Here is a 72089-nt window from a genome sequence, read left to right as displayed (position 1 = left end):
TGAGTGACCCTGTTTTGCTTAGGAAATGTCACCAATGAAATTTTCAACCATTGCATATGGGAAAGATTACCCAAGAATATTTTTGTAGGAGTAAATACTTTAAAAGTTGGTGTACTATATGCAATGATATGTTTCAATGATGGAGTGAAAGGAAGGTTGGATGTACTGAGAAATTTAGGCATAAAATGTGGCTCTAATATGAAAGATCTGTTGCTTGTGTGTGACAGACAACGGGTGCATGAAGCTGAGAGATTCGCTCTTCAAGTTATCAAAGAATCAAGAAGTGCTTAAAGGAATGCCAAGAGGAAGCTTGAAGATGAAGAAATGCTGCAGGATGAAGACTATGCTTCAGAAATGTTCTGAGGCTCAGTTTAATTGGACCCATTTCTTCGTTTACAATTTCCCACAAGTTGTATTTTTCCGAATTCAGGTACAAATATTTCCTGAAGTTGGTAAAGCATTAGTCTAATTTGTTTTCTGTGAATTGAAATAGTCAATATTTTAGTAGCAGACCTAAGCTTTACTGCAGAATCAACTAAATTATAGAAAAAATAACATTTTTATTAGGGAAAAAGCATTAAAAATTAAAATATAAGATGTGATATTTTTATCCTTCTAATATCCATAATAGGTGGAATTAAATATATCTAGTACCTCAGCCATCATGTCATGCATATCGGGTATAACGTTTGTCTCCTTCAAGTGTATAACATGGATTAAATCGTACCTCAATTTGAGGAAGCATTTTGGAAAAAAATTGCATGAATTTCTTTGTAATTTTTTAATAACCTTAAGCAGGTTCAAAAATATTCAAAATATTTATAATTTGTTTAGAATGTGTGTTGAATTAAATGATATCAACAAAAAATTTGTAAAACATATACATTATAAACAGTGCCTGAAAGATATAGGTGATTTTTACGTAATATTGAGCCGGAAAAATACCCTGTATCTTTAATGTTACCGCCCTGCTTTTAATTTTATCGAATGATGTTGTCGCTTTTCTACATACTGAGTCAGTCCTTCTGACCATTATTTATTTTTCGATTTATTCACATTTTTCGTGCATCCATTTCGCCTTAGCTTCCTATTTATTTCATTCCTAAGTGAATTGTATTTCTGTATTCTTATATTTCGGTATTCCTCAATTTCCCTGAACTGTTACACTTCCTTCTTTCGTCTATCAAATGGTTCAAATGGCTCTGAGCACTATGGGACTTAACTTCTGAGGTCATCAGTCCCCTAGAACTTAGAACTACTTAAACCTAACTAACCTAAGGACATCACACACATCCATGCCCGAGGAAGGATTCGAACCTGTGACCATAGCAGTCGCGCGGTTCCAGACTGTAGCGCATAGAACTCCTCGGCCACCCCGGCCGGCTTTCGTCTATCAGCTGAAGTATTTCTTCTATTACTAATGGTTTCCTCGCAGTTGTCTTGCTCTTACCTATGGTTTTCTTTCCACCTTCTGTGATTTCTCTTTTTAAAGATATCATCACTCTTCAGCTGAACTACCTACTACGTTTTTTACTATCGCAGTATCTATAGGCTCAGAGAACTTGCAGCGTGTTTTTCATTCCTTAGTACTTCCATACCTCACTTCTTGCACACTAACTCTACCTCTCTTGAACTTCAGCCTAATCATCATCGGCGCCTTGGTATGCCTTACATTCCAATAACTGATTTCGGAATCTCTGTCTGATCGTGGTTAATCTAACTGAAATTTTCCCATAACTCCCGGCCCTTTCAAGTGTACCTCCTCCTCTTGTAATTCTTGAACAGAGTATTCGCTATTACTAGCTGAAATTTATTGCAAAACTCACTTAGTCTCTCTCCCCTCTCATTCCTGTTACAGAGACCATATTTTACAGTAACCCTTTCTTCTACTTCTTCGTATAGAACAGCATTCCAGTCGCCAATGACTATTAAATTATGATCCTCCTTTACGTATTGCATTACCCTTTCAATATACTGACACACTTCCTCTATATCTTCATCTTCTGCCTGCGACATGGGCATGTATTCCTAAACTGTTGTTGTCGGTATGGTTCGCTGTCGACTCTGATGAAAACAACCCTATTACTGAACTACTCACAGTGAAGCACTCTCTGTCTGCCTTACCTTCCTACTCACAATATTTCCTAGTCACTTTACATCATTTTCTGCTGCTGCCGATATTACCCTACTCTTTTTTGACCATAACTCCTTGTCTATTCCAGTTCACTTCACTGACCCCCACTATATCTACATTAAACTTTAGCATTTCCCTTTCAGATTTTCTAAATTTGCTATCACGTTCAAACTTCTGATATTCCACACTCCGACTGGCACAACGGCACCGTTTTGCTAGTAATTCAATGTTTTCCTTATGATCACTTCTCCCTTGGCAGTCTCCACCCAGAGATCTGAGTGAAAGACTAGTACGGAATCTTTTGCCAACGGAGAAATCGTCGTGACACTTTTACAATTACAGACCACATATCATGTGGGTACACTGCAGGTTTTAAACTATCAACGATTACAGTCAAGACGTCATAGACGATTTGGCTTGGGCAGCAATTCCAACTATCGACATCTTGTGAGATGGTGTTGTAGACCATGACTATCTGTTGCAGGAGATGATAAATGAATGTCGCTGTTAGTTTGACTGCAGAACAAATTTTAGATGTGAGAATTGTGTTAAGTGATACGGAATGTCTAACACTAATTGACTACCAAACCTCGAATTTGGTGTCTGATGCTAACTCCTGGAGCGAGCAGGAACATATAAAGAACTGGGAACCAAGTACATTCAGTAGGTATGCAAGTAATTCAGGGACAAATGAGACTCTGGCGATAACGTAGCCTATCGCAAAGCCTCAAGGCATAAATGAGGTAGACAGAACATAGAAACAGCAAAAACACGAAATATTACTGCGCTTAATACAGTGTAGGAAAGCCGTTGGCGTTCAAAACAGCATCCATTCATATCGGAATGGATAAATACAGGACCTTCACGATATTCAAAGCTATCGTATACCATTCTTCCTGCAAAACTGTCGCAAGATCAGGTAACGGTAATGGAGACGGATAGCGATTGCCGCGTTTCCTTCCCATGTGTTAGCGGCGGCCTGGATATAAAGCCACGAGTAGGGAACACTGCGTGTCAGAGATGTCAGTGTGATGTGGTATAAGTTATCTTTGTTTGTTCTTCTTCCATTACTGGAGCCATTTAGTTTTGTTCTCGTGGTCTGCCTACTTCGTACCACGGCCGTGAGCGAACTTATTCCTCTTCACTTTGTATGCAGGCACGGTGATGTTGTAAGAGTGTGTCTCACTACTTCCAACTACTGAACGGCGTACACGCCTCCGACGGTAATCTTGTGTATTGTTATAAATATTTACATCAACTGTGAAGACAGATCCAATTATCAGAAACTCGCTAACTCAAATACACTACTGCCCATCAAAATCGCTACACCAAGAAGAAATGCAGATGATAAACGGGTATTCATTGGACAGATATATTATATTAGAACTGACATGCAATTACATTTTCACGCAATTTGGGTGCATAGATCCTGAGAAATCAGTACCCAGAACAACCACTTCTGGCCGTAATAACAGCCTTGATAGCCTGGTTATTGAGTCAAACAGAGCTTGGATGGCGTGTACAGGTACAGCTGCCCATGCAGCTTCAACACGATAACACAGTTCCTCAACAGTAGTGACTGGCGTATTGTGACGAGCCACTTGCTCGGCCACCATTGACCAGACGTTTTCAGTTGGTAAGAGATGTAGAGAATGTGCTGGCCAGGGCAGCAGTCGAACGTTTCCTATATCCAGAAAGGCCCGTACAGGACCTGTAACATGTAGGGTTTCGCGGGGATCGAATGAAGGGTAGAGCCACGGGTCGCAATACATCTGAAATGTAACGTCCACCGTTCAAAGTGCCGTCAATCCGAACAAGAGGTAACCGAGACGTGTAACCAATGACAGCCCATACCATCACGCCAGGTGATACGCCAGTATGACGATGACGAATACACGCTTTCAATGTGCGTTCACCGCGATGTCGCCAAACGCTGTTGCGACCATCATGATGCTGTAAACAGAACCTGGATTCATGCGAAACAATGACGTTTTGACATTCGTGCACCCAGGTTCGTCACTGAGTACATCATTGCAGGCGCTCTTGTCTGTGATGCAGCGTCATGTGTAACAGCAGCCATGGTCTCCGAGCTGATAGCCCATGCTGCTGCAAACATCGCCGAACTGTTCATGCAGAAGGTTGTTGTCTTGCAAACGACCCCATTTGTTGACTCAGGGATCGAGACGTGGCTGCACGAGCCGTTACAGCCATGCGGATAAGATGCCTTTCATCTCGACTGCTAGTGATACGAGGCCGTTGGGATCCAGCACGGCGTTCCGTATTACCCTCCTGAACCCACCGATTCCATATTCTGCTAACAGTCATTTGACTTCGACCAATATGAGCAGCAATGTCTCGATGCGATAAACCGCAATCGCGATATGCTACAATCCGCCCTTTATAAAAGTCGGAAACGTGATGATACGGTTTTCTCCTCCTTACACGAGGTATCACAACTACGTTTCACCAGGCAACGCTGATCAACTGCTGTTTTTGTATGTGAAATCGGTTGGACAATTTCCTGTCGGTTAAATTTCGAGTGTGTAGCACGCCATCTTCGTGGTGTAGCAATTTTAGTGGCCATCGATCAGTACGCCCGATCACATCGAACTCGTCTTCTGACCTAAGATTTGCAGTCTTCATTTGTGTTGAGCATTTACATTATAGTATATCCGTGCTCCGTGAGGTGTTTGTGACACCTTCAAGGGGCGTCACCATGACAAAAATGCCCACGTGCAGCTAGTGCTACTGCGCTCACCACGCCATTCATTGCTCCAGTTACGATACGTCACTCCATACGCACCGTATGCACAGATCACAGATCCGGGTGCGAACAGTGGTTTGTTCCCACTACATAAAATGTTTTATAAGAGACACATCCATCTTTCACCAGCGTGAGCGTCCTCTGTGCAACATAGGTCATTTTCTCACGAATAACTAACGTCACACTACACTTGGCTGCAGGTTACTATACCTGCATTGTCGGTAGGTGGAGGGGGGAGAGGCAGGAGGGTATTGTTGTAGGACTTCTGTTGATACGTTAAGGATGCACTACGCAAAGAAAGCAGCTAGTCGGATAGCAAAGTACCTGTAGAGTGCACTTGGCAGATTGTTAGGTTAGGTGGTACTCTGATGAACACTCACTAGTCATATTAAAAATGTGTGCCGGACCGAGATTCGAATTCGGTACCTTTGTCTTTCGCGGGCAGGTGCTCTACCAACTGAGCTAACTAAGCACGTCTCACGACCCGTCTTCACAGTTTTACTTCCGCCAGTACCTCGTCTCCTACCTTCCAAACTTCACAGAAGCTCTCCTGCAAAACTTCCAGGACTAGCACTACTGGAAGAAAGGATATTGCGGAGACATGGCTTAGCCACAGCCTGGGGGATGTTTCCAGAATGAAATTTCCACTCTGCAGCTGAGTGTGAGCTGATATTGAAACTTCCTGGCGGACCGAGACCAGAACTCGGGACCTTTGCCTTTCGCAGGCAAGTGCTCTACCAACTGAGCTACCCAAGCACTACTCACGATCCGTCCTCACAATTTTACTTCCGCTAGTACCTTGTCTCCTATCTTCCACACGTCACAGAAGTTTTCACTTGTTAGAGCACTTGCCCGCGAAACGCAAAGGTCCCGAGTTCGAGCCTCGGTCCGGCAGACAGTTTTAATCTGCCAGGAAGTTTCATTATCAAAGCACACTCCGCTGCAGAGTGAGAATTTCATTCCGGAAAGTCACCAGTCAGTATGCAGGCAGGGGAAATTAAATTCTATTCAGAGTAAAGACACGTGGACTGTCAAAATGTTGTCCGTGAACTGGCGTAGTATTCGTAACAAAGTTCCCGAATTTACTGCCCTCGAGGCAAATTTTCGTACCCAAATTATTCTTGGGGCTTGGAGCTGGGTGGAACCCGAGTATGAAGCTCTTTAGCGAGTCATGGAACATATACCGGAAAGACAGATTAGAAGCCATAGAAAGGGGAGCGTTCTTTGCGTTTCTTTTCTCTGTTGAGGTCGAAATCAGTGACAGTGATGTATATGGTCGCGTATAACAGAATTACTAAAACCAATTTCATTGTTGTATGTTTTTGCCGACTATTTCGCTGGGGTAACTGTCGCAGTAGAGTCACTCAAAGAAAATATATGGTCAGTAGTGTGTAAACACCCAGATCATGCAATACTAGTTGGAGGCGGCTATAACCTGTCTTGTATAGACTGCGACGTCTATGACTTATTGAAGGGAATGCAGACAGCCAGTCTTGCGAAGAACTATTCAACTGTCGTGAGGATGGTTCAAATGGCTCTGAGCACTATGGGGCTTAACTGCTGAGGTCATCAGTCCCCTAGAACTTAGAACTACTTAAACCTAACTAAGCTAAGGACATCACACGCATCCATGCCCGAGGTAGGATTCGAACCTGCGACCGTAGCGGTCACGCGGTTCCGGACTGAAGCACCTAGAACCGCACGGCCACACTGGTCGGCTGTCGTGAGGAGCTAGCTCGACAGCGCACATGTAGCTACGAACAGGCCGCACCTTATCAATGGCGTCAGCATTGAGACAAGGGTGTCATCATAGTGAGGAGAGATTTTCTTCTAGAAAGAGCAGATAACCAGTTGACATCATTTAGTTCCAGTACGATGAACACGAGGAATTATGGGCTAAGCTTAAACAGACAGGAAAATCATCCTCTGGGCGAGTCTGTACCTAGTAGGTGGCTTAAGGACGGAAAAGACCAACTATCGTTTAACAATGAAATTCTTAAAATGCTGAGGAAGAAAACGCCGTTGCACTCTCGGTTCGAAAGAGAATACTCAAATGACGATAGGTAGAGGTTAGTAGAGACTCGTGCGCCTGTGGAAATGACTATGCGCGAAGCATACAGCAACTATCACTATCATACCACAGCATAAGATCTGATCAAGAACCGGAGAAAATTCTGGTCCTACGTAAAATAACTAAGCTGGTTTAAGGATTCCTTCCAGCCACTCGTTGACCAGTCTTCCGAGTCAGTAGAAGATGTAAACCGAGAGGACGAAGTTCCAAATTCCGCATTTAAGAAATTGTTCACGCTGAAGAATAGTACGTAAAAACATACCTTCGTCTGACATTCGCACAGAGTCCCGTATGGGCGACATAGTGATAAGCATCGCTGGCTTAAAGCAAGAGTTGAAAACAAGTCGCCAGGTCCATATGGAATCCCAATTCGGTTGTTAAAAATGTTCTCTACAGCGTCGGTCCCTTGCATTTCTCGCAGTTTTGTCGCCCAACGCAAAGTCCCAAGTCACTGGAAAAAACCACAGCTGACTGCGGTGTATAAGAAGGGTAAAAGAAAGGAACCACAAAATTACATATGGGTTTGCTCCAGAATTCTTGAACATACTCTCAGTTCGAATATCATGAATTTCCTAGAGATCGATATGCTTATGCCTGTGAATGAGCACAGTTTTAGAAAGCATCGGTCGTGCCAAACTCAGCTTGCCCTTTTGTCTTATGATGTACGGTGAACTATAGACGAAAGGCAACAGGAAGATTGCATATTTCTATATTCCCGAAAAGGAAGTGTGATGAGACCGCCGTTATGTTCTGTATTCATAAATAATCTGGAGCACATGGCTTGCGGCAGTCTACAGTTGTTTGCTGATGATGCTTAGGTATACGGTAAGGTGTCGATGATAAGTGATTGGAGGAGGATACGAGCTGACGTAGACAACATTTATAGATGGTGTGATAAATGGCAGCTAGCTGTAAACGTAGAAAAATGTAAGTACGTGTTTACTTGGTCAGGATGGAAATGAGGAGTCCGGTTGTGTTAGCAGAAAACCTTAGAAAGAAAAGACTGTTTCCAGGCATCAGTGGAGGTTTTATTTCTCCAAGAGCGCACTCTTATGGGTACAGTGAATTGAAACACTCTACAACAGGAGGCTGCCGTAGGTAAACTGAGAGGCATTGCCCCCTCAAGGGAGAGGAACCAATGGACAAGTGAAGTCGCGGACCAAGCTGGCAGGCAAGAGAGCGTTCTCGGTACCGACGCACTTCTCACCAACCCACACCGCGCGCACCACGTGACCACCTGCTTCCCGCCCCCCCCCCCCTCCCCATGACGATGTTCAGAATTCCCGATACTATGCTAGCTCAGACTCAGCCGCTGTCTTACCAAACAGGCAGTACCATATTTCATATGAAAGACAACTGGAATGGGAAATTCGAAAAACAATATTGAAAAATCGTTTTCCCTCTCAATGAAACTACTCACCACGCACATACGTTCAGACAAATAAGTGGGAAAAACAAACCTGTAATGTTTGGATACAGAATTGTTAGTGTCCTGCATGACACAGGCACGTGGATTAAATAACTGGGCATGACGTTGCAAAGCGATATGAAATGGAAGGAGCATGAGTGGATTACGGTAGGGAAGGCAGATGGTCAACTTTAGTTTATTGCGAGAATTTTGGGTAAGTTTGATTCGTCTGTAATGGACACCACATGTAGGACCCCAGTGTGACCTGTTCTTGAGTACTGCTCTACTCTTTCTGATCTGCACCAGGCCAGTTCAAAGGAAGATACCGAAGTAATCCGGAGAGTAGCTGCTAGATTTGTTACCGGTAGTTTAGAAAAGTTTGCAAGTATTATGGAGATGCTTTTGGACTCAAATGAGAATCCCTGGAGGGAAGGCAACGTTCTTTTCCAGGAACAATATTGAGAAAATTTAGAGAACGAGCATTTAAAGCTGACTGAAGATGATTCCACTACTACCAAAATAATTTTCGCCTAAGAACCAAGAAGATACGAGAAATACGAGAAACCAGGGCTCATTCAGAGTCAAAGAGACGGGAGTTTTATCCTCCTCTATATCCGAGTAGAACGGGAAAGGAAATGACTAGCAGTGATTCAGGGTACCCACCACCACGAACCATATACTGGACTGCGGAGCATGTATGTAGGCGTAGATACAGAAGACGTTAAATCCTAAGAAAACAATGACAGCAAGAAGTGGAGGTATCGGAGGAGAAAAAGGAGAGGATGATTACAAAGAGGAAGATGATGATTGTGATGATGATGATGATGGTGGTGGTGGTGGTGGTGAAGAAATAAGAAGAAGATGAGGACGATTATGATGAAGAGGTTGATGTTCACGAATCGAAGACGATCTACCACGAATCACCAGCAGACAGCAGCTTGAATTATCCAAATCAACTAATAGAGCAGTTGTTTCTCTTGTTATCTTTGAAAGTCTTAGGTAATAAAAAGTCAAATAATAATCTATTAAAGAGGAAAGACGCTTTTACTATTGCGTTATGTTTATTGCACCCGTCGAAAATAATACAGTGAATGACTCAGTTGGAAAATAGGAAGTTTCACGCCAGAAAATTCTAACAAAGACATCCACAAAAGATGAAAATTTGAAAGATTGGGAAACAGTTCATGTTATTATTGCACGAAATTTAACATACTGAACAGCACTGTTTGGATCATAGCAACAGACAGCGAAATGTAGTGCATTACAAGCTGGTTGTGACAGAAGGTAACATAGCAGGTGCATGCGTGTTCATGCACAATCCTACTGTGTGCAACAGATGGTACACTAATAAAAATATGCATTATGTTCTTATGATTACACTGTGTGACAGCATAAGATAGCAAACAATTTGCGCTGGAGGACAAAGTTTACGATGGTTTTAGCGTACACGTGAAAAATTAGAGAAATATTATATTTACTGTGTGAAAATATATACAAAACAATTACAGTAAAATTAGCATCTAGAGATATTTTTGCTTGCTTATTTTCTTTTTCCTTCCCTTCTCTCTGTAATGTATTATAATTTTGATACTTCAAACAATATATATATATATATATATATATATATATATATATATATATATATATTGCGAGAGACAGAGATGGAGAGGGAGGGACAGAGGGGAGAGAGTGAGAACAGAGTGCCAGAGAGAGAGAGATGATTTTTGCCTAACCATTAGCATGAACGTAAAATAGAGAGGTAGATATTAAATTTACGGATGAAGCAGTAAAATAATTGACATGAACCTTCTTTACTGAGGTATAAAACAGAGAAAGTTGTATTTTGATGTTACAAATACTCTAAGTTATTGTTACTGTTACTAATGATCCAGTACACAGATGACACAGAATTTAAGACTTCCATAGTTGTGGTAAATAATACAAATGTGTGTGCGAGCAAATGAGAGAATTACGTTGCTAAAAAGCAGTGATCAGAGTTCAGATCAGCTAAGCTATCCTGAGCAGAATTTAGGGCAGCTATTCTCAAGATAGCGTAGCTGCTCTAAATTCTAACCATTGCTTTTTAGCAATGCAATTTTACGATTTAGCAAAATCCCATTCTGATGAAGACACCCCTAGCAGGTAGCGAAACCCAGGTCAATGTTCCTAGCAGTTACGTGCAACCAGTTGGTTGTATAGTCCAGTATACGGTTGCTGAGTAACAGCCATGTTCAGAACTGTGGAAATACTGTTCCTTAATACTTTTAAAATGACGCAAAAAATTCAGATACTGTGGAACACCATGGGCTGTACATACTGGCTGCTTCGTTTTAGACAAAGAATTCTGCAGTATTACTGGCTGTTTTATTTGAATGGGTTGATAATTATTTTTAATTTTCCTGCCAATGTTGTCCTGCGCTTTGAAGCATTGTGACTGGTGTTTTTATCTTTTAATATAAGCAAAAATATTTTCAAAGAATTTCCTGATAGCCCTATCTTGCATTTTGAAGCACTATGATTTACTGTTCTATTTTTAATGGATGCTAAAAATTTAAAAAACTAACTTTCCCAGCTAGTACTATCTTGCAATTTTTGATTTTAGCACCAACGTGAAGTCCTTGAATGGTGACTTGGCTTGTGACATCGTGGCTAGGGCACTGACATGCTAATGTAGTCACAAATGGAAAGAAATTGAGCTGGGAACAACATAGCTGTACTTCTTACCTTATTCCTTGTTATAAGTACTGACACTGTCGTTCTGAGAAGAAAGTATGCTGCTGAAGTTAATGTGCTTCAGAAACGACGTAATTACGATAGACTTTAAAGTGACAAAAGTAGATTTTTCGGGACCCATTTAAACATGTTGCTCAAAAGAGCAATAATTTGAATTCACATTTATAAAAGTTACTGATTTGAAATTTAGCACTACAGTCTGTTCAGAATTACTTGACGATTGACAGCGAGGATGGAAGCTGAAGCGGGGGTGGTGGGGAGGGTCGGGGGAAGGGGGGGGGGGGAGGGAACTTACAGGCAAGCATGGGCCAGTTCCCGCCAATGCTTCGTGCAGGCTCAGCAACCCCCAAAGTTGCCAAACTTCCTTTTATTTGTCGTTACTGTTATTCGCTGTTATTGTTATTTATTGTGTGGTAGTCTAACAATGGCAGCGGCAACTTCGCCGAAAGTTGTAAGTGGAAAAGTACAACGTCATTCTCTTGGCTAGGGATTGTCGGGATTGTAGTACGAGGGCTGTCGAGAGAAATGGTTTTGCGTGGTACGTGCCTACTTTGAAAATGAAAAACGTCATGGCGCTATGCTGCTCTCCGTTAACAAGGTAATCGACATAACTGCTTCAGCTTTAAGCGCAAACAAAAACAATGTTTTGGAGATTTGGAAGGAAATGTTCGACAAAGCAAAGGAAGCTGAAGAACCATTGAAACATAACACCGCTGGAAAAGGTTGTATGGATAAGCGGATTATCAATATTGATTCGTTTGCTGAGAATGCGGTTCGCCCTCACGTTTATGATCTTATCACAGGACGGAACAACTGACATTCAGGGCGTTACTGGTGATATTTAAAAAATCAGGACTTTTTCAAGACAGTCACACATCCTTGTCCACAGTTTTAAACAACCTAGGCTTTCCCTGTGCACATTTCTGTTGCCGTAAGCTGTTGATGGACACAGAGGACATAGCTGCATGGCGATGCCGATGTTTAAGGCACATCCGTAGCATAAATATGGACGAATTGGTGTGACCTGACGAAACGCGGTTTAGTTCTGATCACGTTGTCAAGCGCTGCTGGAAAGACGACACAGTTAAAGGAACACTGGCCATGCCTTCAGGCAAGGGGGCAGACTTCTTCTTCACGCAGGCACCTGCTATGGTTTTCTCCGAAACAATGTCCTGCTTTTTAAATCGCAGAAAGCAGGAGATTATCACGAAAGAAAGAGGCACGTTACGTTTACAAAGTGGTTGGACGATGCACTTGTTCAGATAATGCTCTTTACCATTCAGTTGTTGACCAAGGCAGTCGAAAGGAGGAAATGACTAATTGGCTTCAGCGTCATGGATGTAACTGATGACCTTAAAAGATGGAGCTTATGGAAAAACATATCTCTCCATAAGCCACAGATCTGCCTATACTAAACTGAAGAAATTGGAAATAAATAAAGAAATAAGCACATGGTCCTTAGGCTATCGCCTCACCACTGTCATTTCAAACTAAAAGAGTTAAAATGGGTACAAAATAAAAACTATGCAGTCAGGAGTAATAATAAATTTACACTGTCTGCAGGGAAGCTCTCACAAGACAATCTGTCAGGGAAATCACTTCTGAATATCGGAAGAAAGCCGTCAAACATGCGCAGAATTTCGTGGAAAGAGCACGGAAGAATGAAGCTCTTTTGGAAAATTCGTGGAGGAGATGACGGTTCCATTAAATTATAGCAGTGACAGTGACAATGATATTGACACGTCAAGAATCCGCCATAGCGGCGAAAGTGATATGAGTTCTTCTATTATCCACGAAGAAATGGAGCACAAGCGGATTGAGCTGCATGTCTCGGGAACACAGGTTACATTCTAAGTACCTACACAAAAAATTATAGCGTCGTTAAGTATTGAAATTTTAATAAGAGGACCTGAAAAACAACTAATTACAAAATTAAGTTCATCTCAGGAATTTAGTCTGTATCACACAAAATGTAAGTTCATGTTTTTCTGCCGTAATATAGAGGCTCTGTTATTTGTATCCCTTTTTTTCTTTCTGAGCAACACACGTTGTCTTAAGTATTCTTACCGTGACAAACCAGTTTAATCTCGTTTTTGTTGCATCAGAATTAAATAGGTGGATCAGAAAAATTAATAACAGTTTCATTTCAACCCTATAGCGATCTGTTTCTTGTGTAGAAACCTTACGGACGCCCAATTAGTAGTTGAGGCGCGAGCGGGCCATTGCGTATCATATTTAACTAAACTTATCTCACATTAGAAACATGCAACAGAGTTTTGGTTTAGAACGTATGAAAAAAATGGATTCTTAAGATTTCATTCCCATAATTTATCCACGTAACTTCAATAACAAAAAAGTTCCGCGCTTGTCGAAAATTTGGTAACATCGCGAGGAAATAGATTTTCGTAAATTATCCGTACGTCATCTTAATAACTTGTTTCCGTAGAGAAAACTAAAATAAAAACGTAGTGTCATTCTTCCAGAACACAGTGATGAAATTTCCATATTTTCAAAGTGAAATTGTTGGCCTCTTTGAGCGAGTTGAATGAAATGTAAGATTACACGTGTGTTCCGTGAGGGACGTGGCAACTCTTTTCCGCGCATCCATGTGCTGCTGCCGAAGTGTGAATCCTGAAGCAATTTTGGACAGACTATACATAAGAACCTGTCTGTACACAGTTACCGTCCAATCGCATTATAACGTTAACGTTGTGTCGGCGTATCGCACATTAAAAATTCCCCTACGGTTCCTTGACCAGCAGCACCAGCTCTGAGACAGGGAAATACCAGGTTCTGGTGACAGAGAAGAGGTCAGCTTGAGGACAGCCACCAGTTGGTGCTGAGTAGGGATGCTGTGTGCAGGTGGTCGGATTTGGAGGTCACAGCCTGCAGGAGAAATGCTAACATGTGAAGCCAGGAACACACTGAGTTATCGTCAGCTTGTGTGTTGGTTGCCAGCTGAGTAGCGTTGGAGTAACGCGCTGCGTGATTCTGCATGTGAGTGGTTATCGCGGATGGCAGTCCCAAGAAGCATGCATGGTAGTCCATAGAGTAGATGCAACCATCTACTTCATCGTGGGCTGCTACTGAAGCGATTTTTATCCCACATGGTTGAAAAATTGGCAATGCCTTCAGTCTGCTGGGGATGTTCAGTAATAAAAAATTCCAAGTTTTCCATTTTAAGTGTTATGTATAATCGTATTATTTAATGTTATATATTGAAGTTTTGTTGCATATATAGCTTTTTACTTTACAGTGTTGGGTTGGCGCATTAATTAAAAGTATGTTAGTCTTGTGTAATAAGGACTGGTACTAGACTGTTTCACCACTGTACACTTAGTTGAATGACTATCATGTAACACAATTTACTCATGTGAGGTATGAATTTTTGTGTTCAGAGTATGCAGCGTCTAGTTGCTTACAAGTTTGGTGATTAGCCCACATATTAATAATTTGTTTCTAAGTATTTTAAAGAGATTTCGTATGATGTTTATATTTTGTATAGGCCCTGTTTGGAGCAAGAGATTTTTACATGTTAATTGGCTTAAACGAAATATCCTTTGAAAACTCAGCGTGACCACACATTGTAATAAATCAGTACCAAAGTGCAGTAGCTCTGTGGTACCACTATTAAAAGAATCGTTGTTAATTCCAGATCAACTAATCACATCTTTTTAGTAAGCTGAACTTCTTGCTTGATGCTAAATATGCCTGCATAGTGGCCCAAGGATATGAATTTGCCCACAAAACCACTCCCACAGGCCACAGTTCTAATTGTAACGATCAACCTAGCACCGTATAGGTGCTTGTTCCGTTGAATGGTATTTTGAACTATGTAGATATTTCGTGACTATTTTAAGTAACATAGATTACATTAGGAACACACACTTAAGCATAGCTTCTAGGTTGTTACACGCTAAACCGTGGAAGAATTATGTGAATTTTATGAGGTTATTCTTGATGTTATTCAAGACAGGAGTGGAAGTAGTTTCTAACATTGACGATAATTCCCTGCATCTGCAGATAAATAAATTAACAGATAATACTATTGAAGATCTGTCATTATATTTCAGCATTAAACTGAACGCCACAATACATACATGAAAACAAGACCACATATAGCAATAACAGAGAAATACCCAGTTGCAAACTAACTATCGTTTTAGCTCATGTTGTCATTTTATGGTTCTTCTTTTGGCATAGAACCTTGGGTATGTTCTTCCTTCCCGAATGACAATACAGTTCAGTGTTACTATTTCTTTGTGGAACCGCATGAGGTCACTTTCGCTGCGTAACCGATGGGTCAACAACAACAGGCTTTACTGTCATTTTCGACTGGATAGACACCAACTCATCTTGCAGTCGCGCTGTTTTGTCGAAAGCTGCTTCAAGTTTCTGCTTAAGATTCTGCAAAATAAATAAATAAATAAATAAAAGTTAAACAGAGGATATTTTCCCCAGTTGAAATGAGGTAATTTAAAGCAATTACATTTATACAGTTCAAGTTATGAAACAATTATGAAGCAATGGCAACATAAGGCTTGTCTTCCAACAAAACGTGCTGCTTTCGGCGCAAACCAGACTAAAGATCAGATCACTCCAGGTCACATTCAAGTTCGATTTCTTTGTATGCCTTCTCATTGCACTATGAAAGTAACATAGGACACAAGTTTGTTCTGAGGTAACAGTAATTACGAGGGCCACCCCGAAACCAGTGCATCCCATTCATTTTCATGCTAACTACAACTGGTACAGAAAGCATAAAGACACAGAGTAAATCTTCAGCTATTGATCGTCGTTTTTCTACACAGTCCTCGCCATTCGATTCGCTCTTATTCAATGATGAATAAGAGCCTGTCAGCCACACTCTTAGAAACCTTAACAACTGAGATTAGTCACTCGAACGACAGTATCTGAGTGTAGAAAATATTGGGCATGTAGTCCATCTTTCATGGGACCGAAGAGTGAGAATCTGAAGGTACTAAATCAGGACTGTAATATGGATGTGATAGAACAGTCTACTCATGTTTGATAATGAATTCCACGTTTGCACAACTGTTTTGGTGTTATCACGTTACCGGCGGAAGTTAATCATCTTCTCCGGTCTGGGAACGGAAGGTAAGATCCACGGTACACTAATGACAAGTGAATTTCACTTGCTGAAAACATAGTCTGTCATTTCAAGCAGCGTGTTGGTATGGTAAGCACTGTAAAGAAGCACTACTCTTGCAGCAACCTTAATGGGCTATTATTGTGGGCTTGTTGCAAGATGTATAGCCATTCCGAATAACTGTCCAACGCAGTGGACTTAGGTTGCAGCTGTCTTTTAGTATTGACATTTTACACGATTGTAATCTTTCAGATTTTAGTGTGAATATCAAGCCATCTCTCTTTATGTCGCAAATATATTATCAAGTCATTGTATTCAGCAACACCTGCAGTAGTAGCATCATGAATGTCAGACGGTGTAAACAGCCCCAACAACTCGAAATACGTGCCGATGTATCTAAGACCCAAAATGGAGCCGGCTAAGAGCTCTACTGCCATTTCACTGAAATGTAAGAAATGTACACTCTTTCTCGGGAGACCTGCAGATGGGCTAAATGTGGACTAAGGAACTCTTTAGGGTCTGTCATGCTGAAATGGTGGATACCTTAGCGATGGAGAATATTGCAAAAGATCGTTTTCAAGGTATTTTTCAACGTTAAAATTATTTCAGTACCTTTGAAATATCAAAAAAAAAAAAAATAGATACGCATGCTCAAAAGGAATGGTCCACGTACTGTGTCACAACACAAAGGAATACAGGAACCTATCATGCGCTAGTTAAATCTCTCGTCTCACGGAAACCAAGTTTTATGAAATCAATTCAGCGAACGTCAATCATCCTTGTATACGTCTATTACCCCGTCATTTTTACTGGCCAAAATTTGACGAGCTGTATTACCCTGGGAAGGATTTTTAATTTACCGATGTCAACCACATCATTCCATCTTGTAAAAATTATATGAAAGACCACGAGGAATCATACAAGGAAGTTGGGAGACAAGGAGTCACAGTCTCCTTTGTAGTATGGAAATATTAGAACAGTAACGCAATTTCCCTACTTTAACTATGTGATTAAAAGTATTCTGACACTCGGCTGAAAATAACTTACAAGTTCGTGGCGCCCTCCATCGGTAATGCTGGAATTCAATATCGTGTTGGCCCACCCTTAGCCTTGATGACAGCTTCCGCTCTCGCAGGCATACGTTCCATCAGGTGCTGAAAGGTTTCTTGGGGAATGGCAGAGCATTCTTCACGGAGTGCTGCACTGAGGACAGGTGTCTATGTCTCGAGTTTACACCCAAGATGCGACTGGGGGGATAGTTTAAGTACTTCAGGATCTTTCACTCCCTAAGACAGCGAGAATACTCTGTGACGCCCATACGCTGAGAGACAGATCTTAAATTAATCACTATTCTCGATGTGTTATAAATATTTAAAGCGTTGTCATATACTCTGATTGTATATGTGTTCGGGTATTAACAATGAATGGACATACTGCACAGTCATCTATCCACGTTCGCAATGATACCCGCAGAATGGAGAAGGGGTCCTTTAGCTATGATACTGAAATTGGGATCATGCTCTCTCATCATTGGTCGGTGTTGAAATTACTGTAAAATTGCTAAAATTGTTCGCACTATTAGCTGTGATGCTTATTATTAGAACACATCTATGGTGTCTTTTCCATCCCATCTGTCCACTGGTACGCTGTTGGTTACGACATAGTGATTGACAGACAGCGCTTGTTTGAGTTGGCGAAGGAGTTTTGTGGGGTAGGGGATGGGGGTAGTGGTGACACCTTCTGAGGACGGGTAGCATCGAAACAGTGATCGCGTACATGACTGCAATATCAGGAATCAGTCGGAACAGAACGCAGAAACATCAGCTATTCGGACTATGTGACAGATGAGTTTAAATGTAGTTTGGAAAACCACGCCAACGTTATAAACTCTTCCGATTTCCTTCTGTTGTAAATGACTGATACTTAAAATCTTCCAGTGTGTGAGGTGTGTTATGGTAACAGCAGTAACAATATGGTTTGCACAGTGTGACATTTAGAGATAGCCCAATTGTCCTACCTTCCCTCCAAAATTTTAACTTCCCGCCGCCAGTGGGGGGGGGGGGGGGGTGGCAGGGGGTGTGTGGCACTTTCCCGCCATCTTGTGTTGTGGTACTCGCATGATCAGCTGGCGTCGTGGCAGTCATCTTGAATGACGTCAATTGCGTCACAGTGCGAAGTCTTGGATAACTGTACTTTGGAGTGATGTCCTTCTTGCCTGTGAGAGGTCACGGATCATAATGTCTTAATGAATGACGTCAATCGCGCCATCAGCTGACGTCACAGCAGCTATCTTGAATGACGTCAATCACGTCACAGTAGGACGTCTTGGATAACAGTACTTTGGGGTGATGTCCTTGTTGTCTGCGAGAGGCAGTATTTCAGAGCGTCTTAATGTCAGTTTAGAACCTGACAATGACCTCAAAGTCGAGGCAGAAAAACAACATGTTTGGCAGTGTACAAAGCATATTAGAACAGAAAAAATACAATGTTTCAACAACAAGCCAGGATCACAGGGAGCGTCTTTTGCCGCTTACAGTATGATCTATGGGATACGGTCATGTTCCTACAGTACAGGTGATGGAGCTTTAAACTGGTCTGTGCAGTTGATCAATATCTGTGTATTTAATAGTTTCGTCACATGTTCTCGATGCCTGCACGCATGCAGGATTTGTTTTTGGTATATGGGAGTAGGGAGAGCTGGTAAAAGTCTTATCTAGTTATCTATGGGATGAAGTTAGTTGAGCTTTTACAAATGGTAATTTTTTCTGATGGATGGTACAGAATTAAGAAGATAGCATGTTGGGGAGACAGATGTGAATGGACATGTATCTGTAGTATTTGTATGTAGTTTGGAGAAGCACCACAATGCAGTAGCAAAAACCACGTCCTTCCCCCATCTCCCGTACTGTCTTTTATACTACTTCATGTTGCAGGAGCAGGCTTTGTTTCCGTCGAATGGTTAAAACACAGTTCTGTCGCAGTTACTCAGCTCCGCCTGTTTGTGCACGGATTGCAGGTGTTGGTAGATATAGTTTCCTCTGACCCCTACTCAGTTCCGACTTACACTGGAACGATCACGTGCGCAAAGGTGCAGGGATGCTAGCATAGAGTCTGAGGAGGCATTTGAGGGTGCATAGGGACTACCTAAAACGAGGTGGTAATTTTACTGTAGCAGGTAGATTCGAGAATGGTGACTCGTTTCGAGATATGAGAGTGCCAGAAATATGATTCACTAATGGCTGTAATCATTAATGCACTTCTCCATAGGATCCAGTGTAGGTATGTGCTTGAATGGAAAGACTTGATTCCAAATCCCAGACAGCAAGTCTAGTGGATAGCGTGGCATTAGGGATGTGAAAAGTTTGTGTACATTTCTTGCAACCTCAATCATCATACTTCTAGTACTGTTTGTGATACTTCTCAATCAACCATTGCCTATAGCCCAGTGGATATATCACCGACCCTCTGACATTGCATCGAGACTGAATTATTTACAAATACTATAGAAATATCTAGCTGGGACGGTGTGAGAGAGTCGCAAATACCGTTGACATACAACGGTCCTTAGCCGAATCACTTTCAAAATGCGGTAATTTTATCATGAGGTTGCATTATGACCTATGTGTAACCGAGATGCTGGTCTGATATTATACACTCGTATGATCACCACCTCGGTATTTGTCTGGAAAAAACCACCTAATTCACAGGTGATGTCGTGCCTCGATTTATAAAGCCAGTATAGCTTTTAACATGGATACTTGAGTGCATCTGTAGAACCACTACCGCTTGTGACAGTAACAGAAGTTGTCGTGATTGGCTTTTTTAACATTTGGCCGATTACGTCTCTCTTTCTAGGACGCAGTGGTAGCACTCACAAGAAAAACTTATGAGACATGTGCATCCATCGCTGATTTTCTCTCAGTATTGTATTGTAGGCAATCAGTTATTGACGAAGTATTATACTTATTAGTAGTAGAGGCTTCGTGATAGGTTCACATTGAGCATCATGCTTATAAAGTATGTGTTTGTGTTCTAAAATCCGCAAAGGGAAAAGTGCGATATTTCTATTTTCAGAGCCACAGCCACCAGCAAGATGTATTTGCCATACTTCACTCATTATTGAATGTCATTCAACTGAAACCGCAATCTTAACATTTAATTGTAAGTATAGCGATCAAATATATATATGACCGACTTTTTAGGATGATTTCGTGTATGCGTAACCTGTGGTAGGAATGATTCACGTTTCCAGCTAACGGAAGAAGCCGTCTGAATGGAGATAGCCGAATAGCGAACTAGTACTTAGTATGTTTTGGATAGCTTTGGTGATCAGGCAGAAAGTTGAGAAGATTGAACATGGAGGTGCGTTTGCACTGGACCTTTATTCCCTGCCACGTAAATTGTTCGGTTGACTGCTTCCACACATTTCCCGTCTTTATTTAGCTGAGAGAATATCGATTGTGGTGTGTGCATCTAGCAGGTGGAAGATACGTTTCCTGGTTCTATAGACATGAGAAACACCTTAGTCGAGTTTGTACATTTAGGGGTGATTTCGAATCTATTACACCACCAACATTGGTATTCACCAGTGGAAGTATCGGTTTCCTCTATTGTTTCTAGTTACTCAGTGGTCTAGAGCACACTTCAGCTAGCTAAAGTTTCGGGTTTGTTGAGAAATAATTCCCAGTCTACATCTTCGTGAACGATTGGTATGATACTGCTGTGTGAAAACCATGTGAAAATATATTTGTTCTTGTAATCCCACAGTCTGGAGATGGGTGTAGAAAAAAGCGAGCAGGGCAGCAGGTCTGGACCAGATACAGTACAGTTTTTGTGTTGGGGGGAATGAGCCCGAATTTGTACAAGAGCTCTGAGAGTGACTTCCGCCCACTAAGTGCGCTCTGGTCATCCGTCGGGAGTGGTGACCATCAACCTCGGAGGGAGATATATAGTGCCACGAGTATATCTACTGTGCTGTCTTAGCGGTATATCTACGAATGACGTGAAAGGGGCGATTTTTGTATGGCTTAGGATACAAATTGTATGTTTATTACATCGACAAGTTAATCAGTAATATATTGCTGGGTTCGGGACTGGTTTCACACTCTAATATTCAAGCTCCTGTCCTCAGTGGGAGGGCAGCGTAATTGTGTAAGAGTCTTCCCGTATTTGACGATATGTATGGCACATTGCGAGATTTAGTTGTCGGTGCAATATGGCGATCAGCGTAAAATAGTTTTTTGACTCTGAATGTATTGTCTGCAGAAAGAAAAAGAAGAGGCAGATGGTGCTCCCACATTGACAGCATTAGTAATTTGTTGGGTAAATTCTACAAGAGCCAATCATAATCCCACATTCAATCACAAGACTTCCATTGTGCTGGGATATAGGGGCCTCTACATAGCGATGAGAATGTTTGTGTTGAAAGCAGGATAGGTAACATGTGATGGATAGGTTGTTAAGTTAGGGTGTTAAGTTAGTAAAGATAGCCCAAGTGACCTTTCTTTACTGCCAAAATTCAAACTTGGCAATTTTCTTAGGTTAGTTGAGATCACTGCGGTGTGGTGCATTAACCTGTTGGATTTTGACCTTCCCGCCATTTTTCTGGGGAGGGGAGGAGGGGGGGGTCAGGTTAGTGGAGGTAGTCCAAGTCATTTTCTTAGGTTAGTAGAGATAGCCCAAGTGACCTTTATTTACTGCCAAAATTCAAACTTGGCAATTTTCTTAGGTTAGTTGATATCACTACGGTGTGGTGCATTAACCTGTTGTATTTTGACCTTCCTGCCATTTTTCTGTGGAGGGGAGGAGGGGGGGTCAGGTTAGTGGAGGTAGTCCAAGTCATTTTCATAGGTTAGTAGAGATAGCCCAAGTGACCTTTATTTACTGCCAAAATTCAGACATGGCCATTTTCTTATGTTACTTGAGATCACTGAGGTGTGATGTGTTATCCTGATGTAATTTGAACTTCCTGCCAGGGGTGTGTGTGTGGCAGGGGAGGGGCACTTTCCCACCATCTTGGATTACGCTACTTGCGTCATCAGCTGACATCACAGCCGCCATCTTGGATGACGTCGTCAACTGACGTCACAGACGCCATCTTGGATAACGGTACTTTGGTGTGGGAGCCACCTTGGGGTTGGGTGACGTCATAACCGACATCTTGGGTAACGGTACTTTGGCGTGAGACCCGCCTTGCCCTAATACTCATAATAATTGTAGATAACGTGAAATGTATTAAATTACAGACGTTTAACTTGTTTCCAGAATGTGATTTTCACTCTGCAGATGAGTGTGCGCTGACATGAAACTTCCTGACAGATTAAAACTGTATGCCGCACCGATAGATCTGCAAGATTCGCAGGAGAGCTTCTGTAAAGTTTGGAAGGTAGGAGACGAGGTACTGGCAGAAGTGAAGCTGTGTGGATGAGGCGTGAGTCGTGCTTGGGTTGCTCAGTTGGTAGGTCACTTTCCCGTGAAAGGCATATGTCCCGAGTTCGAGTCTCGGTCCGGCACACAGTTTTAATCTGCCAGAAAGTTTCGTTTAACTTGTTTTTCATGTACTGGGGAGCACTCATATAAAAAAGAACTGCCGGAGAAAGACAGGGGGATATGTGAAAGCAAGACATCTTTGAGGGATGGTAATATGAATAAAGTACTATGAAGTTGTGTCTCTGTTTATGAAGAGTGGGGGGAAGGGGCGCTTGAAATCATCGAAAGGGGCTGCAATACACCTGAACCAGTTGTGCGTGTCGGTCTCGTTCAGAGCTCTTCACGACGATTATCTTGTGTTTTCGATTGTTACCATCCTCGGCCTCACTAGCTCTAATTTTTATCGTGCTCACTGTGTTGCACAACAGACTTAATTGACTTTCACATTCTTCGCTATGAACGACATTTACAAATCTATGTTACCAACTGTAATTCATGCCATATTAGTTGATCAGTAACGTGCGTCTGTTAGTTGGTAGTGCTCACCAAGGAACATCTAATCATTTGTGCTTCTGCGTTTTCTCGCCCCTCTTCATCCTCCTTCCCTAGCGGTTTAGCTACTGTACCTCTGCATCCCGCCTCTGCCCTGAGGTAACCGTTGACGTTTCAGGTGCTTACAGAGCTTGTCAGGGATAAATCTGCTTCTTACGTCTGTCTTCAGACGTGTACTTTATAATGAAGGCCTTAAAATGTCGTTCCCTTTGTGCACGAGGGTGTTTTATTTCCTAAAATAATTCAAAATCATCAAGTCATTTGCAAAGCAACGGAAAAGATTTCTGTCTGAAATCCTTAGGCCTAAAAACTTTAAACTGCATAAGGCACTCCATCCCTTACAAATTACCCTATACAACGTGCTGCGTATGCACTGACTAATATCAAAGTTCATTTTTTACGTATTACACTGCGTTTGTGAGAGAAAAACAGTATAAAATTTTCAAATAATTTCTTTATCAGATAATAAGTATTATGTTGAACTATCTCTGCTAAGCACTGAATTCTTCCCACACTTCTTAGTAGTGTACCATAAAAACCACAAGCAAAATTTCATAAAAATAATTTTTATACTTTTTGAGACAATGTTACCTAAAGAGGAATAGATTTTTATATTCAATATGTATTGACTAATTACTTTTTGTATTTTCGATTTGAAATCCTAAAACCATGAAAATTTACACCAAATTTTAAATTTACACCAAATTACTAAAGATATATACCATGTACAGTAAAATAGTCATTAAAACGGACTGAGACCTTTAAAAGGTATAAAGATTTATATTCCGAATTGCAAATGCAAGCTTGTGTATCCTTCCCGGTTTCCTTAAGGATGCGCTGTCATTTTAGAGAGTACAAAATCCTCTGTTTAATGCTGAGTGCTAATTTCTCGCAATTGAATTGTTAAAAGCTATAATGGAGTATAACGGGAACTGTCAAGTGCATGCATACCGAACGAAGGAAGGAAGGAAATTTTACTCTAAGGACATTAGAAACGGTATTTTTTCATAGAAACAGTTGGGAGTTTGCATAGCCGTTTCATTGACTCATCCCGACATTTGCTTAAAATGGCAAAGAAACCCGTGGAAATCCAAAATTTGGTGTCTGATCCAGGGTTTGAACCCAGGTCCCTCAAATGCGAGTCGAGCCCACCTTGGCCAGTCACTATCCGTTTCCTTTGTCTTTCTTAAAATACTCGCTAACAATACATATAACAATTTATACTGTTGTATTAGATTTCAAATAAGAGTTATAGAGTTTTTTCGTAAATTGTAGCAGAATATTTTGTGCCGCTTGGTATTGGGCCAAGCTTTTCTTGACCTATTAGTTTCAGCACACTGATTTACTAACAAAGTAAAGACCAAAATTGTTTTTTAATACTGTAGGTTTCCTGATTACTGACGAAGATGATGAGTTAAAAGTTGCTTGTATAAGCAACACCACCTCCAAGACCACTGTCTCCAAGCATAACAAGATCGATACCAAGTATTTCTAAAGATGAACCTGTACTTTGGCCTGCACTTTCAGATTCTGAAGTGGTGTGATATTTAATCGAAACCCAACCAAACAAGTCAGAAAGCATGAGTACCCACATGGCACTTCAAATCAAAAGTTTTCAACTTACTATTATGGAAGGTAGTTAGGAGAATTGTCATAGAGACTGACTACTCTGTTCGGATTCGAAAAATGCTGTTTTCTGCTTATATTGTAAGGTTTTCGAAACAAAACATAACAAATTTTGTGAGGGAATCAGTGAGTGGCATCATTTAATTTTATACTGAAACAGACGCGAAAAAAGTTCTTTCCGTCTCAGTAATAATAAAAATTGAATTTAGCTGAACAAGTCTTTAAAAATAAAACAACTATCGATGGCGTGCATCGAAGATTTGTTGATGTTGAAATGGAGCTCTGGTATATGCTACCAAAAGTATTATATATGATTCAGTGTTTGAGGTCATAAAACATGGCGTTTCGTGAAAAGAGCAGAAAGTTATATGACCAGAGCAATGGCAGTTTTCTGAAATGCAGTGAAATGTTAGGAACAGACATGACGCATGATGAATGATACAAGTCTCAGAATACGCCAATATATCACGGAGCCAAAATACAAAATACTGTACTTGAAAACCAAATTCAAAGTCACATTGTAAATTTAGGCCGAATTAATAAATGTTTTTCAGTTATACTTGACTGTGCTCCTAATTACTCATATGTATGGCATGACGCACTGACGAAAGTCGACTTTGAGAACGAAGTCGTTTGCAGTGGCGCTGCTGAGTGGAATATTCTCGGACGTCTTGCTGTGTCAGTTGAGGGTGAAACTTCGAGCTTCGACGATTACCTCCACTCCTTCGTCAGGAACAAATTACTGTCCAAACAGCTGCTGTCGTGGTCTTATACAGCCCAAAGACGGCTTCTGATTGGTTGGTAATTATGACATGATGTGGCAGATGGCGTCCACGTTTGCGCTGAAGGCACCATCGCTCCGCCCAAGTGTAAACATTGTGACGAAATGTCTCTGGCATTGCTCTGATCGAGAGCTTGCTTCTATGCACCGCTAAGATTATATCTGCTGTCACGGTTGAAAAATTTTCTCATACTTTCCTATTTCTCTAGGCATATTGAAATCAATGTCAGCTACATAATAAAAATCAGAAACTGGAGAAATCTGCAATCACTGAGCAGAGCCTAAAAAAAATACAGTTTGACGAAACAAAACTTTTGTCGCAAGTTCTACATACTCGGACTCTGTAACTAACGAGGCTGCAGAAATAAGAATATGTCAGAAAATGTTTAACTGTGACAGCGGATATAGTCTTAGGGGTGCCTGGAAGCCACCTCTCTATGCTAAGAAGAGGCAGAGATATTCGTCGCAATGTTTACGCCACGTCAGGAGATTTGGCGCCAACAGCGCAAAAGTTTGAACTCGACTCGAGCTATCACGTTTCGTCACAGTTAAGGAAATTTCGAGTTCATATCGGTCTTTTGATCGGCCTGATACCTAGTGACTTTTGTTGGTACTATCGCAAATGACCTTGTAAGGTGTCAGGCAAATCCAACACCTTCCATGAAAATCCTGACTTGATAAGCAAATCCAGTAGTATGTCACATAGCTCCGAATAAATCGTGACATTAAATTAACCAAAGTAATACGAGTAACAAGTGAGCAAATGGAATATCACAGACTAACACAAGAATGCCTAAATGCATGTCATTGCTTCCCACTGTGAGACAGACGCAGTCCCGAGGGGAGAAACGAGAACAGAAGCAGAGAGCAGAACTGTGTTAAGCTAGAAGACCCTACGATAAGGGACGGACTGGACACCCACGTCGCCAGTTAACCACTAGGACAACGCCATCTGAAAGTTTTATCTTGAGACTTTTTCTCGTCTTTGTTACGTTGCAAACTTTAAAAACATTGCCCCACCACGAAACATATAACGTTTCGCATTGGATAGACAGAATTATTGTAGGAGGAGCTTAAGGTTAACATTGAGACCCTGGTTGGTCAGATGAAAACACAGCCAGATAGTTTTTTTTTAAACCAACTTCGGTAAATGGTAGTAAGGAGAAGTTAGGAGAAGTTAGTTAGTTCCGAGACGGCAAGATGGATGGTTGCTGCGCCGGCCGCTTCCCCCTTGAAGCTGCCTAACCAACGACAAGGTAATGAACGCACGCGATGCCGCATAACAGCGCATAAAGCTTCACTCAGAACTGCAGAAGTCTCATCTGTTACACCCCCTTTTTGCGTAATAATAGTGTCGATCGTAAATTAAAGCTCATGGTGTTCACATTTGCCACTTGAAGTAAAAATCTGAAACGTGATGATATCTCTGTTACATAATTATTGAGAAGCCACATCAGCCACTGTAATTTACGACAAGTTAGATAAGTAATTCAAGATAATTCAGTGTCACTGTAGACCATTTTGATAGTTTCCTCTCTTGTGAAACTTAATTTAAACCTAGATTATAGATGTGATACGGCATAGATCATCCTTCGATCCATTGTAGAACTTGGAAACCCACTCAGGGAATACTCGTTCACATTTTTGTTGAACACAGTTGGTTTTTTACCATCCTGTATTGAAACACTTCATTTTATCAATAGTGCGATTTATAAACAATGTTTTCTGAGTAGAATAAAATTTCCAATGGTAAACTTAACTGCTTTTTCGACGTTATTTTACCAGCTAACTAAAAATAGGAAAGCCTTGAACCCCTTCCACTAAATTTAGCTAGTATTAAGATTCTTTTACAGTGAGTGCAGTGGAGCTGACGCTGAAATCATTAAGTATTTGGTTATATCATCGCTAGTCTCACTGAACTCTTCTGTCTTCTGGTCTGGCGTCTCCTTACCAGCAACAGGTCCCAGGTTCAAACTAGTCAATTCCCTAAAAAAAAAAAGCTCAGAGCGTCGTTGCGCGAAAGTGGTAGGGAGACACGATACAGAACAAACAGACACCACCATGAATGTTAGAAAATGGCGACCCTGCCAGGATGGTAAAATACCATTATTGAAGGTCGACCACATGCCTAACTAGGTCAGAAAAGTATATTGTTGAAAAATATTTTGCAACAAATTTTTTTCCTAAAGTTATAAATAATCGAAAAAAGTAGCTGCAGCGATAGATAGTAATAAAGTATTCAATAGATAGAGATTCTAGCAGAGACAACAGTATAATTGAGTTATGAATTTTAATATTGTTAGAATTAAGTTTTCTCTCCAATGCAAGCGTACAGGTGGCGGATACATCGTCGACAAGTTGGTTCTGACCCCATAAGTAAGTGAATGGTTTGTCAAGTCGTGTGAACAAAAATTTTATGAAACGCGTGAGATCGTATGAGCGCATGTTGACGCGAAGTAGGGCGCGTGAATTGCTTTTAAAACAGAAAATAAAGGATTCGGAAAGATTATCAATGGCATATCGAGACCTTGACCGAACTGAGGTAGAGACCCAGCATGAAAGTGGACAGAGAACAGAGGACAGTACAACAGACGATGCAGTATCGCGAGAAATAGGACAGATAACGCACCATAACGAGGATAATGTACGCCAAGGCACAGAAAACCTAGATCAGCGTACGACAGAGGAGCAGGAAAGTAGAGAGACAGTCAATGAGGATTCTAACTTGCGTCTTGAATACGTAGAACCCATAGTATAATAACCAGAGCTCCCTCACCACAGAGTACAAGGAATGCGAGCAGAAACGTGTCACAGCACAGTTCAATGCAATCGGTTGCGAACCAACACTTGGGCGAAAACACAGAGCGTAGGACGTGGGGAAGAAAACGCAATAGGACCCACCAATCTGGCAGAATTATTACAACAAATTACGGAAACCATGACAAGGCAAAATAAAGACATAGCGAACCAAATTCAAATTCAGAATGCAGAAACCACGAGACAAATGCGTGAGATTAAGGAACAAAACAAAACCAAAATCAGTTACACCTCAGTCATATAGAAGAAGAGGCAAAAGAATCTCGAGAAGTGATAGGAAACTTAATAACAGGTTACAATCAATTGAGAACAGACATTGATGTCGTTCTATCATAATCAAATAATCTATAATACTGGGTTCAGGCAAGTAAAATTTTTTGGAGGACAGCATTTTTTTCATCTTTGTTACCATTACTTATAAAACAGCATAGATGTTTGTATATGCATACATAGCAGTACTTTATGAGAACTCGTACTGTAAATTTGTTCAAACACAATACGAGCTTGTGCTGCGTTTCACGAAATTTTCCGATTTTAAGCAGAGCCTTAGCTTATTGTTGTGACTAGTTTGTAGTTTCTTGCGTTTCACTTGGACTCACGCTGCGTGATTCAAATGTAAAGTGACTGTTCGAACAAGCTCGATACTGTATCGAACGCTACGGCGAATCGGGATATCTCGAGCCCTTCGAACGTGAGTGGCGTGTACGCAGCCCAAGACTGTCAGTTGCTCCTGGCGAAGACGCTGGATATTAAAGTCGAAAACTCGAGGTCTAACAGTTAGTAAAATTATTCAGTCTATTTATGTGAATATGCAGGTCACTTTAGATGCTTTAGCAGATTAAAAAAGAAAAGGAAAAAAAAATTGATCGGCTGTCGAACTGAGGATAAATTTGGAATAGCTGTAAACAATGACAAAGAAATTACAACATAATTACTGAAAGAAATTGGGATGAACCTTACATGCCCTTAAGACACCGAAAAACTCCGAAAACTTATTATGAACATGAAGAACAGACACCTCAAACGGACTCGAAAACCTCGTTCAAGCTTAATGTCTACTTTTAGATTTTAGACCTAGCTCTAATGTCAGATTTGATTTGTTATTTAGTCATATCAACGTATTTAGTGTTTTGTTTAAAGTCGGCAATATTCAAGATGAAAACCAATTTAACATTAATTGTAATCATTTAAAAGAAAGACTTTCTGTGAACGATGGTTTGTCAGCTATATAGATGCTGGAGATTAGTGCTAAGAAACTGTCATATCGATCCGTTATTACGGATTTAGGCAATGACATAACAAAAATTCTGGAATTTATATTTGTAAATAATTTAACAGCTATGTGCCCAAATATCACAATTTCATTACGAATTTTAATAACGATGCCACTCACAGTAGCACGCGCAGAAGGATCATTCCCAAAATTAAAATTAAAAAAAATATTACTTGCGCTCAACAATGTAGCCGGAAAGATTGTCGCCCTAACCGCCGTCTGCTTCACGTCTGCTGTGCAGCGAGCTACCTTAATTTAAGTATTAACTGTATTTTTCTTACTTGTCACTTCTTCTTCTGCGTGTTTTTGCTTTTAGGAAGCTTTAATAGTCGAGTGCTATTAAGTGTTCCATAGATCTCGTGTTTGTTTTGAATACAGTCAGAGAGTCCCTTTAGTCAGCCATAGTGCTAGTAGTGCTGGTGTTTGTTTTGAATACAGTCCAGAGACAGGTAGTGCTATTTTCCTTGTTTTCTACAAGAAGTGGTTAGCAATCACAGTTTAGTCAATAATCAACCGCCTTTAGTGAATTAGCAGTCTAGTTAAAAGTTGATTAACACTCTATAGTAAATTGATTTCTTAGGATGGATAGGATGTGTGGCTGCTGTGTACGGACGCAGGAGGAGCTGGCCACTCTTCGCGAACAGCTGAGCGTGTTGATGGCCGCGGTCAGCCGTCTTCAGGCTGCTGCCTCGGAGTGTAGCGGCAGTGGGGAGTCTGGTGCGGTCCTATGTCAAAGCGGTAGGTGGATCAAAACAAAATGTCCAGACACTCTGTGACCAAAATGGTACTGAAACAGAGGATGACAGACTAAAGGCCGAATTACTAAATGTCTTTCTCCAAAGCTGTTTCACAGAGGAAGCCTGCACTGTAGTCCCTTCTCTAGATTGTCGCACGGAAGACAAAATGGTAGATATCAAAATAGTGCGGAAGACTACTACAGGACCGCGTCTGCTTCTGTAGATATTATCCGCAATTATGACAACAAAGTGCGATCCGAAGTGTAAATTAGTGTGTGGGACAACACTTTGAAAAATGCTAGTGTGGGCCACTATTTTGACAAAATGCCATTACTCAAACCCTAAGGTTGCCCTTATGCACAGTTACTGGACTTCACTGTACTGATATAGTCCGCACAATATACTAGAACAGTTCTTCGAGACAGTCTTCTAATAGGTGTATGATCCAATGAATATAGATATAGAGAATTATAACGCTCAATAAAATTTCATTTACATGGGACCATTGCTTCAAGGTTTTTTTCTCCAGGAGGATAAGTCGTCTAAAGATCAATTTTAGTTTAATATCAGGGAAATCATCATATAACAATATAAGGTGGAAGAAAACGTTCAGGCCACATATAGGCAACGTCTCGGCCCGAACAATTCTCAAGAAACATGAATGAAGCCACGGATAAAGTGACGCCAAATAAAACTGTGTAGAATTACACGCACGTCGCAAAAAATAGTGATGAAATAAAGAATGCCGTTGGGAAAGCGATGTTAATAATAAACTGATCGTCATCAGCCATATGACATCCGCAGACGGATAGTGTCCTCTTCCTGATTTCCCCATGCACTGACGTCTTCAACTGAACATATTCACCACGCTAATGTTGCAAGAATGCGGTCCTACTTTGCCTCACGCAGAAGAGCAAATAGCTTCTTCGCTCTTGCTCCCATCCAGTTGCCTGTTTGCCTGGTTTTAAGTTGAGAAAAGAGGGAAAATCCCACCTCAGTAATTCGACATGTCCAAAAACAGCCACAAAAACTTGTAACAGTGTTCAGATTCCAAATAATGACTAGGAAAACTGGTGCATTGTAGCTATAAAATTCACAAAAATAAATTTTGGAATAGTGATGACATTATTTTCCTCACATGTTACACATAAACTTAAATATTTATTTCAATGAACGAGTAAACTGTAAGTAACGATATCTTACATGTTCCTATATAATGTCAGTGTTGATTATCTCTTCTTATCAAATGTAATAAGACATTGTAATGAAGTGTTCTTTACCCTAACATCGCGCTCTTATAGGCCTGACAATATAGGTGTTCCAGCCGTATGAGTCGTGCTTCAATGTAGCATACTAGCTGGGCTTGTTGCGTGTCACTTATTGCAGTGCTGGTACTCCCTTGTTGAGGAAATGGCTAGTTTTGAAATTATAAACTTACGTGATTTTGGAACTATACGTCCTTGTTGCGCTTGCTGTCGTGCATAAGGAACAAATTGGACTGCACTAGTGCGTATTTAAATGTTCTAGACGATTATGATTTCATGCAGTTAAATATTTAGGTATGTTTAAAATATAACAGCCATGTATTCACGGTCGCACTGTTAGTACATTTATTCTTCTAGTTAACAAGTCCCACAGTAACATTATAAATTTTTGCTTATCCGGCAGGGTATGTCGTGATTATTTTACGAAACTATGTGGCACAGTCAACAGCGTATCGTAATGCGACAGATGATGAAATTGAGAACCTGCTTTTGCGAACAGACTGTTCGAACTCACTAACGATAAGTTGTTGGGAGAAATCTCTTTGACGGTAAATGATATATTAGATGTTGACGAGGATGAATCTGTGTATTGGGCCGCAGAATTGAAAATGGGAATGGTTATCCTTCAAGCGAGTATGAACCATCATCACCAGACCGAGCTAAACGGAACGAATCCACAGATACTACTATAATGAAGTATGAGGAACTTCACAGCAAACATAAACATAGCCAAAGCCTTGCAGACAAACAAAAATTACGCGAAGAGAAATGTAGTGTGAAGAGGGCTATGCGAGAGGCTTTCAATGAATTCGAAAGTAAAGTTCTATGTACTGACTTGGCAGAAAATCCTAAGAAATTTTGGTCCTATGTCAAAGCGGTAGGTAGATCAAAACAAAATGTCCAGACACTCTGTGACCAAAATGGTACTGAAACAGAGGATGACAGACTAAAGGCCGAAATACTATATGTCTTCTTCCAAAGCTGTTTCACAGAGGAAGACTGCACTGTGCTTCCTTCTCTACATTGTCGCACAGTTGACAAAATGGTAGAAATAGAAATAGACGACAGAGGGATAGAGAATTAAAATCGCTCAAAAGAGGAAAGGCCGCTGGTCCTGATGGGATACCAGTTCGATTTTACACAGAGTACGCGAAGGAACTTGCCCCCCTTCTTGCAGCGGTGTACCGTAGGTCTCTAGAAGAGCGAAGCGTTCCAAAGGATTGCAAAAGGACACAGGTCATCCCCATTTTCAAGAAGGGACGTCGAACAGATGTGCAGAACTATAGACCTATATCTCTAACTTCGATCAGTTGTAGAATTTTGGAACACATATTATGTTCGAGTATAATGTCTTTTCTGGGGACTAGAAATCTACTCTGTAGGAATCAGCAGGGGTTTCGAAAAAGACGGTCGTGTGAAACCCAGCTCGCGCTATTCGTCCACGAGACTCAGAGGGCCTTAGACACGGGTTCACAGGTAGATGCCGTGTTTCTTGACTTCCGCAAGGCGTTTGACACAGTTCCCCACAGTCGTTTAATGAACAAAGTAAGAGCATATGGACTATCAGATCAATTGTGTGATTGGATTGAGGAGTTGCTAGATAACAGAACGCAGCATGTCATTCTCAATGGAGAGAAGTCTTCCGAAGTAAGAGTGATTTCAGGTGTGCCGCAGGGGAGTGTCATAGGACCGTTGCTATTCACAATATACATAAATGACCTGTTGGATGACATCGGAAGTTCACTGAGGCTTTTTGCAGATGATGCTGTGGTGTATCGAGAGGTTGCAACAATGGAAAATTGTACTGAAATGCAGGAGGATCTGCAGCGAATTGACGCATGGTGCACGGAATGGCAATTGAATCTCAATGTAGACAAGTGTAATGTGATGCGAATACATAGAAAGATAGGTCCCTTATTATTTGGCTACAAAATAGCAGGTCAGCAACTGGAAGCAGTTAATTCCATAAATTATCTGGGAGTACGCATCAGGAGTGATTTAAAATGGAATGATCATATAAAGTTGGTCGTCGGTAAAGCTGATGCCAGACTGAGATTCATTGGAAGAATCCTAAGGAAATGCAATCCGACAACAAAGGAAGTAGGTTACAGTACGCTTGTTAGCCAAATGCTTGAATACTGCTCAGCAGTGTGGGATCCGCACCAGTTGGGGTTGATAGAAGAGATAGAGAAGATCCAACGGAGAGCAGCGCGCTTCGTTACAGGATCATTTAGTAATTGCGAAAGCGTTACGGAGATGATAGATAAACTCCAGTGGAAGACTCTGCAGGAGAGACGCTCAGTAGCTCGGTACGGGCTTTTGTTAAAGTTTCGAGAGCATACCTTCACCGAAGAGTCAAGCAGTATATTGCTCCCTCCTACGTATATCTCGCGAAGAGACCACGAGGATAAAATCAGAGAGATTAGAGCCCACACAGAAGCATACCGACAATCCTTCTTTCCACGTACAATACGAGAATGGAATAGAAGGGAGAACCGGTAGAGGTACTCAAGGTACCCTCCGCCACACACCGTCAGCTGGCTTGCGGAGTACGGATGTAGATGTAGATGTAGAATTGTGTCTACATACAGAAAAGTTAAAAGAGAAGAGTAATAGAAAATATACATCGATGATGGCAAAAAATTGTACAAGGAGAGTAGTTAATAAAGCAGTAAGATTTTGCAAAACCACCCCAAAATCATATCAGTAATCTTTAATAACAAAAACCAAACGTTTGAAAAGTTTAAAGAATACAGGCGTCGTGAACTAATTGCCCATGATTACTGCTATTTCTTACAAAAAACACAACTGTAATAGCCTTGCGTGGAAAACTTTTCTTGAGCGATTTAAAAGATAAAACCGCTTTCGTTCCCGAAAAATAAGAAGACTAGATTCTACGAAAGAAGCCAAGGACGAGTAATACACAATGAAGTCTACTGCGTCATACGTACACGGTGCTAACGTGTTAATCCTAGGTGAAGAATGTAGTGGAAACAGGATTTTCAATGTAGACCGATCACGATTTGGATGTGAGATGGCAAGTGGGTGAATCTTACCGAATGTAAGGGAAAAGCACGCGTAATGAGATCTATTTCACCTGCGTCACACTCTGATGCTGTCCAACTCTATATTTCATCTGCTGAATTTCTTAGTACAAAATGTACAATTGCTTTCAAGGACAGTATGAACGATTCGGACTAAGGGTGAGCCACGGAAATAGCTTTTAATGTAGTTGTTGATGCTAACACCTCTGCTAAACGTACAAGGAACCTTGTTATCCGCTGGATAAAGTGGTTTCATTTCAGATATGAAAGACAACACATTTAACTGTGGCTCGGCTCTTGGACAAGGCTAACTGACGGGGCTATATATCTGAAGAGCCGAAATTCAAAAATCCTTAAATAGGAAACTATTTGGACAGAAATAGTATCCCAACGAACCACTAAGTACATCCAACCATTTGACATCTCCTTTTTCGGGCAACATAAACTCGTTATTAGCTAGGTTGAAGAGTGCAATAGAAAAAAAATATTGTGAATGCGTCGAAAGACACATTACAAGACCGAGTATTAACAACGAAACCGAGCGAGGTGGCGCAGTGGTTAGCACACTGGACTCGCATTCGTGACGACGACGTTTCAATCCCGTGTTCGGCCATCCTGATTTAGGTTTTCGCTGATTTCCCTAAATCACTTCAGACAAATGCCGGGATGGTTCTTTTGAAAGGGCACGGCCGATTTCCTTCCCCATCCTTCCCTCACCCGAGCTTGCGCTCCGTCTCTAATGACCTCGTTGTCGACGGGACGTTAAACACTAATCTCCTCCTCCTCCTATTAACAACGAAACTTCAGTCAGTTGTTTATCAGCAGATGTCCTTTCCAGTTTGCAAGTACATGACCAAATATGCTTGGCAGCCCTATGGATTGGTGACAGAAGAAAGTATAACAAATTTCGTTAGTGTATTACGTGTAATAGTGATTGCAGTATCGAACATTGTGAAGACGGAGCTCATATTTATTCTTTCTGCCCGGAACATTTTGTAACAATACCTTATCACATATGAACACTATCGTATGTGCAGAAAAATACATTAGCGTAGAAAAACCATTTAACAATAGAAAAGTACAATTTCCCATTTGTAGGAATGTTATACCTTATGGTGAATTAATATAAACTCTGTACGTATAATTATGCACTCATTTATGTGCATATGTGTGTACGAATGTGTGTATGTTAAAGGCTGAAAATAAATGTGTCTCCGTTAGTGTTTAAACAGTCTTTTCCCTTACGTGCTTTACGTTATATTGAGGTTTGCGTGCAAAACGGACATATAGTTCATCTATACATTACGTTATTGCTCAAAAATCAGGCGTTACCTTAACAAGGGACTTTCAGTACTGCGTTTACTGATAGGAAATTATTCCAGTATTCGATTTTCGCCCAGATATGGCACACACTCGAAGCATCTATCTTATAAGAGTGTCTTAAAGCCATAACTATACCGTACCTCACATTTACTTGCAGCTCTCTTCCTGTTGTCGTTAAGCTTCTGCCGAAGTGCAGCTATGTATGCATGTGTTGATTTTAGATACATCTCGAGCTGACTGTAAAATGGAAAGAGAAAACGTCGATGGAGCTTAGAAGAACAATTATTTAAAGTCAACAAGTCAATGCACACAGAAAAAAAATAGTTTTACTAATGATTACTTACACATTTTCAACTAGGATTTAGTATTCAACAATCGCTGCCTCGAAATACTGTGAAATATTTTCTTAACAAGTTTTAGATGTTACTAACAACGGACACTTCCCATCACACCCTCCTCAGATTTGTTGGTAAGCTGGTCTAGTCGATAGCCCATCAAAAACTGAACACAGATCAAGCGAGAAAACAGGAAGAAGGTGTACTGAAGCGTGAAAAAAAAAGCAAAACAGAGTGAATGGTCCAACCTTAAGAATTGGAACATCAAGCGAAATTGGGGAGACATGGCGCTATGGTTAAGTAGCCACGATGGTGGACTACAAAATGGACGAGCCGTATTGAATACTATCCCGTACCACGTATTTTAATTTTTTTCACTACATTATGAACTGTCAGTCGCGTCATTGATATATATGTTGTCTTTCTGCAGTCTTGGCAGTTGTCATGGTATATATGGGTTATAGAATATGAATCATGTGGTAAGAAAACATTACCACCGCAAATAAATGTGATGAATAGTGAGAGCAGGCGAGGTACCACACGGACGCCTCACAGAAATGACAACAACAATTAAAAGGGTGTGAACTATGTTACAAAAAATGGAATTCAAAAGTCAACGTTTCCAAATCTGTACACAGCTTCAAAAAAGTTAAAAACATATGTTTTGAGCGAGCACAAAGAAACTGTGTGACTGTGAAACTGTTGCGTTCATTTGTTGCAGCTTATTTGACAAAGTATTATGTTTTCATGATTTCCTTGGGAGTGGGAGCGTGACATTCATGCGAACACCTAAAGCGGGCAAGGAGGCAAGCTCACTCTCTCAGAGGTGCACAATTTAGGTGCGTCTATAACAGATTCCTGTAGTCGTGTAAGATACACCAGACGTGTTTTCCGGTAGAGGATTCGGTTGACTTCTCTTGTCATCAATCGTTTGCGGTTCCCATTTGAAAGCTAGTTCAATCCGGCTGCTAGTATAGAAGTTGTGCAGAATCAAATTTCATTATAGGTCCGGTTCCCATTCGAAAGCTAGTTCAATCCGGCTGCTAGTATAGAAGTTGTGCAGAATCAAATTTCATTGTAGGTCCGTTCCTTACATCTCGCCGTTGCAAACGGGCGTTACAGCTGGACGCAGATACAAATTTGAATACAGTGAACAGCAGAAAATCAAAAAAGAAAAATGAGTGAGCTTTGAACACGGTTCGCCCGCTTGAGAGTCCAATTCCTTAACTACAATGCCTAGCTTGTTCCACTTCGCTGTATGTTGCACTTGCTGTGCTTGGATTGTTCATTGTTACTATTTGTTTTTTTTTTCTTCTTCACAGTTCAGTACACCTTCTTCATGTTTTCCTGCTTGACCTGTGGTCAGTTTTTGACGGGCCGCCATCTGGGTCCTCTTACTACCAAATCTGAGGGGTGCGATGGGGGTTTCCTTTGTAAGGGAAGCTCATATTAGTTAAGGTGTCTAATAATGGAAAGAGAAGTTAAAAATTTCTGTCTTTCCAGTACATAATTTTCGAATATAACGATCCTTACAGAACAACATGTGTCCAAAGCCTGTGATCAAAAATGTGAATGTCCATGCATCTACTTGAGCTCAGTGTCGCATTAATTATGGGTTCTCCAGATATTCAAATGCAAAAAACACAGTGAGAGGCAGGTGTACCATTATAATTCTAATGTCAGCCAAACTAATGTATGTGTGTAGTGAATGCGGTGTGTCCAGCGACTTGGGGTGATATATGAATACTCGTAAATAATGTAATGTTGGTTTTGGAACGGAAAATATCTTCAAGGAATTATACTCTAGTAAGTTTTAAGTTTTGATTATGCGTCACTGTCGTATTATCTGAAATACCTAATATCACTGTAAAATGATCTCTGAATGAATGAAAAATTAACTAAGGCGTTGATGCAGCCGGCTGCCGAAGACACTAGGTTGTTTACGTGACTAAATCGAGCTTGAGGCCGGGGGCTTCAGTTGATGCTTCTATCTCCTTACATGACAAGGATACTAGACACACGGTTGATGTATGGAGAAGTTGTAACACACGACCTAACTGAATGTTCTGAAAAAAAAGGCAACATCATCTCACAAGCATTTAGTAGTTCGCTTCATATCATAGAGAAATGATGAAATATGCACACATTCTATCTTTATGTTGTTTGTAAACTTTGTTTTTCAGGAAAGATAACAGGAAATAACTCGGCACACTGGACATAGTCTAGTTTACAGTCCATGGAACATTTGTGACGGGAGAAAATAGTCTAAAGGAAATCATTTCCTTGGCAGCCTGTGTCTAAACTTGCTATGACAGCTTATACTAAATACTATAAACCTTATTTAACGACGGAAAGTAAGCACGAAAAAGGAAGATTAGGACTTGAAGTCCTGTAGATATAAGTGCGTGTCCCATGTCGCAGAAACGTGCAAGAGGAGTCCATTCTTACCCAGCAAAGAAATGCATAAGTAAAACAAATGAAATTAGGCCGATAATTCGATCAGCCAAAATAGCACAGCACAGTATCAGACGTTAAATCAGTCGTAGGCGGTTACCTTGGAGCAACAAAAACTTCATTTCATTGAAATCGAGGGACGAATGGGCATGGACACCTACATTTTAAGTCGTTCACAACTCGACATGTTGTGGGTGGTAAAGAGAAGAATGATTTCTCTAGTTTTTCGATGAGATTGTTAACTATACAGGCTATAGGTGCTGTCTATGGAAGGCTGGAAAGTAACTTTATATTTAACACTGAGAATCAATTCTTGAAAATTTATGGGTAATTTTTCGTAAGAAACATTCGTTTCTTTGTTCCCGGGAGCCAAGGAAACGAGACTTTTTACCATTTTTCTAATGTTCTTCGGGCAGATGTACAGCCCTCTGACCATACACACTCCCCCCCCTTTGCTTTACACTACACTAACCACATACTTTTTGAAGGAATTCGGATTATTGTCCTGAGTGTAAGATTATGTTACTGATGACATAAAAATGATAAAAATGCGAACGGTGTATATTTCAGCTGAAGACGTGTTGCGAGTCAGTTTTGCCGACACCTCGAGTCTATGACGAAGCTGCTCGGTTAGTATTTTTGTATACGTGGATGCATTGTAGAGTGTGAAAAGTAATGTTAGTAACTTAAGGTTTTCTCTACTCCGTGCCTACCATTCGAAACTGCTCGTTAAAAATTGTGTTGTGCAAGTGAAATTGTGTACCACGTTATGCACAGCGTACTGTGACCGTCGTACAGTATATTGCAAATTTCCCCCACAGTAAACACTGGTTACACTTTTCGCATTGTAGTGGGTTTTCTAGACAATGCCTTCATCTCCTGTAGTGAGAATGAAGCAAGCTGAGACCAGGAAGACCATTATGTGAGATCTGGTATAGAAACTTCTGTTTTTCACCATTCGAAAAGCCTGATAATAATCAAGGAAATGTTCGAAAAATAACAAATAGTTGTTTGAACATAGGCATGGAGTCAAGACGAAGCAGCTAAAGAATAAAAGCTGTTCACGTTCTTCCCTTTTCATGTTTAGAAGACGGCGATCGAAAGATTCTTTCGACAAGAAAGAGACGGTCTGTTTCTCCTGCGTAATCCTTAGCAGATGATCTGTCATATCCCGCAAGGATATTGAACCGCAGTCAGATTTCTTGTATTTACATTCCTTCCGCCCCCTGAATCTTGGACGAAATACGTCGTACCTATCGTTTCGCAGCCATTTACACCATCTAATTACACAACCCTATTCTTTCACTTTTGCACCTGACCATGAAACTCATCGTTCAGCAGACTGTATGAAATTCACATTCAAAGCAGTTCTAAGCAGTACGGAATACAGGTATCAGAATACCTACAGAGCTCGACACACCAGCAGGATATTGGTTTTCTCGTAATGCCATCAGAGCAAATACACTCCTGGAAATTGAAACAAGAACACCGTGAATTCATTGTCCCAGGAAGGGGAAACTTTATTGACACATTCCTGGGGTCAGATACATCACATGATCACACTGACAGAACCACAGGCATATAGACACAGGCAACAGAGCATGCATAATGTCGGCACTAGTACAGTGTATATCCACCTTTCGCAGCAATGCAGGCTGCTATTCTCCCATGGAGACGATCGTAGAGATGCTGGATGTAGTCCTGTGGAACGGATTGCCATGCCATTTCCACCTGGCGCCTCAGTTGGACCAGCGTTCGTGCTGGACGTGCAGACCGCGTGAGACGACGCTTCATCCAGTCCCAAACATGCTCAATAGGGGACAGATCTTGCTGGCCAGGGTAATTGACTTACACCTTCTAGAGCACGTTGGGTGGCACGGTATACATGCGGACGTGCATTGTCCTGTTGGAACAGCAAGTTCCCTTGCCGGTCTAGGAATGGTAGAACGATGGGTTCGATGACGGTTTGGAAGTACCGTGCACTATTCAGTGTCCCCTCGACGATCACCAGAGGTGTACGGCCACTGTAGGAGATCGCTCCCCACACCATGATGCCAAGTGTTGGCCCTGTGTGCCTCGGTCGTATGCAGTCCTGATTGTGGCGCACACCTGCACGGCGCCAAACACGCATACGACCATCATTGGCACCAAGGCAGAAGCGACTCTCATCGCTGAAGACGACACGTCTCCATTCGTCCCTCCATTCACGCCAGTCGCGACACCACTGGAGGCGGGCTGCACGAAGTTAGGGCGTGAGCGGAAGACGGCCTAACGGTGTGCGGGACCGTAGTCCAGCTTCATGGAGACGGTTGCGAATGGTCCTCGCCGATACCCCAGGAGCAACAGTGTCCCTAATTTGCTGGGAAGTGGCGGTGCGGTCCCCTACGGCACTGCGTAGGATCCTACGGTCTTGGCGTGCATCCGTGCGTCGCTGAGGTCCGGTCCCAGGTCGACGGGCACGTGCACCTTCCGCCGACCACTGGCGACAACATCTATGTACTGTGGAGACCTCACGCCCCACGTGTTGAACAATTCGGCGGTACGTCCACCCGGCCTCCCTCATGCCCACTGTACGCCCTCGCTCAAAGTCCGTCAACTGCACATACGGTTCACGTCCACGCTGTCGCGGCATGCTACCAGTGTTAAAGACTGCAATGGAGCTCCGTATGGCACGGCAAACTGGCTGACACTGACGGCGGCGGTGCACAAATGCTGCGCAGCTAGCGCCATTCGACGGCCAACACCGCGGTTCCTGGTGTGTCCGCTGTGCCGTGCATGTGATCAATGCTTGTACAGCACTCTCGCAGTGTCCGGAGCAAGTATGGTGGGTCTGACACACCAGTGTCAATGTGTTCTTTTTTCCATTTCCAGGAGTGTATAACGAATGGCGCCCTCATTTAGCGAGGTTAGTTATGTCATTGGTATTACGAAAACTTGAAAAGTAGGTGAAACTTCCTGTCAGATTAGAAATGTGTGCCGGACCGAGACTCCAACTCGGAAACTTTGCCTTCGAGTTCGAGTCTCGGTCCGGCACACAGTTTTAAACTGCCAGGAAGTTTCATAACAGCGCACACTCCGCTGCAGAGTGAAAATTTTATTTTGAAAAGCAGATGTCAGTCTGATCGAAAGACGTTACACCACTAGATGTTCTTTCACTCAAGATTTTGAGTGCTGCAACAAAGAACAGATAATTTTTTTTCCTTAAATATAAAGGGAAGAAAGCCATACTTCATTGGGATACTTACAGGCCTCTTTTTTGTGCATGTTTTGATTCTATAATCTTGTCTATTTGCTCTCGTAGATATTCTTGTCGTCTCCTTTCTTCATGCAAATTCATTCGTAGCAAGTATACTGTAAAAGTAAAGAGCGCAGTAATTTTTCTTAACCAGAACGATTTTTGGTTAAAGATTTTTTTTCTCTTTTACTGGAATGTCAGTTGCATGCAACAATGCAGAACAAAGACAATATTTAATGATTAACGACAAACTTTATTATCAAAAATTTTAAATATATGCCAGCAAAATGCAACAATATTTACGTTAAACAAATCAGTTTCAGTTATATTAAATGAACAGAAGGCACTGATATAGTAAATAACTATCCAAAACTTTTGTACTGATAACTGTAAGTGAAAGTTTCCGCCCATACTGCACACAACAAAGCATCATGGGAAAGATGGATTCAGTCATGATAGCAAGTAAATGAAGGGAGAACCATTAGCATATTAAAACACTTAAAGTAATCATCTGAACACTGACATTCAGTTGATTTTGTAGTCTGGTCTTAGTCTACAGAGACTATTTCGTCGCTTTCACATCTTTTTTTGTCATAGGCAACAATCAGATGAGTGGTCTGATGGTTACTGGATTTCTTCCTGTCGACTTCACTTTCCCCACTGCAAGCAAACGTGCTACGCCCGAACTTTGCGATATTATCTATTGATTGTTGCTCTCCTCACTTATTCATCATCTCTTCTGTTGTTCAAAACCCGGAGTTTTATCCCTGTCCAAGTCGAGTTTCAGTATCGTGCTGCACTCAACAGTTACAATTTTTTGGCCTGTTTTTATAAATTAGAATTCATATTTAATCTAAATTTCTAAACTGTGTGCATCATAAAAGAGCGCGAAATTTGGACAGAGAATAGATAACAGTCTACTGAATATTTATTGTTGTAAGGAACAAAACATCCCTGAGGGTAAATTGTTGAAACTCTAATATTTCTACTGTTTTTACTGTAGCAGCTGTTTTGGTTGGAGCCCTTAGCACTGTGATCAGCAGCCTTCAGGCATGGTAGAGCAAGTGTAACTATCAGAACAGTAGTAATATATAAATTGAAATCCTAAAACGTAAACGTGTCTGTTACTGAAAACTAATTGTATAGAGAATTCTGAAAACTAAACGTTGCTTAGAACCAGCTCTTGGAAAAAAATTATAAACGCTTACCGTTGGAACCTTACAACTGACACGATAGTTCACAGAAAAAGTTAGAAGGTAACTAAAACCATGATCTGTCCTTTTCGCTATTAATTGAACTTATAGAAGTAAACTCTCGCGTAAAAATATAAAATATGGACACACTTCAAGCACCACAGTCTGGTGACAGTATCCGCAAGGAGAATCCATGCTTCAAGTGATGCCATCTACGGCTCAGAGGTCGTTCAAGACTTCGCTTCTAACTACAGAGATAGTCCGCGAGAATCGCGGCTGTTATATTAGTGCACACTTAAAAATGCGGGTGGTGCGCTACGGGCAGTGGCATGGCACAGTATAGAATTTGACGCCCCAACCAATAGAATCGTTCTGCCACGTATCTGTGTAGTGGGCGCTGTGTGGTGCACACAGAAACGTAGAGCACTTGATATTCATTTTCATGTTGGTTTAGGTATCGTGAATGCAATGCTCACTGTGGCTAGCATATAGCGAACACGACAAGTACTCCATTAAGAAGCGACAACGACATTTATCCAATAATATACATTATTCTAGAGACAAAAAACAGAAACAGCGGCGCAACATGGTTCTCACGCCATCAAAGCCAGTTACTGTTACAGGCAGTGTCTGGGGCCTGCAGCGTAGGAAAGAGACTGAGACACTGGTTCCGCCGCAAAGTATTCTCCATCCCTGCCTTCTTAGTAGACGTGAGCGATTTTGGTGAAACATCGATGCTGATATCGTATCATCATCTACTAAAAACTATCGATGGTTTCAACATCTATGTTAAACGATGAATTTATAGAGTGGCGTAAAAAGCAACATACAGATACATTTAGAATCACGTTTATTAATCAGTAAATACGGCAATACTATTAACATTAGCTATCCCACAACTTTTTGGCTACAGATCGTGACAATAACATTTTTGAGAGACTTTTCGCCCTCAATCTATTACGCTCTTGGCAGAGATCATATCCTGCTACTGAGAAGAGTCTTTCAGAAACTTGATGTGGCAATACATCTCAAATATTTAAGTGCAGAGTTTTGTGTGTTTGGGTTGGTAGTACTCATGAAGTGATTCCATGTTTCTAATGGATCCTCTTTGATATATAGATGACCACCTCTGGCATAGTAACCTGGTGCTATTGTATAATATTCATTCTATAAATCAAATCTGGTTTCTCTGTTTTTATACATCAGTGTGGTTGTCCATCCTCAATGACAGTCGTTTCAATAGCTGTAAGTAAATACAGGGTGTTTCAAAAATGACCGGTATATTTGAAACGGCAATAAAAACTAAACGAGCAGCGATAGAAATACACCGTTTGTTGCAATATGCTTGGGACAACAGTACATTTTCAAGCGGACAAACTTTCGAAATTACAGTAGTTACAATTGTCAACAACAGATGGCGCTGCAAGTGATGTGAAAGATATAGAAGACAACGCAGTCTGTGGGTGAGCCATTCTGTACGTCGTCTTTCTGCTGTAAGTGTGTGCTGTTCACAACGTGCAAGTGTGCTGTGGACAACATGGTTTATTCCTTAGAACAGAGAATTTTTCTGGTGTTGGAATTCCACCGTCTAGAACACAGTGTTGTTGCAACAAGACGAAGTTTTGAACGGGGGTTTAATGTAACCAAAGGACCGAAAAGCGATACAATAAAGGATCTGTTTGAAAAATTTCAACGGACTGGGAACATGACGGATGAACGTGCTGGGAAGGTAGGGCAACCGCGTACGACAACCACAGAGGGCAACGCGCAGCTAGTGCAGCAGGTGACCCAACAGCGGCCTCGGGTTTCCCTTCGCCGTGTTGCAGCTGCGGTCCAAATGACGCCAACGTCCACGTATCGTCTCATGCGCCAGAGTTTACACCTCTATCCATACAAAATTCAAATGCGGCAACCCCTCAGCGCCGCTACCATTGCTGCACGAGAGACATTCGCTAACGATATAGTGCACAGGATTGATGACGGCGATATGCATGTGGGCAGCATTTGGTTTACTGACGAAGCTTATTTTTACCTGGACGGCTTCGTCAATAAACAGAACTGGCGCATATGGGGAACCGAAAAGCCCCATGTTGCAGTCCCATCGTCCCTGCATCCTCAAAAAGTACTGGACTGGGCCGCCATTTCTTTCAAAGGAATCATTGGCCCATTTTTCAGATCCGAAACGATTACTGCATCACGCTATCTGGACATTCTTCGTGAATTTGTGGCGGTACAAACTGCCTTAGACGACACTGCGAACACCTCGCGGTTTATGCAAGATGGTGCCCGGCCACATCACACGGCCGACGTCTGTAATTTCCTGAATGAATATTTCGATGATCGTGTGATTGCTTTGGGCTATCCGAAACATACAGGAGGCGGCGTGGATTGGCCTCCCTATTCGCCAGACATGAACCCCTGTGACTTCTTTCTGTGGGGACACTTGAAAGTCCAGGTGTACCGCCAGAATCCAGAAACAATTGAACAGCTGAAGCAGTACATCTCATCTGCATGTGAAGCCATTCCGCCAGACACGTTGTCAAAGGTTTCGGGTAATTTCATTCAGAGACTACGCCATATTATTCCTACGCATGGTGGATATGTGGAAAATATCGTACTATAGAGTTTCCCAGACCGCAGCGCCATTTGTTGTTGACAATTGTAACTACTGTAATTTCGAAAGTTTGTCCGCCTGAAAATGTACTGTTGTCCCAAGCATATTGCAACAAACGGTGTATTTCTATCGCTGCTCGTTTAGTTTGTATTGCTGTTTCAAATATACTGGTCATTTTTGAAACACCCTGTACATGATGCTTTTGATTGCCTTCGAACATACTAGATCGTCTTTGAAGTATATGTTTTCGATCGAGGACTGAGCAATGTTGATATGGCTTTTATGTCTTTGTGTTCAGTTTGCCGTAGGCGCTTTTCAACTTTTCCCTAGATTCTCTCAAACTGTTACGGCTTAACAGTTGCATACCAGTGTGGAAAGGGGGGGGGGGTTCAGTAACTGACCCCAACGAAGTTTTTAGGCTAAAACGCCTGTCGTGTTCAGTAGTTTATTTAATAAATACATGACATTCATCGTAATTATAATTGCTACAGTCGACAATAAGAACAGCTTTTGGTTTACACTTATTGTTGAGTTACAGCGATTGTTATAACTGAATGTGTAGCAGGTCAGCAATCACCACTCGCAGTCAACTGGTAAACAGTGTGTCGAGTGAAAGGTAATATCTTCGTGGCATTTGACAGAATGTACAAGAAGATGAAATTGACAGATGATGAAATTAGAAATTTGCTTGAGAGTTCAGACAATGAATTTAGTGGTGAACTATCCGAAAGCTCAAACAGTGAAACTGAAGATGTAGTCATGGAAATTCCATATCAAGTAGTTTCTGACAGCAGCGAGTTGGATGAAAATGAACAGGGTAAGTATTGATTTTTATACTTTTTGCAGATATTTTGGAGTATATTAGGATGTGTTTCTCGGTAGAGTGCTTAGTTTGCTAGTGTTCGGTTCTTTTCTGATATTTTTATAATTATTCAACCAACAAGAAGACGACCGAGGTGGAAAGCACAAATTGATCAACTTGAAAAAGACATGATGGCTCCGTCAAGTATGATACGGAAGAGAAGCCCTTACGTAAATCAGAGGAGGAGGTCTGTTGCTAACGTAATGAGAATCCCGAAGGAAACTATTCCAGGGATAAAAACTGATACACCAGGTAAAGCTTTTCTCATGTACGTCGATGATAACATCCTGGATAACATTTTGATGTGCACCAATCAAAAGCTTGGAAATCTTAGGGAATCATCTGAAGATATTTTCATAAAAAATTCGAAAGCATTAGAAAGGGAAGAAATTGTGTCAGCAATTGGAACTCTGTTCAACTGTGGACTACATAGACAGAACACGGACAGTTTACGTGATATATTTACTAGAGAAAACTTTCCAATGTACCGAGCTTCAATTTCGGAGCATAGCCTGAGGCTCTTACTTAAGTGCTTGCGTTTTGGTGATGCTCTAACTCGAGCAGCTAGAAAACAGACCGACAAATTTGTTCCTATCAGTGATATATGCAACATGATAGTTAGTAAATTTCCTGAGTTTTATAATCCTAATGAGACAGTCACAGTGGATGAAGAACTTGTGAACTTCCATGGGCGATGCCCATTCAAGCTATACATTCCAACAAAACCAGAAAAATATGGAATAGAGGTGAGCGTTCTATGTGATTCAGAAGCGAAATACTGCTTCGCTGCGGATCCCTACGCTGGAAAGCACGCTAATGAGAAGAACCGTAACAGTGGCCCTGAAATAGTTAGAAGATTGATTGAAATGTCTAACTTGAAACAACCTGGAAGAAATGTTACCACTGACAGAACGTTCACTACCGTTCCACTTGCACCTGATCTTTTGAAAGAGAAAATAACTACAATTGGTACTATTCGAAGTGACAAACGCGATGTTCCTACAGAACTCCGTCCTGTTTCTCTAAAAAATGCTACACCGGGAACAACCCGATTTGCCTTTCGTGAAGATGCCACTTTAGTCAGTTACATGCCTAAGAAAGGAAAGGTTGTTACAGTATCGTCAACCCAGCATCATGATATGAATGTGAGGAAGAGGAGCCAGACATCATCGTATTCTACAATGGTACAAAGTCGGGAGTGGATAAATTCGACAAGTGTGTAAGAACGTACAGCTGCCGTCGAGCAACGCGTCAATGGCCCATGGCGATGTTTTTCAACTTGATTGACATTGCAGCATACAATTCATATGTTTTATTTCAAGATACACATATGGAGTGGACAAAGAATTACCCGAGAAAGAGTTCTGGAAGAAAGAAATACCTGAAAGAACTTGCTCGTGAACTTTGTGACCTCAACATTAAAAGACGCGCTCAAAATGCTGTAGGCCTACACTCAAAATACACTACAGCGTTATCAACTTATGGGTATGAGTGTAATCAGAATCAAGGTGCTGTGAGCAGAGGAAACAACGATACGGAGCAGCGACGGAAAGTAATACGTGCAGCTGTGCATTATCTGCCAGAGAAAGGACGCCGTTACTTATGCGCCAGAAGCAAAGACCGTAAGTACATGAGGGCTTGCACTTCTTGCAGGAAGTATATCTGCCCTGCACACACAAAAAAAGAATAAGTAGTTCTTCTTGTAAAGTGTAAAGTGTTCTGAATGTGGATCTGAGTAATCCTTGTAATTGTGAAATTAATACAAACAAATGTAAAAAAAACTATTTACTTTTTACTAAAAATGACCCAGAAACTCTTTCCCGGTAACAATAATCAACATTTTAATCTTCTAATCTGCCAAAATTATGGAAATACATAAGTAATGTGATTTATCCTAGACAGAGAAGTGTGATGGTTGTGGGGTCAGTCGCTGACCTCTCCCATTGGCGTTGGCCAGTACAACGTACAGCATTGGTATGCAACAGTTAAAGTCAAGCCGGAACGCCAGTCGGGAACGACAGAGAACAGATGGCTGTGAGGAGACGTCAGCCAATCTCACACTGAACGACCCCGCTCTAGGATAACGCGACAGCAGTGGCCCCTATGTGAAGAGAACATAAGCGACGCTACCGACTGGTGACGGCCCAGTTCAATAGCAGCGTCAATTCGCTTGTACTATCTATGTAGCAGACTTGGAATTTTTTATACTGTAAAAGCTTGATTATTTTGTATGTCGCCCTTTGCTTGCGACACATCAGTATAATTCGATCTTTTCTTTCTCTAGTAAAACTTATTAATACCATTTGTTTGTATTATGTCCAGCCTCCGAGTCAAATATGTGGTGTCTAGGAAACGTGCGTACTCGGTTTGCTAGACAAACAATTCAAATAGTCTATACTGGTTGGTACTTTACTATTCGACGTACTAGTTATTATTATTACTTTAATGTTTTATCCGGCCGGATTGGCCGTGTTGTTCTAGGCGCTGCAGTCTGGAGCCGAGCGACCGCTACGGTCGCAGGTTCGAATCCTGCCTCGGGCGTGGATGTGTGTGATGTCCTTAGGTTAGTTAGGTTGAATTAGTTCTAAGTTCTAGGCGACTGATGCTCTCAGACGTTAAGTCGCATAGTGCTCAGAGCCATTTGAACCATTATGAACCATTAAGTTTTTAAGCAGGTATGACAAGTAGTCACTTGTAAAGCCCATGTAATGTCAATCATCAAGCGGATCAACGATATCTGCAGATGATGGCATGGATGGCGCACTAGCAGGCCTGTTAATGAGATTATCAACCACTAGACCAAGTTTCAAAAGTATTTCACTAAAAAAGAACGTTGATTTCCATCTAGTGGATACTTCTTGAATTAGTTTGTCTCATTCATTTCTTAGTTTATCACTTTCTGATAAATATCATTTTTCCTATTTGCAGGTACCCTTACGTTTCACTCCCTTACTCCTCTATTCTGCCCATGTTGTTCCCCGTGTGTTATGTTTTTGTAACCTGAACGCCCAACAGTTTTGCATGTTGCTGAGGCGCTACATTTCAGTTAAAAGCCATCCAAATGGTTGTCATTGACACTCTTAAGAAGAAGAAGGTATCAAGTTTAGTTTTGTACCTCGAGAGATGCATTTATTGTTGAAAATAATTTTTGTTAAACCATATCATGTTCCCAGTTTAATGATTCCTACTCCTACTGCTGCTGATATTTATTACTAAATTTATGCTTTAATTTTTTATTACGTAACTCTTCCTAACAGGAATCAATCTAAATTCTGAAACAGACAGTTCATTTGAGTCATTCCTCAAGCACGTTCAACTTGTTTTGATAAAAATTAGAGTACTGATGTATTACGAGGTAGCGCTGAAAGAAGGAGAAAACACGACTTTTGTCCCAACAAGAACTAGCTTAAAATGCCCTACTGAAAGAGTTGAACTGTCAATTTTCTCGAAGAACTGCGAACAATGCAGGTATGTGATAGCACAAGAAAATTTTCATATGTGATTTTATGAACTAAATCTTATCATTGTCTCTGGAGGGACAATTTTAGTAGACGGAAGATGAATAACTTCAGAACTTTTGCAACCTATGTCTGACATAAACATGTTGACGTGCGACGTCTCCAGTGAACTGTCAATTTGTAAACCACTATTGCGGGATCACATAGAACCGAACAGTTTCGCTCTGCTTTCTCTAAGTGGTTAATATCGTCATTATTAGAATTTGGTGCTATTTACTAGCAAGAGAACAGTCGGACATGTCGTGACGAAACCTAATGTCACTTGAAGCACATAATCCAAATTTCAGCTGGCCATACACTCTGGAAGTTACCTCGAAACCGTGAAACCTGATACAGTGAAACCCCATCTATCCAGACCATTCATTCATTCATTCATTATTCATTTTCACACCATGTTACTTCAGTTCCATCATAAACGAGAACGTTCAGGGTTGTGGAACGGCTCAAGTATTACAATAACGGTGAGAAACAACCACTACTAGATACAATACTGGCCATTAAAATTGCTACACCACGAGGATGACGTGCTACAGACGCGAAACATAACCGACAGGAAGAAGATAATGTGATATGCAAATGATTAGCTTTTCAGAGCATTCACACAAGGTTCGCGCCGGTGGCGACACCTACAACGTACTGACATGAGGAAAGTTTCTAACAGGTTTCTCATACACAAACACCAGTTGACTGGCGCTGCCTGGTGAAACGTTGTTGTGATGCCTCGTGTAAGGAGGAGAAATGCGTACCACACGTTTCAGTATTATTATAAGTTTCACTGTTCATTTGGTGTTTTCTCCTTTCTCTCATTTTCTGCTTCTACAAACTATTATTTTGTTTTGTTGTTTTTAAATAAGTTTTACGCATTTCATTGTAGCCGTTGTGACCACTCTTGGGAAAAACGGGACAGTGAAACCAGAAATAGGTATCGCTCAACTTTATGGAGTATTCTTAAATATAGTTTGCTAAATTAGGGAAGAATATGTGCTAAACTGTAGTAAAATGTAAGCAGCTTTTAATAAAAAGTTGTAGTAAACATGTAAATATTGTTCATTTCGTTTGTATATGACATCTTAATTACGCAATCTCCCATTCACAGACTGTATACTGTAAGTAATAGCAGAAAAAAATTAATATTTCCTCCCTCAATCCTTTTATGTTCCACCATAATTTCGCACCTTCAGTTAATAATGCACTATAACTACTATAGATACAAGTTTCTGGAGTGTTGACATAGCAAAGTATGTCCCTACATTAATTAATTTACTTGTTTACAAGTCAATTTTCCTGGGACCAAATTGAGGAGCAAATCTCCAAGGTCATGGAACGTGTCAGTACATGAAATTACAACATAAAAGTAATAACAGATAAAAATAAAATATTTACGAGCCCGAAAAAATTCAGTCCGTAAGTTTAAGTAAATGCAACTATAATACAACAAGAATCAGCTTAATTTTTCAAGGAATTCTCGACGGAATTGAAGGAGTGACCCATGAGGAAACTCTTCAGTTTCGATATGAACGCGCGTGTATTACTGTTAAGATTTTTGAATTCGAGTGGTAGTTATTGAAAATAGATGTAGCAGTATACTACACTCCTTTCTGCCCAAGAGTTAAGGAAGTCCGATCCAAATGCAGCTTTTATTTCTGCCAAGTATTAACTGAGTGAAAGCTTATTATTGTTGGGCATAAGCTAATATTGTTAACAAGAAATGACAGGAAGGAATATATATAGTGAGACGCCAATGTCAATATACCCAGACTCGTGACAAGGGGTCGGCAATAGGTTCGTGACCTTACACCACTTATTGCCCGAACCGCCCGTTTCTGAGCCAAAAATATCCTTTTAGAATGGGAAGAGTTACCCCAAAATATAATTCCATACGACATAAACGAATGGAAATAAGCAAAGTAGACTAATTTTCGTATCGAACGATCACTCACCTCAGATACCGTTCGAACAGTAAAAATGGCAGCATTAAGTCTTTGAACAACATCCTGAATGTGGGCATTCCCTGACTGCTTACTATCGATCTGAAGACCTAGAAATTTAAACTGTTCACTTTCACTAATCATATACCCATTCTGTGAAATTAAAACCTCAGGTTTTGTTGAATTGTGTGTTAGAAACTATAAAAACTGAGTCTTTCTGTGACTTATCGTTAGTTTATCTTCTACAAGCCATAAACATAGGTCATGAACTGCACTATTTGAAACCGATCCAATGCTGCACGCAACATCCATTACTACCAAACTAGTGTCATCTGCAAACAGAGATATTTTAGAGTTACTCGTAATATTAGAGGGTATATTATCTTTATAAATGAGGAACAGGAGTGGCCCAACACTAATCCCTGGGACCGTAACCCACCCAGACACCGCATCTCAGCCATTCTCAGTATCGTGAATAGTGACCTTTTGCTGGCTGTTGCGAAAGTAAGAGGTGAACAAATTGTGAGCTGCTCCCCGTATTCCGTAATGGTCCCATTCTGGAGCAATATTTTGTGATTAACACAATCAATCGCCTTAGTTAAATCAAAAAATGTGCCTAGCGGTCGAAACCTTTTGTTTAAACCATCCAGTACCTCGCAGAAAAAGGAGAATATAGCATTTTCAGTAGTTAAAAGACATCTAAAGCCGAAATGTACATTTATTAACAAATCACGTGTTATAAAATGATCAATTATCCTTACATACACAGCCTTCCCAATAACTGCAGCAAACATTTATAGCATAGCAATAGGTCTAAAATTATCTACATTATCCCTTACTCACTTTTTATAAAGCGGCTTTACTACTGTGTACTTATATCGTTCAGGAAACTGACCATTCCTAAAGGGCTAACATGTGCAGCACACTACTTTAATATTCTGCTAGGCGCTCCATCATAACCATGAGGGTCCGTAGTCTACAGTGATTTAGTTGCAGAAATATTTCTACTACGAACTGACTTTATATTGTCGACCTTGTTCTGCTAACCAGACACTTTCTTCACAACTGAATACATGGTTTCAATTTTATCCTCTGAATTAGCTATTCTATTTGCATACCAAATACTCTTTGCCTTCCTAAAAACATTTTAAGCACCTTACAATACTCTTTGTAGTGGGCTACTGTAGCTTGATTGTGACTACTTCAAATATTTTGATATAATTCCCGCTCTTTTCTACAAGATATCCCACCAGTCAACCACCCGGGTTGCCTATTACTGCTAGTACCCCGTTTAGAAAGTTCTAATGGAAAGCAACTCTCAAAGAGCATGACAAATATGTTAAGGAAAACATTATATTTATCGTCTATATTATCGGCACTATAAATATCTTGCCACTCTTTTCCTTGACAAGGTTTAAAAAACTCTCTAGTGTTACTGGATTAACTTTCCTACACAGTTTGTAATTAGATGTGACACTTGTTTGAGTACGAAAGCCTTTTAGTGTTAAAATTTGTGCATCATGGTCTGAAAGGCCATTCACGCTTTTACTAACAAAATGCCCATCTAGTAATAAATAAAAATATTGTCTGCGGCTGTGCTACTGTTCCCCTGCGCCCTAGTTGGAAAAAACTCAATCTGCGTCAGATAATAAGAATTTAGGAGATCTACCACCATCTTTTTTCTTGCTCCATCATATACAAAATTGTCCACCCCCGGTAGCTGAATGGTCAGCGTGACGTCTTGTCAATCCTTTGGGCCCGGGTTCGATTCCCGGCTGCGTCGGGGAATTTTCTACACCCAGGGACTGGATGTTGTGCTGTTCTCATCGTCATCCTATCATCCTCATCGACTGCAGGTCTCCGAAGTGGTGTCAAATTGAAAGACCGGCACCCGGCGAACGGTCTGCCCGACGGGGGGCCCCACGCATACGATTAAATTAATAATATAGAAAATTTATATTGAAGTCACCACATATAACTAATTTTTGGTATTCCCTACAAAATGAATCAAAAACCCTCTCCTGCTTGATCAGAAATGCTCTGAAGTCAGAGATAGTGGACCTATAAACAGCAACAATTAGAAGTTTAGTTCCATTACATTCAACTGCCCCTGCACAACATTAAAATATCTGTTCAGTGCAGTGCCGTAATACGTCTGTGGACCCAAATGGAATACTGTTTTTTACGTACGTAACAGCAGAAAGCCCAGCTGACGATGCTGTTACCTCTAAATGTACCCTGCCGTAATAAAACGCACAAAGATGTACATTTGCACAATAATATAATGAAATTAATTACTGTGACAGTTGTATCAGTCTTGGAAAATGATTATATCTCTGCGCTGATCTGCTCATGTTCGCAACAGAGAAGAAATTTGATCTTCGCTACTAAATTCAGGTGTGAAGAGACAAAGTGATGCCGTATGACCTGGTGCTCAATGAAAATTGGAAGCACTACATGGAAACTGAACCCCAAGAACTCTGTGACATCCAAGCAGACAGTGTAGATCCACTACGACTGACAAAACGATGGTCGACTTAAAGGTAACGTCAATTTAAGAACCTTTCCTGCCTCGCTGAAGTGGCGAACGCAAACCAGTATCACCTGAGACCTTTGAATAAAATAGCGCCTTAAGGAGAAGATATGACGCATGACTGCCCATCCTATTGCAGTCTACGACAGTGGATTGCATCAGATAATACACCGTGTCGACAAAGCGGCATAGAAACAAATATAATTATTAGACAGCGATGTCAGTAGATTGGATGACGGTTTTAATGACTCGGTATTCCATAGATCCAGGAAAACATAAAAAACGACCCTACAGAATGTTTTCACAAGCATCGTCCCTAAACCTTTTAGCAGTTTGAGTACTTATGAATTCTTTTTAGAGACCTGGAACTACAACTGTGGTACTGATCTGCGGTCATGGATAATACTGACAGCAAAAAAATTTGGTATTACTTCGGAACTATGCATTACATTTCCGAGATAGCCGAAAGGATCCTGTAGTCCCCTTTCATTATCATTTTATTTGCTTTCCAGTGATACAGACCGAGCGAGGTGGCGCAGTGGTTAGCACACTGGACTCGCATTCGGGAGGACGACGGTTCAATCCCGTCTCCAGCCATCCTGATTTAGGTTTAGGTTTTCCGTGATTTTCCTAAATCGTTTCAGGCAAATGCCGGGATGGTTCCTTTGAAAGGGCGCGGCCGATTTCCTTCCCCATCCTTCACTAACCCGAGCTTGTGCTCCGTCTCTAATGACCTCGTAGTCGACGGGACGTTAAAAATACACTAATCTAACCCAGTGGTACAGAACTCTGGCATGCGTGAGTGAATGAATAATGGTGTGTTTCATTTTGCTAAACGGTGATTTAGTCTGCTGCAGAGAATCAGCGGTAGTCGTACACAATGGCCAAACCTTGTAGTTTTCAGGTAGGGAAAGAGGTTTGCTCCCCTTGTGTGAAAGTCAGCGGTGTTAGGTTGGTGGCGGAAGCCTCATTTCTGGATTTTCCTGGCCACAGGGCCGCGTGGGAGACTTTGAAGGATGTGAGATCGTCAGTCTGCTTCCAGTTCGCCGAGGGTCTGCAGCCGAAGTCTCTTTGAAGAATGGTCAGTTGACTTAACCGCGTGGCGCGTTGTCTCATAGCCATAGGGGAGGTTTTAGCTTTTGGTGTCGCGTTTCATCTTGACTGATTTGCTGGGTCGCAGCAAGGAATAGAAGGCTTTTGTAGACTTTCAGTTTGATTCCTAATGCAGACTTAACTTTGATGCGTAAGAATAACGTAGCACAATGGTGTTTTATATGTTGAAGCGCTCCCGGTTCAGTGTGAATGTTTGTGTGTCTGCAACTGCTTGTGTGTGCATTCTAATCTTTTCCGAATATTGGTAATGTTTGCTACTTTGTGAATTTTCTTTGTCTCATTACTTTATGTCAGGTGGAAACCATCCATGTGGTTTAATATTAGAGTTTGTTGGCCGTCTGCCATTATCATTTGTCTATTCAAATGTGTCCTCCGTGAAATATTAATTGTTCGCGACCGCGTGGTTTGATGTTACTAAAATTTGGCGACGGTACATAGAAATTGTGTCTCTGGGAACCGTGCGGGTACACGAGTCTCTTGTGAATCGTATAGCGTTTCACAAGCAATTGTACTTAGTTATCAGGCAACAGCAGTTATGTAGATGCCTTACATCAATGTTTTAAGGAATAAATACTTTGGCCTCCAATCTTATCCAGTGTACGAATGCTCGGTTACCTACGCCATTTCCTTGTTAGCCCATCAATAGCGTTTCCATGAGCACAGGTCTAATAATTAGTTACCCTTTTTACTTAAAACAAATGCTATGGAATAGATCTTGTTTTCAGGAATGTTGGTGCAAGCTGCACTTATGCACAGTGTTCACGCACTCTTTATTTTATTCAATATTTGATTCACGTGAATAATGCCTGTATCATGTTAATAATTACATCCCATTCTTTAAAATGGTTCAAATGGCTCTGAGAACTATGGGACTTAACTTCTGAGGTCATCAGTCCTCTAGAACTTAGAACTACTTAAACCTAACTAACCTAAGGACATAACACACATCCATGCCAGAGGCAGGATCCGAACCTGCGACCGTAGCGGTCGCGTGGTCCCAAACTGTAGCGACTAGAACCGCTTGGCCACTCCGGCCGACTCCCATTCTTTATCAGTGACTTTACAATGAATGTTCTTTTGTGAGTTTTTCTTATGAATAAATTAAGTAATTGTGTGGCTATAATTGGTGGTGACCCAATCTTTTATGTTGATTTCAATGTCAGATAGCATTCTCTTACTCAAAGTGCGCGTGGCTCTTTTAGCCATCATGATACATTCAAAGTGCGCTTCACGCGTCTTACGCATAGCGACCTTTTACTTCTTACATAGTTCTACAGAATTTCTTTTAGAAACTAATAACAAATAGAGATTAGTAATAATATGTGGATTACCTTTAAACAGACAATTGTACTTCTGCACTAGATCTTTGCAGAAGTCCTTCAACTCTGCCACAGTGTCAGGCATGTCCAGTGACTCCACACTGCCCAGTTCAGACATTTTGGGCATCCGTTTGCTTTTCTTAGGACCAGGAGGTCTCTTCTCGCCATATATGCCTCTTCTTTCCACGACCTGCTTGTTTTTGTCGATCGTATTTAGTTCTTCAGACAGTTCTTGAACCATTTTCTGTAAATATTCCTTTTTCTTTTCCTCAGTTGTCAGCCATTCCACAAGACCTTCTCTACCTTCTGCCTCTTCTGTTTCTTCTTCTCCCATTTCTTCAAGTTCACCATTCACATCAGCGATAAATCTTTCTAGCTCTTCTTTTAGGCGATTTAGTAGTTCGAGTTCAGTTTCTTCTTTTGATGGGTTATTTAATTCCATTCCATTAAACATTAGCCATTCGTCTACGTACTTGGAAATGTAGGTACCTTCTGCAGCGATCTCAGTGGTATCTGGAATTTCATCATCTTCGTACACATGTGGGGCCTGAGACTCGATGCAGTTCCTGAGTTTTTGTATGTAAAGAGACTGATTGCGAAGAAGTTCTTCCATATGCTTTCTGAGAAGACGTGGTAAGTTTGGATCCTTTTCGTCTTCCTCCTGGTTAGCGTACTGAGTTTCCAATTCGCCTACGGTCTTCAGTCGTTCTTCTACTTTGTTATCGAGAGGTTCCTTTTCTGTGCTAATACGAGACCACTCACCATACGCAGAGCTCTCAGGATCCATATGTTTCCGTTGTAAATCGACGTAGTCCAGTAGCTTTGCAATGTGGTCACTCTGTTCCTTCACTAAGGCATATGCGCGCGCAAGGTCTAATTCAACTATGTAACTATCCATGCAAGACTCCTGGATTAAGTACTTCATTAGTAAGTTATTCACCGAGTTCAGTTTTTCCGCTCTTTCCTCAAGAATCTCTTTATACCTGCTTAGCTCTTCTGGCGCTTCTTCTCCTAGTTTGTTTATAAAATTTTCTATGCTCGCAATTCCTTCACCCAATTCGCTCAAATACCTTTCAAATTTTGCAGAATCGTTTTTTAGTATTTCCAGATAATCGGTTCCTGTTTGAAACTGGCGTGGTGCGAAGGAACCTCTTTCAGCTCTTTTAAAGGTTTGCTTTAACAGGGCAATAAGGTCAGGATTCTCAAGCCGTTCCAAAAACTGTTCTTTCTCTTCGACTAGTTGGAGAACTTTGGGCAGGTCTTCTATCCGTCGCTGCTTCGCTATCGTGAATAATCTTTCATACTGGACGCCTAAAAAGTCTTTCAGTTCTCTCAGCTCGTGACTCAGCAACTCTATGTCTACTGACAGCGACCGGCTGCCCTCGCTGTAAGAGCTGCTGCTGCGTACTGAGCCGCTACCGGTGACGGAAGCTTTCTGACTGCTGCTGACCGAACCTCCCTTGCTTCCTTCATCACCCTCTTCTCCTTCTCCTTCTTGGCTCTCACTTTCGGCAACTTCTTCGCCTTCTTCTTCTCCTCCCTCTTCAGGGGGTTTCTCTTCGTCTCCTTCTGACATGTTCGCAACTGTAGCACTTCTCTATTCTTGCACGAGGTTGTAGTCCTGACTCTTCGTCAATGTAGTGGCTCTTGTGAAGACATCACTCTGAAAGGTAACGGTACATAGTTATTTTAGTTGCTGGTAAAAGGCAAATTTTACGATATCCTATCGCTTCATTGAAAATGGCTGACATCGAAATAAGTGTCCAAGGAATAGAAAAGCCACTGAAATCACTCAACAGAGGAACGTCCACTGGACCTGACGGTATACCAATTCGATTCTACACAGAGTACGATAAAGAACTTGCCCCCCTTCTAACAGCCGTGTACCCCAAGTCTCTAGAGCAGGGATCCCCAAACTATTTTGGACAAGTGACCCCTGTTCCAAAATGAACTGTTACCTCAGACCCCCATGGCCAAATTACATACTTTTAAGATCAACCCCCTTATTCACAACGGTCCGCTAACTTAAACACCTGCTAGAGGGTTATTTTTCATTCTGACTTAAGTCAGTAGAAGAAGACAGAGTGAGAATTAGCAATGCTTTAAATTAGCAGACTATTATGAATAAGGGGCCCTATCTTTAGTTTTTCCTATTGATACAAAATACCTAGGTATTACGGTACCAATTGGAAAACTTTGCACTTTGTTAAGTGAATAAAGTTGACTTCATTTTCTTATCAAACACAACATAATCAATACAGTACCTACCTATCTTGAAAGTCTTAGATAAGAACTTGTGTTAATTTAATGGGGGTCGATTTTTATACCTCGTCGACCGCCAAAATCAGTTTTCGTTTATGTCGACCCCTAGGAAACCGATATTTGACCCCAAGGGGTCGATATCGACCACTTTGGGAATCCCTGCTCTAGAGGAACGGAAGGTTCCAAATGATTGGGAAAGAGCACAGGTAGTCCCAGTTTTCAAGAAGGGTCGTCGAGCAGATGCGCAAAACTATAGACCTATATCTCTGACGTCGATCTGTTCTAGAATTTTAGAACATGTTTTTTGCTCGGGTATCATATCATTTCTGGAAACCTCGAATCCACTCTGTAGGAATCAACATGGATTCCGGAAACAGCGATCATGTGAGACCCAACTCGCTTTATTTGTTCATAAGACCCAGAAAATATTAGATACAGGCTCCCAGGTAGATGCCATTTTCCTTGACTTCCGGAAGGCGTTCGATACAGTTCCGCACTGTCGCCTGATAAACAAAGTAAGAGAATACGGAATATCAGACCCGCTGTGTGGCTGGATTGACGAGTTTTTAGAAAACAGAACACAACATGTTGTTATCAATGGAGAGACGTCTACAGACGTTACAGTAACCTCTGGCGTGCCACAGGGGAGTGTTATGGGATCATTGCTTTTCACAATATATATAACTGACCTAGTAGATAGTGTCGAAGTTCAATGCGGTTTTTCGCGGATGATGGTGTAGTATACGGGAAGATCTGTAGCGGATAGGCACTTGGTGCAGGGAATGGCAACTGACCCTTAACATAGACACATGTAATGTATTGCGAATACATAGAAAGAAGGATCCTTTATTGTATGATTATATGATAGCGGAACAAAAACTGGTAGCAGTTACTTCTGTAAAGTATCTGGGAGTATGCGTGCGAAACGATTTGAAGTGGAATGATTATATAAAATTAATTGTTGGTAAGGCGGGTCTCAGGTTGATATTCATTGGGAGAGTCCTTAGAAAATTTAGTCCATCAACAAAGGAGGTGGCTTACAGAACACTCGTTCGACCTATAATTGAGTATTGCTCATCAGTGAGGGATCCATACCAGGTCGGGTTGACAGAGGAGATAGAGAAGATCCAAAGAAGAGCGGCGCGTTACGTCACAGGGTTATTTGGTAAGCGTGATAGCGTTACGGAGCTATTTAGCATGCTCAAGTGGCAGACTCTTCAAGAGAGGCGCTCTGCATCGCGGTGTAGCTTGCTGTCCAGGTTTAGAGAGGATGCGTTTCTGGATGAGGTATGGAATATATTGCTTCCCCCTACTTATACCTCTAGAGGAGATCACGAATGTAAAATAAGAGAGATTCGAGCGTGCACGAAGGCTTTCCAGCAGTCGTTCTTCCCGCGAACCATACGCGACTGGAACGGGAAATGGAGGTAATGACAGTGGCACGTAAAGTGCCCTCTGCCGCACACCGTTAGGTGGCTTCCGGAGTATAAATGTAGATGTAGATGATACCAAGCAAGTTGGCTGAACTTCAGATGGGAAGAGTGAAACATACACTGCGCCAACAGCGAGCCAGTGACCAAAAGTATCTGTACAAAGTATAATGCGGAACTGAAAAATAGAAGGCGGATGATCCAGTATAAAAAGAGGCGGTAATTATTTTGTTACCAGCAGAGGAGCAGTAACACAAGAACAGGTCGGTCACAAGAGCTCAATGATATCGAATGTGGACTAACTATTGAATGTGTAACAGAACTACCGGAGATCTTTCAACCTTTGTAAAGTCACCCAAGTCGACTGTTGGTATTGTGATTGTGAAGCGCAAAAGCGAAGGAACAACAACACATAAACCAAGAGCAGGCAGCCTTACGAGTTGACGACCAGGGACTGATGAGGCTGATGCAAAAAATCGCTTGTAATCGACGGAAGAAATCACTCGTAAGTTCCAAATTGCTACTAGAAGTCCGGATAACACACTGACAGTGAAAAAGTGTGGGGCACAGCGGTCTTTCAGATCCTCATAAGCCACACAAGCAGTAGTCAATACAAACCAGTACTTGAAGCTGTGCAAAGAGGGAGGTCAGTGAATAGTGGATGACTGGAAACATGTGATTTGGAGTGATGAGTCATCCTGTAGGAATTCGATGTAGGGGTTTGGCATATCCCTGGACAATGTCACCTGCCTTCACCTGTAGTACCAACAGCGAAGTGCAGAGGAGGCTCTGTTAAGTTATGGGGGTGTTTTTCGTGATCAGGACATGGTCTCCTTATTGTACCTAAGAAATCGCCTGAGTGCAGTAGAATATGAACAAATTTTATGGAATTGTGTACTTCGTACAGCAGAGGCACATAACGGAGGCGATAATTGTTTGAATCAGAATGACAATGCGTCCTGCCCCAAAAAAACATCTATGAGGCAATTGTTTGTGAAAAATAACATTCCTGAAATGGAGTGGCCTGCTCTGAGTCCCAACCTGATTCTAATGGGACACGAAACGAACAAACACAATCCGAATAGGTCTTGAGGGCCCATACCGACCGGCAGCTCTGTCATCCTCAGCCCTTAGGCGTCACCGGATACGGATAAGGAAGCGCATGTGGTCAGCACCCCACTCTCCTGGCCGTTGTCAGTTTTCGTGACCGGTGCCAATACTCATCAATCAAGCAGCTCCTCAATTGGCCTGACAAGGGTTGAGTGCATCCCACTTGCCAATAACACTCAGCAGACCTGGACGGTGACTCGCCCAAGTGCTACCCAAGCCAGACAGTGGTTGACTTCTGTGACCTGACGGGAACCAGTGTTTCCACTGCGACAATGCCATTGGCCCCTAGTGGAACACATCTGGTATGTATCAGAACGCCGACTTTGCTCCAGACCCCAGCGTCCTTCACCACTACCTTGTGCACTTTCGGCTCTTGAGGAAGAATGACCCATTCAGATTCCCCATTGAAAGTGTCCCCATCAAAGTTGAAGCTGTCATCATAAAGGTGAAGGGTGGACACAGTCCACATTAATGACGACTAATAAGTTCAAATGGTTCAAATGGCTCTGAGCACTATGGGAGTTAACAGCTGAGGTGATCAGTCGGCTAGAACTTAGAACTACTTAAACCTAACTTACGTAAGGACATCACACACATCCATGCAGGATTCGAGCCTGCGACCGTAGCGGTCTCGCGGTTCCAACCTGAAGCGCCTAGTACCGCTCGGCCATACCGGCCAGCGACTAAGTGACCAGGCACTTTTGTCAAATAGTGTAGAACTTATCGTCATCCCAACTTTTAACAAGCCACTGATGACGACGATTTTAATAATAATCATCTAACAAAATATACAATAATATTAATTTTTTAGTAATAATAAAATTTATAAGTATAATAATATTAATAGTACTTGGTTTTAATCAAAGCTTTTTGGATCTCTTTAACATTACACACAAAAAAATTACAGTTCAGAAAAATATAACATCTGAAAAGCATAACTGAAAGTTTGAGACGCAGATACATCATGAAATTAATTTAAGAATTGTGAGAGTAAGAAATGCACGAAAATTTTGCAATGTCGTATCTTACACGATATCAACTAAAGTGTGCAGTCACCATTATTAGTATTTCACTAAGTGCTAAAACTGCGAGAAAGTCTGAAGACTACGAATATGTGAGTGTGTCAGTGAGAGGAATAATGTTGTTGCTTGCAGTCGCTTCTACTTTCGGAAAATCACTTTTTCTTGGTTATTTTTTGTTAGTGGAGCGTCTTTCTCTTTCTGTCTTGCCTTACTCGGCTTCCTGAGGGCCACGAACCATATCGAATTTTTGGTTGACAACAGGTACAGTCAGCCTATGAATGTGCACTGTCCAACCGCTTTGAAAGTCTCAACGTGGACTCTCCGAAATTAATAATTTTTATTGACTTTTTACATTGTTCAGATTTTGCATGCAGTACCTACCTATTTGTAACAGCCAGCTATTTGTGCCACTGTATGAGTACTGAACTGATGGACCAATGTCCTCAGGAAGTAGAGAGCCCATACTCAGACGCGACCTAGGCCATCATTATTTAAATAAAGACTTCATGCCATCATCTTTTGTCACTTTTTTAAGATGCATTTGTCCTCTTTCTATTATTCTACCTCACTCCTGTCGCCCCCACATGACTAGCATATGGCATAACTACATCGCTGTTGGACGGTCCCGCAGCAGTCCCTATACTGTGTACTGTAATAAACGCTGATGTTATCAGTGTGTTTACGACTACTAAATAGTCCTGGCAATCCACCTCTTCCTTTCTGTTCACATGTTCACATCCCACTCCGTTGCACTGTTATAGAATGTGTATATGGCTGCAGTGTTACCGCACAGACCACAAGACATCCACGTGAGCAGGTCCTGCTGGAATCATCCGAGAAGTATCCCATATCAACCACAGTTCGTAATTTCTAGAAGGCCTTGCCATTTTAAAGGCGCTTAGTCTTCATGTTACTTTTTCCTCTGGAGGGGGGGGGGGATATGACCTCCATGGCATCCTGCCACGTCATCCCCACCCCTCTGCAACATTGCATCAGCGCCTGGAGGCATAAACCGTAATAGATGCAAGGAACTTTCTGTTTTGTGATACTGTAGGGCGTCGGAGCCACTCCTGGAACCCAATGTAGCACAGCTGAGCTGGGGTCACGTTGAAATCAAGAGGTTAACTAAAGAGTGAGGGCAAATGGTCCAGTGCACACTTGAAAGCGCACATCTGAAAGCGAGATTCATACAGCGTTATTTGTAAGTGTATTTCCTTGGTCAAGCAAATGGTTACAAACGTTGAGCTTCTTCGAAGCTGCATGATATGGCCACGCATAGGTGCACGTGCTACAAAGGAATACTGACACGTCGTCATTGTGTCGTGACGTCGCTGCTGCAGGTCAGTACCTTGACTGCGTCAGCTTCTGGTTACGGTATCGGGCGTGGCAAGCGGGACCCGCCATAAGTACTGCATTGACTCAGATTGGCCACCAACTCAGTCTCTCGAAGATCACCCCATCATGCGCTCAGGTGCGTTCTGACTACGGTGGTTCAGGATGCCAGTTGTTGTATAGAAAGGCCCAGGTAATGTACCATGGACTGACCAAGACTGCAGCAGACGTTTACGAGTCATCCACGAGGATGTGCGGACGCACCTTGCCTGGTAGGTGCACAGATGGCAGTTTCTAGATCGTCCGTGATTCCGTGATGGCCCACGGGAGTAGGAGTGACCAGTCTTCTCATCCACGATGACTTAGTAGGCAGAAATGGTGGACCACAGCTGTGATATGCATCAGATTTGGCTGCCTCACTGTTAAAGTCAGCAAGCATTTAGCTGTTTGGCCATCCTCGAACAACTATTTGTGGTTTCACTGAAACTCATCAGACTGTCAATTTGTGTGGTTCTTCGACACAGATAGGACGGAAGCATGATGTGTTCTTGTGCTCTGAAAGCTACATCATTTATAAAGGCCAATCCCCCGCCTATGACGCGGTGGCTCTTGAATACATGAGCATGGTTTCTCCAATCTGTCATACCAGTAAGGGCATATTGCCTCGCTATGGTAATTTCGATAATGATTTCTAGGCCATTGAGCTTAATCTTTCCGTCGACATGTGAATGTGTAGTAGTGCTCTGGCATGGAGTTAAATAGTATTACCTCACAGAGAGTTACTGAATAGTACAGCAGTGCTTGCATTTCTATTTGCCCCATAACGAGGTCTGCTGTGTTGGCGGTACGCCATGTTGACATAACTTGGCACATCTGTTCAGCTCTAACCTATATCTTTCCAAGGTTGCCTGGTGGAACTTTAATAAAAAATTTTAAGCACAGTAAATTTATCCGCATGTGCAACAGTGTGTACCGTACAAGCCGATGCGAAACATACAAGGGTAATCCCAAAAGTAAGGTCCACTATTTCTTATGAGTACATAGACCTGTTTATTTCTACAGTGGTTTACATCAGTTTACAGCTTGAACATTTATCTATTTTTCGACATAATCACCATTTCTGTCGATGCGTTTTTGTAGACGCTGAGACACTTTTTGTATGCCCATGTCATACAAGCTCGCCGCCATGCTGTTCTGAAAGTCGTGGACCTCTTCTTTCACCTCGTCGTCAGAGCTGGATCGCTTACCGGCCAAATGTTCTTTTAACCTAGGTAACAGGTGATAGTCTCTAAATGTTGGGTGGGTGATTATGTTCTACTTAAACTGTTGCAGGAGAGCAATGGTTTGTCGAGCAATGTGTGGGCGAACGTTGTCATGGAGAATGTGTACGCCCTTTTTCAATATTCCCCTTCCCTGGTTCTGAATTGCCCGTTTGAGTTTTTTAAGTGTCTCACAGAACCTGTCAGCGTTAATTGTGGTCCCAACGATTCAGCTCCGACGACGAGGTGAAAGAACAGGTTCATAACTTTCTGAACAGCATGCCGGCATGCTAGTATGACATGGGCAGAGTTTACAAAACTGCATCGACAGAAATGCTGATTATGTCGAAAATTAGCTAAATGTTCAAGCTGTAAAGTGATGTAAACCACTGTAGACTGAAACAGGTCTATGTACTTATAAAAAATAGGAGAATTACTTTTGGGATTACCCTCGTATAATTCTTCCCTTTTGTGGACTACTATCTAAGAGCGAAGAAAGTAGGAAACTTCACGAACCGACAGTCACCAATTGCCAATATTCATGTTATTTTTTTCGCCTTTCTGTTTTTGTGTAAACGTGAGATTAAGATAGATGTATACATTATATCAAGCACACTTCCGTTCTAATAAAGCTTGCAGATTTATATGACTTTAAAATGTTAAAACAGACTTTCCATCGTTATTGACACGATACTTTTCTCCTCTTTAGTAGACAACAAGCTGCAACGAATATATGTGGCAATACCGAATTACTATGTGAAGAGCGCACTGTCAGCGCAATTTGCAGCGTACTACCACCGTGTCCATTACAAAGGTTTTACTTGCCAGAGATGTCCACTGTTGTTTGGATAAAAGAACGTAAATGTGGAATTAGTCCTATTCAACCACAGTTGGACATTTTTCAACAAGAATTTTCACTCTGAAACTGCGCTGGCTTGATAGTTTCTGGCAAATTTTAACTACGTGCTGAGCTGGAACTCGAAACCAGAACTTTGATTTTCGTGGACAGGTGCCCCGCTGGAAAAATTGTAGCTGTGAGCGCAGATCTTGAGTCCTGCCTGGATAGGTTAGACGCTGGAGCTATTGCCGGCTGAAGCAATGGTCTCAGGCTCAAATCCCGATGGACCTGAAGAGTGGAAATATATCCTCGAAACAATTGCCTACACTGTCGCTAAGCAATTTCTCCAAAACAATGATTCCAGGGGTGCTGGTGCTGCTAGTCATGCAGAAGCGAGAAAGCATCACCGACTGCTTATCTGACTGTAGTTGCAGACAGAACAAGACGGACATTCTGTAACACACAGTGGTTTTACTGATAAAATTCCAGGAGTGCATGTTGCTGTTGAAGAGTCAACCAACGTAACTGCTTGCTCATATATACATTCGCTATGGACTATGAACGTAAAATTTGAGAGATTCGAACTGACGCATAAGTTTACCAACACTATAGTTATACCCGCTGACCAACCGCGACAGGAATAGGAATATGGATAAGTAATAGTGGAACACAAAGCATCCTCGGCCAAAGAGCATAAGGTGAATTGCGGCATATATTTATATCCATATAACTGCAGAATATCTACCTTTGTGGAGATCAATGGAGACAGAGTCCTTCGTACTGGACAAGGAAATAAAGGGACCGTGGGCCGCATGAAGAAGTCATACCATCATACGTCTTAATTTTTTGGGGGAAGTTACTGAAAACCTAATCAAGGTGTAACCATTCGGCCATAGCCTCAGTGGCATTGTGTAAGTGAGTAAAACCACTAGTACCTACCAGCTGACAAACATTTTCTTGATAGTTCATGTAAGTTATTGGGATATTGATACGAACATTACAAAATGTATAATTTTCTATAATTCTTAACTATGCGTTTGCATAACTTAAATAACGTCATGGTTGATTACGCTCCTGTGTCTACGGAATTTTTGAATTATAAATAAGGTACGAAACAAAATTTCAAGGGATGCCAGACAGTTGATAAAGAAGACAAAAGAATTAAAAGTAAACTGATTGACTCAAACAGAATTATTCATAATCGTTTAGGAGAAATGTCATAAGGTATAATTACAAGGACGATAATCGTGAACCGTGGAAGTACAAAGAAAACGGAAGAAGCGCTAAATGGTTCAAAAGGTTCTGAGCACTATAGGACTTAACTTCTGAGGTCATCAGTCCCCTAGAACTTAGAACTACTTAAACCTACCTAACCTAGGGACCTGACACACATCCATGCCCGAGGCAGGATTCAAACCTGCGACCGTAGCGATCGCGCAGTTCCAGACTGAAACGCCTAGAACCGCTCGGCCACTCAGGCCGGCACCGTCGCGACAATGCGTCTCTTTTTTTTGTTACCCACTGCGGCCAGGAAGTTACACTGTTGAGTTCGATGGGATCTCTTGAATGTGAAAGTGAATCTTAATTGTTTATATTGGCTTCTAGAATGGTTTTTACCAACGGGAGCGTCTGTAGCGCAATAAATCGTCAAAACAACAATAAGAAGGAGACACCAGATTCATCTTTTCTTAGGTTTCCTAACGACCGGGAAGTGTGAACCGCTACATTACAGAACAGTTTACTTACGATTTTCTTTCAGCCTACAGATATTTACTGGAGAATACCGTGTCCGTTAAGAACAAAAAAATTTCTAGTTAACAGCAGAGGACGCGACCTTTTGCAGAAAGGCATCGTATATCGACTCAGAAACGAGAAGTTTTCTTCACTACACTTCTAGCCAAATCAGTGAATGTGGAACACAAGATATGTGTATGGAATGCAATACCTACATTATTTAACGTAGCAGATAAACTACCACAACTGTCGCTGAAAGAAAAACCAGAGAGGCGTGATAATAAAAGAATAAAAGCAATTAACTGTTTACGGACACAGAAGAAACCATTTACACAATTATTACTGCATCTGAGCCACAAACGGTAAGACTGTTCCACCCATTCTCTTTTGAAGCGAAAGTAATTACATTTACAAAAACAATTATGTATTAGAAAATCGAGTGAAGTGTAAGACTATGTGAAATATTAGGCTCCCTATAAAGTTGTTACCTGTGAAGGAAAGTGCCTATCATCATAGGAACACACAAAGAAATGTTTTCTTCTCGTACATGAAATATATGTCTACATTCTCTTGTTTTTAGCAGATTAAGCTACAATTATACACATATTCGAAGGTAATTCTCCATCATTAAATTGCAGCTTACGTCACTGTATTGTCGTGTGTTTCATGGTCATTTAAGTCTCTTGATAACTTACTAAAATACAGCTATTTCGCTAATTAACTAGAAAAACAATTAGAAAACGAACTTTAATTTTACAGCTACTTTCTCGCCGCTTGGGGTGCTGGCGTCGCACCAACTGTCAGACGGTAACAATTATCACAGTAGTGAGTGCCGCGACTGTTTATGTTAGACTGTGATCTCCATCTAAACTAAAAAATTATTAAGGTGCCGTGATCATGATCTGATTAAAGCGATTTATATGATTCTGTTATTGCACGTCGTTACCTCGAATAGTACTTGATTTCTAGCTAACTTTGAAATAGGAACATTATGACAACACAGCACACTTAGATGGCTGAACGTTACGACAATGCAAGATGTAAATTTGAGCAAAAATCACTCGATGGTTCTTGTATTATTGTTGCAGCATCTTCTATAAAAGCTAACTGTAATCTATTACTAATTTTTTTTCATACAAGAAAATGTAACTTGAAATATATAAATTAAATATAGCCGAATTCTGTTTCATATATTTTTGGCATGTTTTAGCTGCTCTCTCCTCAGTGTACGACTTAATCGACAGCTTAAGTGAATAAGACCTCAAAATTATAAGCCTATTACTTCTATCTCATAGACGATTCTCTTTGTATTTATTTACGATAGCGAAACAAATGTTTAGTTCAGAAATGTCCGTTTCTTTCCTGATGCACTAAGATCGTGTTGAATAAACGAGGAACATTCTTAAGTACAAAATATCTCCCATGTATTAATAACATTATTAACAGTTAGCAGTGTAATTCTAAACTTTGTAATATAAATGTTGCATTAATGGTACCTGGCTGCGCACAAAAAGGAAATGCGTGCAAATTTATAGACGCTCTCACATTAGCACGTTTCAGGTATCTTTTTAACGATTTTCCTTTAAATAGTCTCATAACAATGTGTGTTTATTTTAGTAACTCTCATTCTCGTTCCTTGCTTTTCGAAATGCGATTTCAGCGAAAAGCGTTGAATTCCCGCTAGCGAACAAGATTGTTGCTCTTATATTCACAGCAGATAATAAATTTATGATTTTAATCAACACTTAATTTGATAAGTAAGCCGCTTTGCAAACTGCAGGTGCTGAACAACTTCTGTACAGCGTCACTCATTTAGGAAGGAGAGATGTATTCACATCCTATAAATTAATTTTATCACTTTTTTTATAGGGAAGGAATGTGAAATGTCTTACCTGTACAATTTTTGAAGGTCCATCTTCTTATCAGTATAAAAATTTCATGTGTTGAGTTCCATACTGGGAATTTTGTATTTTTGTATAGCCAAATAGGTAAACCGGTCCGAAAAAAGGAAAGATATTCACATTTGTAAACAAGCAAAGATATATGTTCCTAAGCTTACCACAATATGCAGTCACCACTGACAATATATTGAAAGAAAGAGCGCATTGTGTCCCGACAGCAAATTAGTTTTCCAGTAGATAGCTTTTTACTCACAAAAAAGTGTAATGTAGATTACGTGTGAGTGTTAAAGAGCTTACTCTCAGAAACTGTTTAAAAAAGAACTGTTATCCGTACAATAAATCACTGATCTTTTCTTCCCTTCTTTCATGTCCTTCTGCTTAAATTCACAGCGTGATAAAGAACACAGACATTGTGTGAAAATCACTTCATGAAAACCGCTTTGCAGTATTGAAAACATAAGTTTTACTTTATCCACGAAGATAACTATATTAATTGAAAAAATTAAAACTTATGTAAAAACGCTCCTTAGGTACTTTCGATCGTGATTTGTTATAAAAATTCTCGATGTTACTGTTAAAAGCGTTTATTCTTGCAGTAGTTCAGTTGTGATGCGTTCTCCATGTTCTTGTTCCCATGAGCCTATTTCAAAGCTTCCAAAATGAACACACACACACACACACACACACACACACACACACACACACACACGCGCGCGCGCACGCACACCACAAAGCACGATGTGCTAGGCTGGTGGATATGCGATGTAGATGCCACATGGGCATTGGTTTTATCTGTTAGTCAAATAACCCCGTAACTTCACGATCTGGTGGTTAAGAGCTCTTGAACATTGTGATTTATATCAGTATTTATGAACACTCAGTGTTGTATCAGATAAACGGTCCTTGGAAACTGATGTTTACTATATGAAAGTACCCTAACTGTTAATCTCCGAATCTCATAGAATATTCTTTTTTGGAAAATTATTAGCGAGATGTTCGAAGAAACAACCTCATCAATTAAAACAAGTGCTTTTGTAATTATATCGCCTACCTCTAGAAGCCACTGCTCAGTCCGGCTCACTTCTCATCGACGGCCAAATGTCGGAACAATACAGAAAGTGTTACCGTTTCTGTTTTTTATAAAGTCTTCAAAATTAGCGATAGTTTATGCTATTTCTCTCTCAGTATGTGGTATTTGGGTGGAGGGGGTTGAACAAATGGGGATTGGATGATGGCACTCAGTTTTTCACAGTTCTTCGTATACGGGAGAATCCTCCGTTCGTTTCTTTCGTTTTTGCAAATATAATTGGATTGCTTAATATATTTTATTTATATGCTATAACGTTTCGTCTGCTGTCATCATTCAGTCTAATTTTAGACTTGTAAAACAAAATTCTGAGTCAACTGCAGTAAAACTTTCGCCTATGCGGGACTTCAAAACAACAGAAAGCTATAAGAAATAGAACTTTCTGTCAGTATATTGACTGCAGTTTCCAAAATAAGAAGTATTAGAAGCAGTTTTCCGAAGGAATAAAACAAGGAGTATTAGAAGTCAGAAAGTAATACTTCGAGCTGTTAACTTTTTAAATGATCTAAATGTTCCAAGAAAATTATGTTTAAATGTCGAAAGTGTTGAGAGTGGTTCTAGAGCTGGAACTGGGATAAGTGAGAAAAAATAATAATTTTTTGTAAGAAACTGATACGTAAATGTGCTTGCCTTTTCTTTCACCATTTTTTCCGTTGTGTGAAACGGTTAAAGGCTTGTCAGTATATCTAGAGCGTCGTCTGTTAAGGCACGTGTCCACTAGCAAGTAACGTCCGCAAGTAACTTCTGCAAGTACTTGCTGAGGTGTTTACATTAGTACGAAAAATTGCGCAAGTTGACTTCTGCAAGTCGCTTCGGTAAATTAATTTCACGAACTTTCTGCAAGTACTTGCGGAAGTGTATCCACTACAGTTCGCGTTGTGAGACAGGCAAGTTGATGATTACAATGTCGTGTGCACAAACCACAGCAGCCACCAGTGTTGTA

General features: G+C 41.1%; 1 protein-coding gene across 1 annotated transcript; it reads right to left on the bottom strand.

The window, feature by feature from the left end:
- Positions 1 to 15150: 15150 nt before the first annotated feature.
- LOC126336363 (myosin-2-like) lies at positions 15151 to 70463 on the bottom strand. The gene is made up of 5 exons (XM_049999961.1): positions 70051 to 70463; positions 57184 to 58834; positions 42102 to 42207; positions 36208 to 36304; positions 15151 to 15517 (listed from the first exon to the last, which is right to left on the bottom strand). Exons 2-5 carry the CDS (start codon positions 58745 to 58747, stop codon positions 15389 to 15391), a joined length of 1896 nt encoding a protein of 631 aa, XP_049855918.1. The 5' UTR covers positions 58748 to 58834; positions 70051 to 70463; the 3' UTR covers positions 15151 to 15388.
- Positions 70464 to 72089: the final 1626 nt, after the last annotated feature.

This window comes from Schistocerca gregaria, chromosome 2 (assembly GCF_023897955.1).
Source record: "Schistocerca gregaria isolate iqSchGreg1 chromosome 2, iqSchGreg1.2, whole genome shotgun sequence".
NCBI lineage: Eukaryota > Metazoa > Arthropoda > Insecta > Orthoptera > Acrididae > Schistocerca > Schistocerca gregaria.
This window is presented reverse-complemented; position numbering and strand designations above follow the sequence as displayed.

Bases quoted from the DNA above. Each gene is read 5' to 3' on its own strand.
- LOC126336363 (XM_049999961.1), bottom strand. From the start codon at position 58,747: ATGTCAGAAGGAGACGAAGAGAAACCCCCTGAAGAGGGAGGAGAAGAA. The intron at 36,305-42,101 runs GTAAGTATCCCA...TCCATTTTACAG, and splicing joins CATGCACAAAAAAGAGGCCT to TCAGCTCGAGATGTATCTAA. The intron at 15,518-36,207 runs GTACGGTATAGT...TTTATTTTGCAG, and splicing joins GAGCTGCAAGTAAATGTGAG to AATCTTAAGCAGAAACTTGA.